Consider the following 72,089-nt stretch of genomic DNA (forward strand, 5'->3'; position numbering starts at 1 on the left):
ATGAAATAACCAATGTCAAAGTCTGTGGACTCTTTCAGAGGTATTAGAACCACAGCAAGAGTGACATGCACATAGATATCCCACAGTACTTTGGCCACCTTTGGGGCCACCTGACACAACACCCCACCTTTGGGGATGCACCTATTTCTACATGTTTTAGAGAGAAACTGACAACTTTACCCCATGTAAATGAATGTGACAATTACAAAAGTCACACTAGTTTTTTGATTAGAGCTTGTTTTGTCTAGTCTGATTTTTCACCCAGAGATTGGGGACATATGATATTTAAGAAACCTTAGGGGACTGGGGTCATACACAAATCTGACAGAACTCATCTTTGGGGTCTTATACTTTGCAATTCAGAGAATCAATACCTTGAGCTTGGTCTTACCTCCCCAAAGAGGAATTATTTGAACTGGAGGGGACAAATATACCTGATATCATTTTTAACTGAACTAACTGAATATATACAAAATGTGATGACAGTTTAATCTATTGTGACAAGTAAATATTAGCCCCCAAAAAGAAGGTGACATACATGCAGATACACTGGGAATAAGGTTTGAGGAGAATGATCTTTGTTGCAGCCTCAATTGTCTTTTATTGACAAAAAGGCAAAACAAACAAACTACAAAATAAACTGAGACAAAGACAAAAGAAGCCTGTAAGCCAAAACAATTTGAACATTTATGATGTAATAACTTAAATAAACTTTGTTTTAAACATTAAATCATTGTGATGCTTAACTGAACTTAGTTTAGAACATTAATACTATGAACATGGGAGACAGCAGAAATAGCAAAGTCCTTACTTAAAGGCTTGTCTGTCTTTTAGGGTAGTGATCCTGTTTCTGCCATAGTTTTTGACATCTGCCAATGTTCGATCCTTTAACACCAGTGTTTCCGCTTGTAAAAACCCATGCAGTCGCTCTTGCCTGGAACCGTGAATGTTCTGATGAACTTCATCAGGTGTTTCTCAACCGCATTCACTTCTCCTACGTCCATTTGTGTCTGGGCTTTTCTACTCATTCTGTAAAGAAGAAAATAAATGCAGCTTTATATAATAAATCTGTCTAGAAAAGCGCTATATAAGACTAACACATCATTATTGCTATTAATTCATTTCTAATTGTGCAAATTTTACTTTTGAAGGTGAACAATTTTTTCAGGTTGTGTCGCCCTTGTTCAGGGTTTATTGTCCAAACTGAATAATGGAAAAAGCAGAAGCTGTCATGGTCCTGGGCTTGTGGCCCAGAGGTTTTTGATCTTTGAAGTCTGTTATAGTTAAATTTCTTCACAGTTTAACTAGTTTATTGCAGCTTACTGTAAGTTTTGGAGTTTCAATTTTGAGTATGTGTTTTCTTGTTACTGTGTTTATTGTTTTCCTTGTTTCAGTTTGCCCTGCCTTCCCTACAGGGGTTGGACAATGAAACTGAAATACCTGGTTTTAGACCACAATAATTTATTAGTATGGTGTAGGGCCTCCTTTTGCGGCCAATACAGCGTCAATTCATCTTGGGAATGACATATACACAGTGGTCTGAGGAATTTTAAGCCATTCTTCTTGCAGGATAGTGGCCAGGTCACGACGTGATGCTGGTGGAGGAAAACGTGTCCTGACTCGCTCCTCCAAAACACCCCAAAGTGGCTCAATAATATTTAGATGTGGTGACTGTGCAGGCCATGGGAGATGTTCAGCTTCACTTTCATGTTCATCAAACCAATCTTTCACCAGTCTTGCTGTGTGTATTGGTGCATTGTCATCCTGATACACGGCATCGCCTTCAGGATACAATGTTTGAACCACTGGATGCACATGGTCCTCCAGAATGGTTCGGTAGTCCTTGGGAGTGACGCGCCCATCTAGAACAAGTATTGGGCCAAGGGAATGCCATGATATGGCAGCCCAAACCATCACTGATCCACCCCCATGCTTCACTCGGGGCATGCAACAGTCAGGGTGGTACGCTTCTTTGGGGCTTCTCCACACCGTAATTCTCCCAGATGTGGGGAAAACAGTAAAGGTGGACTCATCAGAGAACAATACATGCTTCACATTGTCCACAGCCCAAGATTTGCGCTCCTTGCACCACTGAAACCGACATTTGGCATTGGCACGAGTGACCAAAGGTTTGGCAGCAGCAGCCCGGCCATGTATATTGACCCTGTGGAGCTCCTGACAGACAGTTTTGGCGGAAACAGGAGAGTTGAGGTGCACATTTAATTCTGCCGTGATTTGGGCAGCCGTGGTTTTATGTTTTTTGGATACAATCCGGGTTAGCACCTGAACATCCCTTTCAGACAGCTTCCTCTTGCGTCCACAGTTAATCCTGTTGGATGTGGTTCGTCCTTCTTGGTGGTATGCTGACATTACCCTGGATACCGTGGCTCTTGATACATCGCAAAGACTTGCTGTCTTGGTCACAGATGCACCAGCAAGACGTGCACCAACAATTTGTCCTCTTTTGAACTCTGGTATGTCACCCATAATGTTGTGTGCATTGCAATATTTTGAGCAAAACTGTGCTCTTACCCTGCTAATTGGACCTTCACACTCTGCTCTTACTGGTGCAATGTGCAATTAATGAAGATTGGCCACCAGGCTGGTCCAATTTAGCCATAAAACCTCCCACACTAAAATGACAGGTGTTTCAGTTTAATTGTTCAACTCCTGTATGTCTCCCATGTCTTGTCAAGTCTCCATCTTTGTTTTGTTAGTCTCTTTATCGTGTGTGCTTCATATTTAGTTTTGCTTCCCCTTGTCTCGTTAGTGTGTCTCAGCTCACCTGTTCTTCCTGGCTGTTTGCACTCTCCTCTCGTTACCTCTTGTGGATCTATTGTCTGTCTCTCAGTTCTGCTGTCTTAGGCTCCCTATGCTTCCCAAGTCTCTTCTAGTTAGTGTATTCCTGGCTCCTGACCAGCCTAGTTTAGATTTTGCATGTCTTCCCTGCGTAAACCAGCAAAAAGGTTGTGTGTTTTGAGCTCAGTCCTGTGTTACAATATGCATCGGGGTCCTAAACCTGTCTGCCACATATGACATGTCCAAAATATGGACCCCCACAGGCTCACGCCTGCGTGAGTAGCGGCAGGCCAGTCACACCTTTTTGAAAGAGACAGTGAGGCAGAAGCCATGACTTTTTAGGAATGTGTATCTCTTTTTGTTTTCTTTGCCTCATGCCCTCCGTACTGGCCTCCTCCGCCCGCCATGGTTTGGGGTGCCTGGTCTTGTTTTGTTTTTAGTCTCAGGCCCTCCTTCCTGGTCCCCCGTCTCCCACCCTGGTCCGGTTGTGTTTTTATTGTGGCCATTGGTTTGGTTATGTTTTGATTTTTCTAGTTCCTTGTGTTCTGTGTCAAGTCTGCATCTTTGTTCCCTTGTCTCACTTCCTGTTTTATTTTAATAGTTATCTGGTCCCTGTGTGTTGTGTTCAGTTCACCTGTGTTCCCTGCTGTTGCCACTTCCCTCATTATTCCCTGGTGTATGTAAGTCCTGTGTTTTCTCTGCTTGTTGTCGCGTCATTGTTGATGTCTTGGTGGAGTGTCTGTGTGCCCTTGTCTCATCTCTTTGTGGATTATGAACCTTGCCATGCACCCAAGAGGATTTTGTGTTCTGGTCTCGCCTCAATAATCTCCTTTTAAGTCATGCCAGTCTACGGAGTCTTGCAATTGGATCCAATCCTGCCTGACACAGAACCTGCTATGACAGTATATACTTATTAAGTCCTAAGGGGGTCAGACCCGCTGGGCGATGGCGAACTTGTCTCTCCACCATTCCAGAAGTCCATTCAAGATTCAAGAAGTTTATTGTCATGTACACTGCAAAACACTGTGGTTATGCTGAGCAATGAAATTCTTACTTGCGACTGCCTTACAAACAATTGAAATAAGCAACTAAGTTAAAATAAAATTTAAGAACTAGTATATTAGGAAAGCAAAAGTAGAAAATAAAAATAAATAAATAATAAAGCAAGTGCAATATATACAGATATATATTATATATACAGATGAAAAGAAAAGCAGGTAATCACAGTTTGATAATCAGTCAGTGGTTCAGTAGCCTGATGGCCTGTGGATAGAAACTGTTTTTTAGTCTGGTTGTTCTTGCTTTTACACTCCTGTAACGTCTGCCAGACGGCAGGAGTGTGAACAGTGTGTGCTGTGGGTAGGTACGGCCCTTGATGATGTAAACATCAAAACTCTGACTCTTAGCCTTGTCCAGCGTAATTGGAAAATTCAAAAACCTGTTTTATTTGTTATATCCATCATCCACCTGGCCCTGACTCAGAGTTTCTGTCTTAGACTTATCTGATTTAGTGCTCTGTTCAGATAAAATAATTATAGTAGTGGGTGATTTTAACATCCATGTAGATGCTGAAAATGACAGACTCAACACTACATTTCATCCATGAATGTAACTATGCTTTTTCAATTAATTTAACTAAACAAATACAGTTTCAGAAAGTTTAATTAAATATTCCAGTTTTCTATTTTCATTATAAACAGAGCCCTTTTTTCAGTGATGTACAAGAAGAGTTTGCGTGTGTGTCTAAGTCAGATGCACAGATAAAAACTCCTGGGTTTGTAGCTGCCCTAGATACCAGTAATAAAGCAGGGAGTCTTGTTTACCACAGTTTACCACAAGAATGGATACAGGGACAGCCTGGACTCCTGGACTCTGCATTTTTGGTTGATATTCTGTCTCTCATCATGAAAACTAATCTACCATGGTAATTAGAGACTTAATTTCTTTGGAAGTGAGCAAACTTACAAATTCAGCAGATCAAATAATCTTTTCCCACACTGTATAATTCTTTCAGAAATCCTGATGAATACAGTGTATTTACTAATATAAGTAAACATACAAGATGTTAAAAAAACAAAAAAACACAGAACACTGGGTTTATTCAGCCCTGTAATGACTTCCAGACCATATGTCAACACAGAAAAGCAGTCAGTTCTGGGAATCAAGTAAGTTTCGTTTTTACAGTTTACCAGAAAGACCTATGATTTCAGTAGCTTTCCTTCAAGCCATCTCCTTTTTCATTTTATCCAGTTGCTTGTAGTTTGTATTTGTATGGTAATGTTCACTTAATGTTTGATGTGAACAATGACAATTACAAGTTATCATGATCCATATGTAATTGAGAAATTTGGGAATATTATAAAATTTCAAAAGAGACTGAATGTGAACATCTTTTATAAGTTCAATAAATAAGTAAATAAATGTAGAAGTACCTTTAACACTGTCACCCCTTCATTAGTTTGGTATTGGAAATCATATCCATTATAACTCCTTTGACTTAATTATTTATTTATTTTTTTTGTATAGAGTGAAGTTTGTTCCAGTGTGCCTGCCCACGAAACTCATGTCTTGGTTCTCTGATCTCTCATTACAGTCCAACCCCTAAGAGGCAGGTCTTCTCTGCATGATAAAAGAGTGAACTGAGACTTGTGATATTGGGGACGATTCCCAAGACTGCTCACATTCTACCTGAGCTGTCTCGTCTGAAGACCAAGATCATATTTTCTGGTGAGTAAAGCAAGAGAAAAAAATTTAATTATGAACTTAATTATTTAAATTCTCAGCACTGAAAGTACATTTACTGTATAGTTTAAAGTTGCAGGAAATAACTGTATTATGTATAATAGTAATAATAACAATAATAATAATGTCTAAACACTGTAGTTAACCTGAGAAATCCTGTAACCCACCTAGAAACAAAATTCTTGTGTCAGAATTTTTTTAGTGAACACAATAGAAGTTTCTTTGACATTACAAACAGGTAGCCAAACATTTAGATGTTTTGTAAGAATGACAGTGGACTCTAGAAGGGAGTTCCTCATTTTCAAATTTCAAAAAGGGCTAGTCCAATTTGGAGAATAAAGCTGTACAAGAGACTATATTTTGAACAAGAAGGCATAACAAGTAGCTTTATGATGGAGCCACATGTTGTAAACTGTAAGCTCTATGGTCCATGTATGAAGTGAAATTCATTTGCAGCTGTTGAAATTGTATAAGGAGAAATGCCAGGTTTGGGGATAGTTCCTATTTTCACTGAGACGCAGACCAGAAAAAGACAGTTTGCCTTTAAAGTAAAAGGTCCACCTTTTGTTTATACTAAAGGCAAAATAAAATATGTAAAAGAAAGAAAGTTTGCAACTCTAGTTTTTTTGGGCATGTATTCTTAAAATGGGAAAACACAACGCTAAACTCAACTAAATTTTTTTTGACATTTCATCACAGGTCAGGTTTGCTTTGACTAACTGAACTTTATTTAATAAATAGTCAACAGTATTTTATGAAAAAATATTACATTAAAATGACGAAATATAACGATATGAAAAATTTACTTTACTTTTGAATAAGACTGATGAAATAACCAATGTCAAAGTCTGTGGACTCTTTCAGAGGTATTAGAACCACAGCAAGAGTGACATGCACATAGATATCCCACAGTACTTTGGCCACCTTTGGGGCCACCTGACACAACACCCCACCTTTGGGGATGCACCTATTTCTACATGTTTTAGAGAGAAACTGACAACTTTACCCCATGTAAATGAATGTGACAATAACAAAAGTCACACTAGTTTTTTGATTAGAGCTTGTTTTGTCTAGTCTGATTTTTCACCCAGAGATTGGGGACATATGATATTTAAGAAACCTTAGGGGACTGGGGTCATACACAAATCTGACAGAACTCATCTTTGGGGTCTTATACTTTGCAATTCAGAGAATCAATACCTTGAGCTTGGTCTTACCTCCCCAAAGAGGAATTATTTGAACTGGAGGGGACAAATATACCTGATATCATTTTTAACTGAACTAACTGAATATATACAAAATGTGATGACAGTTTAATCTATTGTGACAAGTAAATATTAGCCCCCAAAAAGAAGGTGACATACATGCAGATACACTGGGAATAAGGTTTGAGGAGAATGATCTTTGTTGCAGCCTCAATTGTCTTTTATTGACAAAAAGGCAAAACAAACAAACTACAAAATAAACTGAGACAAAGACAAAAGAAGCCTGTAAGCCAAAACAATTTGAACATTTATGATGTAATAACTTAAATAAACTTTGTTTTAAACATTAAATCATTGTGATGCTTAACTGAACTTAGTTTAGAACATTAATACTATGAACATGGGAGACAGCAGAGATAGCAAAGTCCTTACTTAAAGGCTTGTCTGTCTTTTTAGGGTAGTGATCCTGTTTCTGCCATAGTTTTTGACATCTGCCAATGTTCGATCCTTTAACACCAGTGTTTCCGCTTGTAAAAACCCATGCAGTCGCTCTTGCCTGGAACCGTGAATGTTCTGATGAACTTCATCAGGTGTTTCTCAACCGCATTCACTTCTCCTACGTCCATTTGTGTCTGGGCTTTTCTACTCATTCTGTAAAGAAGAAAATAAATGCAGCTTTATATAATAAATCTGTCTAGAAAAGCGCTATATAAGACTAACACATCATTATTGCTATTAATTCATTTCTAATTGTGCAAATTTTACTTTTGAAGGTGAACAATTTTTTCAGGTTGTGGCGCCCTTGTTCAGGGTTTATTGTCCAAACTGAATAATGGAAAAAGCAGAAGCTGTCATGGTCCTGGGCTTGTGGCCCAGAGGTTTTTGATCTTTGAAGTCTGTTATAGTTAAATTTCTTCACAGTTTAACTAGTTTATTGCAGCTTACTGTAAGTTTTGGAGTTTCAATTTTGAGTATGTGTTTTCTTGTTACTGTGTTTATTGTTTTCCTTGTTTCAGTTTGCCCTGCCTTCCCTACAGGGGTTGGACAATGAAACTGAAATACCTGGTTTTAGACCACAATAATTTATTAGTATGGTGTAGGGCCTCCTTTTGCGGCCAATACAGCGTCAATTCATCTTGGGAATGACATATACACAGTGGTCTGAGGAATTTTAAGCCATTCTTCTTGCAGGATAGTGGCCAGGTCACGACGTGATGCTGGTGGAGGAAAACGTGTCCTGACTCGCTCCTCCAAAACACCCCAAAGTGGCTCAATAATATTTAGATGTGGTGACTGTGCAGGCCATGGGAGATGTTCAGCTTCACTTTCATGTTCATCAAACCAATCTTTCACCAGTCTTGCTGTGTGTATTGGTGCATTGTCATCCTGATACATGGCATCGCCTTCAGGATACAATGTTTGAACCACTGGATGCACATGGTCCTCCAGAATGGTTCGGTAGTCCTTGGGAATGATGCGCCCATCTAGAACAAGTATTGGGCCAAGGGAATGCCATGATATGGCAGCCCAAACCATCACTGATCCACCCCCATGCTTCACTCGGGGCATGCAACAGTCAGGGTGGTACGCTTCTTTGGGGCTTCTCCACACCGTAATTCTCCCAGATGTGGGGAAAACAGTAAAGGTGGACTCATCAGAGAACAATACATGCTTCACATTGTCCACAGCCCAAGATTTGCGCTCCTTGCACCACTGAAACCGACGTTTGGCATTGGCACGAGTGACCAAAGGTTTGGCAGCAGCAGCCCGGCCATGTATATTGACCCTGTGGAGCTCCTGACAGACAGTTTTGGCGGAAACAGGAGAGTTGAGGTGCACATTTAATTCTGCCGTGATTTGGGCAGTCGTGGTTTTATGTTTTTTGAATACAATCCGGGTTAGCACCTGAACATCCCTTTCAGACAGCTTCCTCTTGCGTCCACAGTTAATCCTGTTGGATGTGGTTCGTCCTTCTTGGTGGTATGCTGACATTACCCTGGATACCGTGGCTCTTGATACATCGCAAAGACTTGCTGTCTTGGTCACAGATGCACCAGCAAGACGTGCACCAACAATTTGTCCTCTTTTGAACTCTGGTATGTCACCCATAATGTTGTGTGCATTGCAATATTTTGAGCAAAACTGTGCTCTTACCCTGCTAATTGGACCTTCACACTCTGCTCTTACTGGTGCAATGTGCAATTAATGAAGATTGGCCACCAGGCTGGTCCAATTTAGCCATAAAACCTCCCACACTAAAATGACAGGTGTTTCAGTTTAATTGTTCAACTCCTGTATGTCTCCCATGTCTTGTCAAGTCTCCATCTTTGTTTTGTTAGTCTCTTTATCGTGTGTGCTTCATATTTAGTTTTGCTTCCCCTTGTCTCGTTAGTGTGTCTCAGCTCACCTGTTCTTCCTGGCTGTTTGCACTCTCCTCTCGTTACCTCTTGTGGATCTATTGTCTGTCTCTCAGTTCTGCTGTCTTAGGCTCCCTATGCTTCCCAAGTCTCTTCTAGTTAGTGTATTCCTGGCTCCTGACCAGCCTAGTTTACATTTTGCATGTAAACCAGCAAAAAAGGTTGTGTGTTTTGAGCTCAGTCCTGTGTTACAATATGCATCGGGGTCCTAAACCTGTCTGCCACATATGACATGTCCAAAATATGGACCCCCACAGGCTCATGCCTGCGTGAGTAGCGGCAGGCCAGTCACACCTTTTTGAAAGAGACACTGAGGCAGAAGCCATGACTTTTGAGCGAAACTCATCTGGCCTTGGGAAGACTGAGGTAGAATGGTCTTGGCATTACCGCTCTCCGCTCCAGCAGCTTCAGCTTCATGCTGAAGCCTTGCACCAGCAGCTGCACAGCTTGGCAGCTGCATCTCCTCTGCTCAATCCCTGGAGATCAGAATGGGCATGTTCCACTTTTTGCTGGCTGCTCACTCACCTGAATCTCTGCTAGGCAGTTCCTCTTCCTCATCATGAGCTAGACCTCACCTGAGGAAATGTGGATCTTGGTGGTGGAAGGGAGATCAGCCACCTGAGCCTGGTGGTCTAACTTTGTTGGAGTCTTTCACCCGCTTCCCAGGTTATACAATCACCACATCACCCAGCTCTTCAGCCTTAGTGCTGCTGTTAGATCCGTTGGAGGCATCAGTTGCTCTGGATTTGTTTTTGTCCTATTCCCGGAGGAAGTGAGGCTTCCACCATTAGTGTTCCTCACTGCGACAAGAGACAGTTTGTCCAGAGTGGGACTGTGTTGTGATTGAGTGCTATGGATCTGAGTGACTCTGCCTGAAGACTGTTGCTTCACCTTAAGCTTCCCCTGAGCATGTTTGCCCTCCACCCAGACCTGCTCCTCAGGTGGGGGTGATCGATGTCCAGCCTGTCCCTCCATCCGTTCCTGTTCCCAGGGTAGGGGTGGTTCAGGCCTAGCGTATCCCTTCACCCATTCCTGTTCCTCGAGTGGGGTGGTCAACATCCAGCCTGTCCCTGCACCTGTTCCTGTTCCTTGGGTGGGAGTACTGAGACCTCAGCCTGTTCCTACACCCATTCCTGTTCCTTGGGTGGGGGTGGTCAACATCCAGCCTGTCCCTGCACCTGTGGTGAGAGCTCAGTCCCAAAGGTGCAGGGCATGGGTAGTGAGAGCTCAGCCTATTACTGATGTCCAGGTCCTAGCCACCACTTCAGCCTCTGGAAAGAGCAAAGCAGCCCCAGTTATTGGAGGAAATAGACACATGTACATCACAACCCCAGCCTGTGCATCCTGAGCTGCCAGAGCCAGCGAAGCAGCTCCAGTCACCTGACATTAAGGGCAGCCAGAGGAACCTGAATCATTGGAGTTTTCAGTCACCTGAGTCATTCAAAGCACCTGAGTCTTCTCAAACATTTTTGCCATGAGTCGCCCATCCATCTGGAGTCATCTGAGAGTCCCACTCCACCTGAGCCCGAGGACCCTGAGCTACCAGAACCTGAACTCAAGCAAGAGGGTCCCGAACTGTCTGAACTGACTCCACCTGAGGATCCCAAATCTCTGCCTAAGTCCAAGGTTCTGATGCCACTGGTGCCAGAGTGGTCCTGTCACCATCATCGACATCAGCCCCCAGCCAAGCCACCAGAGGTGTCCTGTCACCTCAACCACTGACCACCTGCCAAGCCACCAGAGGTGGCAGAAGCTTTGATAAAAGCTTTAGTATGATGAATTCTACTTCGTATTTTTCCAAAGCAACAATAAATCAGGCAAATTGATCATAATTAGACAGCATCAGCTTTTGAAGAATTAAGTCACACCTGTCAGCACAGATTTGCATTAACACAAATAGGAAAAGAGGAAGTACCCCAAAACTGGCATTTCTCATTATACAACTTCAACAAATGCAAATAAATTATACTTCATACAGTGGCTTGCAAAAGTATTCATACCCCTTGACCTTTTCCATATTTTGTTAGATTACAACCACAAACAAATATATTTCACTGGAATTTAATGTGAAAGACCAACACAATGTGGTATACAATTGTGAAGTGCAAAGAAAATGATACATAATCCAAAACATTTTTTACAAATAAAAAACTGAAAAGTGCGGTGCGCAAGAGTATTGAGCCCCCCTGAGTCAATACTTTGTGGAACCACCTTTTGCTGCAGTTACAGCTGCAGGTCTTTTAGGGTATGTCTCCACCAGCTTTGCACATCTAGTGACTGAAAATTTTGCCCATTCTTCTTTGCAAAACAGCTCAAGCTCAGTCAGATTAGATGGAGAGCTTTTGTGAACAGCAGTTTTCAGATCTTGCCACAAATTGTCAATTGTGTTTAGGTCTGGACTTTGACTGGGCCGTTCTAACACATGAATATGGTTGGTTTGAAACCATTCCATTGTAGCCCTGGCTTTATGTTTACGGTCATTGTCCTGCTGGAAGGTGAACCTCCGCCTCAGTCTCAAGTCTTTTGCAGACTCCAACAGGTTTTCCTCCAAGGTTGCCCTGTATTTGGCTCCATCCATCTTCCCATCAACTCTGACCAACTTCCCTGTCCCTGCTGAAGAGAAGCAGCCCCAGAGCATGATGCTGCCACCACCATATTTGACAGTGGGGATGGTGTGTTCAGAGTGACACCATGGGCCTCTTGGCTGCATCTCTGATCAGTGCTCTCCTTGTTCGGTCTGTAAGTTTAAGTGGACGGCCTTGTCTTGGTAGGTATACAGTGGTGCCATACTCTTTCCATTTCTGGATTATGGATTGAACAGTGCTCCGTGAGATGTTCAAAGCTTGGGAAATCTTTTTATAGCCTAAGCCTGTTTTAAACTTATCCACAACCTTATTCCTGACCTGTCTGGTGTATTCTTTGGACTTCATGATGCTGTTTACTCTCCAATATTCTCTTAACCAACCTCTGAATCTGTCACGGAGCAGCTGTACTGAGATTAGATTACACACATGTGGACTCTTTTTAGTCATTAGCAGTCATCAGAGAACTTCTGAATGCAATTGGTTGCACTCACAGAAAAGGGGGCTGAATACTTTTGCACACCGCACTTTTCAGTTTTTATTTGTAAAAATGTTTTGAATCATGTATAATTTTCTTTCCACTTCACAATTGTAACCACTTTGTTTTGGTCTTTCACATTAAATTCGAGTGAAATATATTTATGTTTGTGGTTGTAATGTGACAAAATATGGAAAAGTGCAAGCGGTATAAACACTTTTGTAAGCCATTGTACATGGAAAAGCTAATGGAATCTAATCGTTCTTCATTACACTGTCTCTATGTTAATATTTTGCAGGGTAATGGCAGGAAGGATGCAGAGCCGGAGAACTCTGCAACTCTTGATCATTTTCTGCCTCCTCAGCCTCACCAAGCAGTTTGGTAAGAAGCTTTTTAACATTTTCACAGATGGCATATAAGTAGATATAAAATCCTTTAGCTGTTATCATTAGATGGGAAAACTTAAAACAGAAGATTATTGAGAGGTAGAAATAAGAGCCCCACCAACTACCTGGCATCCATGTTTCCAGGGCTCAGTATGGTCTGACAGTTATTGCATTTATTAAACTGAAAAGTAGTCATTGATATTTGGGCTGTGATTATTCCATCAGAATGTTCCAAGATTAGTCCAAGATGGGCTAAATATAACCCCACTGGAGCCACCAAATTATCACATCCCACCCAGAACAAAACTTCTTGAAAAGATGCTAACTTTTGTAAAGGTCTCATTACTTTGAAACCCCTGAACCCCTACTGTATCATATTTGATACATTTTGTGAGTTTGAGACTCTTTTACCCCATAAAACCTAAATAAATTGCACAATCCATTTTAAGCAATGGCTTGAAAATTTAAAAAAACAAAAGCCAGATGTAGCAAATATGATACAAATAATTCTACATGCAAATTATTATATATTTTTTATTTTAATTTACAAGAAGGTTCAATAATCACTCCATTTCAACAAATTAGAATTTTCTGGCAATTATTTAATGGTCCAGGCTTTTTTAAGCATGAAAGATTAAAAGAAGTCTTTTCAGGTCACTGAATAGAAGGATAATGTCAAGAGCTGTTGCGTGGTAGGCGGGATTGGACTCAATATGCAGAACTCGACAGGCATTGAGGTAACTGGAGCATGATTTATTAAAAGCTTGTGACAAAGAAAAATTACAAACACTAACTGGGACTGGACCTTTGCCAGGTCTAAGAGAACTAAATGACAAAGTGAAACACAGCAGGGTAATTACTCACGATGAGGCAACAATGCAAAAGCAGAAAACTCAGGGCTTAAATACACATCAGGTAATAAGGGCAAGTGGAAACAACAGGGAACAGCAGGTGAAACAAATAAAACTAATAACACAGGGGAAGCAAAACTAAAGCAAAGTACAGGGAACACAAGACTGTCAAAATAAAACAGGAAACACCTAACAAGGTACATGGAGACTTACCACGGGGGACTGGCACACAGAGGAAACTAAACAGGGACCGAGGCATGGGAAAACAGACAAAGAGAAACACGGACAGAGACGCAAACCAGACACAACACTAGAAATAAAACTCAATATGAATACACAGGATGTCAGGTTCATGACAAAAGGACAAAACAGACACAAGAACACAGATGCAGGGGAGACAGGGACAAAGGGAACTAGAAAACCATAACTGATAACAAAGCCAGACTTGAGATGAACAATGAAAACCAAAACAAACTAGGAAATAAGAAAACTCAGTGAAAACAAAACTAAACACAAAATGTTGGGCACATGGCCCAGGACCATGACAGATAAGCCCAGTTTAGTATAAACAATTTTCTGTTGATTATGAGTCCAACAGATGGGAAATACCTCCTAAGGAGGTAGAGCAGGTCGGCTACCAATCGGAAATTTGTTGTATCATTTCCCCAGCTGCTCCAGCCAGCTTATAAAAGTAACCTTGGGCAAGACACTGAACCCCAACTTGCCCCTGATGAATCCACTCGAGTATGAGTGTGTGTGTGAATGTTAGTGTAATGTGCTTAGGTATATAAAAAGACGCTGTATGACTGTATGTGTGAATGGGTAAATGAGGCTTGTAGTAAAAAGTGCTTAAAGGAGAAAGGTACTATAGTAGCACCAGTCCATTTACCTTTTACATAGTTATCAAAGTTAAACTGGACTTGTGAAAGTTACACATGTAGATCACACTTAGATCAAGTTCTGGTGGTTACAGTGTGTTATGATCTGCAAGAAACATAGACTGAATGTAGAGAGCAGGACCCAGATGTAGATGGTAGACTGAACTTAACAAAATCAAGCCGTTTATTTGGCAGTTGGCAAAAGACATGGTGTAGCAACATTCCAGCAGGTGAGATAAAAAAAACTCAAAAGCAGAAAGCTGAAAATCAAAGCCACTCTGAAACTCGTTAACTGGAACATAGCTCTAAGAAAACAAACCAAGGACAGAGGACCACCGGGGCAAGGGAAACAGAAAAATTGACAAAGAACAAGGGAAGACTGAGAAAATAAATACACAGCAAGGTAAATAGTGGAGACACACGGGGAAAATACACAGCTGAACTAAATTGCACACACAACTACACAGAAGAGAGAAAGGTGAATTCCAGAAACTCGAAGACAAAACTCAAGCCAACAAACAGAGCAAAAGGAGCCAAACTGCACTACTGCAGTTAGTGTAAAGATCTGACATTGACTGGAGGATTTTGTAAGGCCTTAAATAGCAATAAGTTATGAACAATTGCGAAGAGGTGAGGAATACTCATCCACCTTCAGGTGTGGAAGCAGACTGAACTGTACTAGCTTAAACTGTGACAAATGGAAGAAATGATGAATCTTTTTATTCCGGGGTAGTTAATTGCTAGGTTAGTTGAAGCCAATTCAATTCACTTTGAATTATATAGCGCCAAATCACAACAGTCGCCTCAAGGCACTTTGGATTGTGGGTAAAGACCCTACAATAATACAGAGAAATCCCAACAGTCAAAACGACCCCCTATGAACAAGCATTTCGTGACAGTGGGAAGGAAAAAATCGAAAAATCGAACCGCTGACCTTCCGATCAGTAGGTGACCTGCTCTACCTACTGAGCTACAGCCACCCCAATGTGAGGAGAAGGATTTTAATTCTATTCTAAATTTAACAGGGAGGGAGCCAATGAAGAGAAGTCAATATGGGAAAGATATGCTCTCTTTTTCTAGTCGCCGTCAGTACTCTAGCTGCAGCATTTTGAATCAACTGAAGGCTTTTCAGGGAGCTTTTAGGATAGCCTGATAATAATGAATTACAATAGTCCAGCCTAGAAGAAATATATGCATGAAATAGCTTTTCAGCATCAGTCTGAGAAAGGATGTTTCTAATTTTAGAAATATTGCGCAAATGTAAAAAAGTTGTCCTACATATTTATTTAATATGTGCACTGAAGGACATATCCTGGTCAAAAATGACTCCAAGATTTCTCACAGTGTTACTGGAGGCCACTAATGCTGTTTCTGTACTGTGATGAATTCTGAAATCTGACTGAAACTCTTCAAATAAACCGTTCCTTTGCAGATGATCAGTTAGCTGTTTTACAACTACTCTTTCAAGGATTTTTGAGAGAAAAGGAAGGTTCTAGATTGGCCTATAATTAGCTAAGACAGCTGGGTCAAGTGATGGCTTTTAAGTAAAGGTTTAATTACAGCCACCTTGAAGGCCTTTGGTACATAGCCAACTAATAAAGACAGATTGATCATTTTTAAGATTGAAGCATCAATAATTGGAAAGACTTCTTTGAACAGTCTAGTACGAATGGGATCTAATAAACATATTGCTGGTTTGGAGGAAGTAACTATTGAAGTTAACTCCGAAAGATCAACCAGAGTATCCGATAAACTGGAAGAGAGGGAACTAATGTTTAATTTAATTGTTTTATTCTTTGGTGCACTTGAGGAAGTTATATTATTTATTGTTTTTGAATTTTTATGCCTAAAAAGTATTTTGCTGATTTTAGGGGTTTTTTTTGGTGGTCTGGTAGCAGGCACCATCTCTATGGCGATGGGGTTTTGAGGGGATGGCAGGAGGAGAGAAGCTGCAGAGAGGCCTGTAAAACTTCAGCTCTGCTTCCTGGTCTCAACCCTGGGTAGTCAGTTTTTAGGAGGGTTAATAAATTTGGCCAGATTTCTAGAAATGAGAGCTGCTCCATCCAAAGTGGGATGGATGCCGTCTCTCCTAACAAGACCAGGTTTTCCCCAGAAACTTTGCCAATTATCTATGAAGCCCACGTCATTTTTTGGACACCACTCAGACAGCCAGCGATTCAAGGAGAACATGCGGCTAAACATGTCGCTCCTGGTCTGATTGGGAAGGGGCCCAGAGAAAACTAAAGAGTCCGACATTGGTTTTGCAAAGTTACACACCGATTCAAAATTAATTTTAGTGACCTCCAACTGGCGTAACGGAGTGTCATTACTGCCGACGTGAATAATGATCTTACCAAATCTATGATTAGCCTTAGCCAGCAGTTTCAAATTTCCATGAATGTCACCTGCTCTGGCCCCTGGAAGACATTTGACTATGGTCGCTGGTGTCTCTAGCTTCACGTTTCTCAAAACAGAGTCACCAATAACCAGAGTTTGTTCATCGGCGAGTGTGTTGCTGAGTGGAAAAAAACGGTTAGAGTCTTGAACAGGTTGGTGGTGTACCCGGGGCTTCTGTTTAGGACTACGCTTCCTCCTCACAGTCACCCAGCCGGCCTGTTTGCCGGCTGGGTGACTGTTGCTCTGATGCTGCTGGGGGGGGAGCTAACGGCAGCTAGCTCCCCCCCCAGCAGCTCGGAATCTGCTGGGGGAGGAGCTAACGGCAGCTAAGCTACCATGGTCATGGGTGCGGAGCCGAGTCTCTAATTCAGAAAGCCTGGCCTTCAGAGCTACAAACAGACTACATTTGTTACAAGTACCGTTACTGCTAAAGGAGGCCGTGGAGTAACTAAACATGTGACACTCAGAGCAGGAAAGTGCAGGAGGGACAGGAGAAGAAGCCATGCTGCTAGTGAGTCAGCTAAGAGCTAGACTACTAGCTGCGCTAAGCTAGCGAATTCCTAAAAACAAAGTGAATAATGTGAATACAGGTGAATCAACAAAGAATGTGCTCTAGATCAGGGGTTTTCAAAGTATGAAAGGGTGAGCCCCCCTCCAAGGAGCACAATGCCTGTTGTGCCCCCCCCCCCCCCCAATAATCAACCCACACACAAACAAATGCCACTACAAAACACCTTCTAATTGCTTTTATTTTAGAACCATCTCATCTTTTAAAATGACACTTTATCTGAATGAAATTTAACGCATGAACATTTTAAAAAATTTCCTCCCATTTTAATTATTTTATCAGGGCCTTTGTATGGCAAATATGCCCTTTTTTCATTTTTCTAATGATAAGAACAACCCCAAACTCATTTTTCAACCGTTTTCTCAAACAAACGTTACATCTGAGATTCTGAGTTTAATGTTTGAGATACCAACAGTGTTTTCACATCTTAACAAAAACATTTTGATCAGATCTTTGGAACACATCTGTAAATGTTGCACATTTCCTTGAAATTAAAAAATAAATCTAATAAATTATAAATAAATTCTTTACTAAAAATTTGCCCATTCTTTCTCTCACATCAGTAGACAGCAAGCAGATAGCTTCTTTTCCCGGTTTATTTTTTCCCTTGCACCGCGCCTCCCCTGAAGTGCTCTGGCGCCCCCTAGGGGAGGCGCGCCTCACACTTTGAAAACTGCCGCTCTAGATAAAGCAGGTGAAGATTACACTAAAATATGTCATTATCTACATAAATCGAGCTATACAGATTAACCAGCTAACAGACAGAAAAACACCACTGTGCTCTGAAACAGGAAGTGATACAATACCGCAATGAGAGCCAATACCAAGTGACAGCCAAAGCCACACACCTAAGAGCTGCCTCCAGCTCCTGATTAGCTCTCTCTTTGCCCATTGGTCTGGGGATTAAAACAAGATGAGAGACTAACCTGAGCTCCTAGAACTAAGCAGGACTCCTTCCACACACGATGTGAAATTGGGTCCATGGTCCCAAAACAATATCCCATGGGATTCCATGGATAAGATAAGATAGATAAGACAAGATAAGGTTTATTTGTCATATGCATAGTTATAAACAGTGCAATGCACAGTGAAATGTATTCTGTACCTGCAGCCAATAGTAAATGGTAAAAAGGTAAATATATAAATTCTGTTAATTTGTATTTACACAGGGCAGAACACATGATAAATTAGCAGCTGGGCTGTCTCCAGGGCTGAAGGAAGCTTAGGAAGAGCAAGGAAGTGAGCTGCTTAGCCAAGCAGCCAAGTTTATTTATAAACTTTAAAAACAGTAAGCACTCACCAAACTGGGATGGCAGTGCATTCTTTACTAATATCTTCTCCAAAATACCCAAGATAGACACACACCACCTAATATTGGGGTGGAGATATCAATTGTGTACTGTCTCCCTCTTTGGATCAAAGCTAATCCAAACTCATGCAACTAACCCGCTCAGCAACAGTGCTTAATTATCTTCTTAAAACCTATGGAATGCGGGATACTTGGTGCTTTCAGAACCCTACTCCTTCCGTTAGTCAGCAAAAGTGAATATCAGGCGATAGTAATATCAGACCATCCTTCTCTATTATTAACATTAAACCTACCTGCTAAGAACAGTAGATACAGGCCGTGGTGACTTAATACATTACTTCTCTCTGATGTAGAATTTGTTAAATTTATATCGAAAGAAAGTGATGACTTCTTAGAATTTAGTGAGACCCCAGGAATGTCATACTGTCTAATTTGGCAATCACTGAAAGCCTATCCAGAGGCCAAATCATATTGTATATTGCCAAAGCAAAAAAAAAAAGACAGCAGGAGCGGCTAAAGAAGATCAAAAGTGATATTTTACAACTTGGAGTTCTTTCACACTCTCCATCAACTGATTTATTTAAAGAACGATTAGCTCTTCAGACCGAATTCAACTTTTTATCTACAAGACTTATTGAGAATCTATTAAATAATTCCAGACAAGAGGCCTATGAACATGGAGAAAAAATCTTAGCCCACCCGCTACGACAACAAAATATAGATCAGTCATTTCTTGAAGTTACTGATAAACTTGGCCAAAAAACAACTGATCCTGTGGAGATCAACAATAGATTTAAAGAGTATTACTCAAAATTATATGCATCTGAATCCAGTAAGAATGAATCACTGTTTGACTCTTTTTTTTTTTTTTTTTAGTAAATTTACTTTGCCTTTTATACATGGACAAATGGCCTCAGATTTGGAAAGGCCATTTTCAAAAGTTGAAATACTGACAGCAATTAGCCCTATGCAAAGTGGGAAATCACCGGGGCCAGATGGATTCCCCATTGAATTTTTCAAAACGTTCTCCACAAAACTTTCCGCCATTCTATTATCAGTCTATGACAGTGGTCTCAAACTCAAATGAACTGGGGGCCACTGCTGGTTCTGTCATCTCAGCGGAGGGCCACTGTTTATATATATATATATATATTTATACACACTCAAAGAGAGAAGGTAAAAGTAAGTTGTATAAATGTTGAATTCAGTGAATGAATCTCAGCATTGGCAGCTTTGATTCAAACTGATCTTCACTGATGTAACCTGTAACTCTGACCATGAACACAACCTCTGTGCACCAACACAGAGCTTTACTGTAGTATACAATATAATAATATAAAATAGTATACAATAATACAGTACAGCAAACTGACCCGTTTTCATACAATCTTTGAATTACACAAAGACACTTTGTGTTTGCTGATATCTGTTGAGCATCTAAAAACATTGCACGGCCGTGCGGTGGACGTCTGAAGATGGATCGGTGTGGCCCCTATCACCGACAAGATGCGAGAAGCACGCCTTCGATGGTACGGACACGTCGTTTGAAGCGATGACAGCTTGGTGGCCAAGACCGCGATGCTCCTCAGCCCGCACGGGAAGAGACCCCGAGGACGGCCAAAGAAGCGGTGGCTCAACCGGACCAAAGAAGATATAAAGCACGTCGGCGTCGCCCCCGAGGTCGCCCTAGATCGCGCCAAGTGGAGACGGGCGTGCAAACACGCAGACCCTGCGACTTAGCGGGAATAACGCGAGGAAGAAGAAGATCTAAAAACATTGCATTTAAAATTATCTGCCATATATTACTGTACTTACTTTATTTTTGTTAGATGCTGAAGTGCTGCGAGCACAGCTTACAGGCATCTACACCCACTGTAACCCCTGATTATACCATTATAAATGATACAGAAATGATATGGGTTTGCCTCTTTAAGCTGTTTGTACATGATAAGCCCTGGTGATGAAACATCGTCTCTTATGTGTTACTGCAACCCAGTCTCATGGCAGACTGGGTTGGTTATTGTTCTGCTATTAAGGCTCAGATTGGTTTGATGTTTGACGTTGCAGTGACTGTAAATGCAAACTTCTCTCAGATGTTTTAAAGCTAAAATAACAAGTCTTTTTGAAAATGTAAGAAGTCCAAAGTACAGATATTTGTATAAAAATGTAGGGGTAAAAGTAAAAAGCAGTCAGAAAGCTCTGACAGAGCGGATTAATGCAGCATTTATGTAAAACACAGTGTTTGTCAACAGAGCAATGTAGTAGAATAAGCTCTTCTTTTCGGTGGATAAATACAACATATCCCCAGTGTTGTGAAATATAAATGGTAAATGGACTAGCTCTTATACAGCTCTTTTCTACTCTAGTTGAACGCTCAAGTTCAGATGAGCATTGAGTAGGTCAGCTAACATAGTTCATTAAGGCCGTTACACACTGGACGCATTGCAGTTTTGTGAATAAATCATCCTTATAACTGAAAAAAATTAAGTCTTCATCAAGCGATGATGTAATGAGGTCCACAGAGATACGAATGTAGCAGCAGGGAGAATTCCATGGTTTGATCTCGGAGCTGAAGCCTGTGATACTCCAGCATGTCAATGGGCAGTTTGTTGGCAGAGTTGGGATCATATCTGAGGCACAGAAATTAGAGCCGACTGACCTGGGGCCAGTTTGTAGCTCGGCGGTCGAAAAATGGCAACATGCCATTTCATTTTTCCACCACTGAGGTGCCAGTACATGTGCTGGTGCTGTTTTTAATGAAATTCATTTCTGTGAACTGCTCCTTTAAGTATGAGTGTGGGTGGGTCTTCGTCTGGACACAGAAGCTAAAGGGCACAAACATGAGAGAACATGCTCCCTTTTCTTGTGCTGCAAATACATTTTACGGTCCAAACAAAACTACTTCAGCATCTGTGTGCAGCACAGAGGTAAACACAGACAGCGATTAAGAGTAACGACACAAAGCAAAAAACTACACACTTTGTGTCCATTTATCTGCGATATGAACTGATACAAAGCAGCAAGTTCAACCTTAGAGCCCAACCTAATTCACAGCTGTGAAAACCGCATCACTTTTCTCATGTAATACACACAAACAACAGCTGAGACACAAAACGCTGAGACAGCAGAGTCACACCCTTCTGCCACTTTCATCACGCGTTCTTGGTTCGAGACCAGCCAGTTTTGGGGCCGGTGTTGAACCCGTTTTTCAGCCGAGCACCGAGTGCGTTTGCTGTGGAAAAACCACCGAATGGTTCAAATGCTGGCACCGACACTGGAACCCCGTCGGTGGAAAAGAGGCCTGTGTGTCTGAGGTAACATTGTATTAATTTACTGTTCCCACATCTCTGTTTATTCAGTGTATCGATGCATGTTTTGCACTATAAGCTCACATGTTGCTAAATGCAGTGCTTCGATTGGTCAGATGTTTGCTTGCGAAAGTCAACAAAATCAAATTTGATCCTGAAAAAGTAAATGCCCATATTCATCCTGTGAAATGACGTGGTCGGTGTCAATGGCAGCATTAAGAACAGGCAAGTCTGAAAAATATTTTTAACGCATGAAACATTTGCATGAAATTTACGTGTGTGTAACGGCGTTTTGAAAGGCAGGGAACCAGTGAAGATTGTGAGTTTAATTTTAGCAGCATGAAACATGCACTGTGACGTGTCAAGAGTGAGTCATAGAGCGATCTAATGAAGAGAATCCCCCCCATTTTCAAAATAAAACGTCGTCCAGACTGATAATAAATAAAACAAAAAAATGTAAGCAACTTATTTTATCAGTGCGGCCCAGTACCAAATGATGTTCAGGCCGGTGCCTGGGGATATCTGATTTAAATTACATGACAAATGGTTGTCTTAACTGGAGGGGAAAGTGAAATTTTAAAATGTAACTTAAAGGGCCAAATTGTCTTATACTTAGACATAAATTCGCGGGCTGGAAGCAGGGGGGGTGGGGCCAGAAGTGGCCTGTGGGCCGTGAGTTTGAGACCCCTGACCTATGATGACTCCTGCACTTCTGGATCGTTGCCAGAAACCATTAGACAGGCAGTTACCTCCTTAATTCATAAAAAACATAAAGTAAATTAGATTGCAGTTCAGAAAGACGTATATCATTGCTGAATGCTGATAGTAAAATATTTGCCAAAATTCTAGCCCATCGCATAGAAACGGTCTTGCCCTTAATGGTTTCACATGATCAGATGGGCTTTATCAAACGCCAATACTCATTTTATAATATATGTAGGCTTCTCAATATTCTTCATGATCCCGCTCCACCAGAGATACCTGAGGTACTTTTGTCACTTGATCCGAACAAAGCTTTTGATCGGGTGGAGTGGGATTATCTTTTTTTTATACCTTGAGAAAGTTAGGCTTTGGTGTGAAATTTACCTCATTTATTAGTTATACACAATTCGGACAAATAATAACATATCATTTTTCCCATTAGGCCGTGGAACTAGACAGGGCTGTCCTTTATTGCCTTTGTTATTTGCACACCTGGCAGTTGCAATTCATTCTGATGATACTAAAAGGCGTATGGAGTGGGAATTCTGAACAGAAGATATCCCTCTACATGGACGATGCCCTTTTGTATGTGTCTGATCTTTCTGAAACTTTACCCTCGAGTACCATCTCTACTTGGCAGTTTTGGAGTAATATCAGGATTCAAAATAAATACGCAAAATAGTGAACTTATGCCAATTAATACAGCAGCCAGATGCATTGCATTTAACTCCATGCCATTTAAACTGAGTAAAGACAATTTCAAATACTTAAGTGTATGGGTTATTAACGATTACAAGCACCTATACAAAACAAATTTTATCCCATTAACACACTCTATGAAACAAGATTTTCAACCGAGGAGTACACTATCATTATCATTAGGAGGCAGAATAAACACTGTCAAGATGAATATTCAGCACAGATTTTTATACTTGTTTCAGTGTATCCCAATATTTCTGACTAAATCTTTCTTCTTGCAATTAGACAGGGTGATATCAACCTTTATATGGAATGGGGAAAATGCAGGCATCCGTAAAAGTATACTGCAGTGACACCGTGAACATGGAGGACTATCGCTGCCCAATTTTCAGTATTACTACTGGGCGACTAATATTTGATCTGTGCTATTCTGGTTTAAATCGCACATCTCTGGTCCTAAATGGCTGTCTCTGGAAAATCTGTCATGTCAACCTGCCTCTCTACATGCGTTGCTTTGCTCAATATTCCCACCGCCCTACCCAGTAGGTAACTACACTCTAAGCCTTGTGGTTAATCACTCATTCAAAACATGGGGACAATTAAAATAATATTTTCTGCTTAATAATATATCAATCTATGCTCCCAAGGCAAGAAGCCATATGTTTACCCCATCCACAGTAGATGATTCATTTACCGTTTGGTCTGCAAAAGGCCTTAGGGTATTAAAAGACATGTACAGTGGGTACAGAAGGTATAATTTTTCACTCTTTGTTTCATTGCAGCCATTTGGTAAAATCAAAAAAGTTCATTTTATTTCTCATTGATGTATACTCAGCACCCCATCTTGACAGAAAAAAAATCAGAAATGTAGAAATTTTTGTAAATTAAAAAACAAAAACTGAAATAGCACATCATCATAAATATTCAGACCCTTTGCTCAGTATTGAGTAGAAGCACCCTTTTGAGCTAGTACAGCCATGAGTCTTCTTGGGAATGATGCAACAAGTTTTTTACACCTGGATTTGGGGATCCTCTCCCATTCTTCCTTGCAGATCCTCTCCAGTTCCATCAGGTTGGATGGTGAACGTTGGTGGACAGCCATTCTCTCCAGAGATGCTCAATTGGGTTTAGGTTAGGGCTCTGGCCAGTCAAGAATGGTCACAGAGTTGTTCCGAAGCCTCTCCTTTATTATTATTTTTTTTTTCCCTTTTTTTTTTTAAAGCCTGTCATGTCTGGCACTGTTTGCAAGCAGAATTGTGATCTGAATACATTGTTGTGCCAAACATATTTATTCTTCCAAGATAAGCTCTATAGAGTCTCTATAAGCTTTTCTTGTTAATGTTTTGTGTTTTGTGTTTTTGTTGTTTGTTTGTTTGTTTTATTTTATCTTATTTATTTATTTATTTGTGTACATATACATTTAATTCCAGTTGACAGGCTGAGGGGAAAGAAAAAAGAAAAAAAAAAGGAGAGAGAGAGGGGAGAAAACAGAAAAAAGAGGACAGAGCACCACTATATTAACCAAAACAATTCAAATGCTGCAATTGCAAAAAAAACAGAAAAAAGACAACATACCAAAACAGAACAAGCAATACCTAGAAAAATAACTATGTGGAAAAGGCACAACAAAATGAAGCATGGTTGTATAAGAACAACAATTTTGTTATGCTGTGATTGTGTTAGTCTCTGTGTCATGGAATGCACTTACCAACGAGGGCAGAAAGCCGCCACTCCGCCCGCAAGGAGCCAGAGGCAGGCAGAGAAGGACCCAGGAAATCCGAGCCATCCGCAGCCCATCAAGAGCCACGAAAACCCGCGGCCGCACATTCCAGCGGCAACCGCATACCCACCCCAGCAGAGGGAAGAGGGAGGTCCCAGATGGAGCCCCCCCAGTCGAGAGGCAAGGGCCCCAGGGAATTCGAGGCATCAGGAAACCGGCCCCCCCAGAGGCCAGCCCCCCGTGCAGGCCGGCGGCAGGGCCCCAGGGCCCAGGTGCCCAAGAACCGCCCGACATACCGCAGAGCCCCCTCCCACGCCGGAGAAGCCCAAGCCGCCCCGGCCCACAGCCCCCAGGAGAGCAGGTCGACACCCACGCCAGAACATTCAGCCCGGCCCAGGAACCCCAAGGCATCCACACCCCGGGGAAGCGGGGGATGCAATTCAATTCAATTCAATTCAATTCAATTTTATTTATATAGCGCCAAATCACAACAAACTGTCGCCTCAAGGCGCTTTGTATTGTGGGTAAAGACCCTACAATAATACAGAGTAAACCCAACAGTCAAAAACGACCCCCTATGAGCAAGCACTTGGCGACAGTGGAAAGGAAAAACTCCCTTTTAACAGGAAGAAACCTCCAGCAGAACCAGGCTCAGGGAGGGGCAGTCATCTGCCGCGACCGGTTGGGCTGAGGGGAGAGAAAGACATGCTGTGGAAGAGAGCCAGAGATTAATATCAATTAATGATTAAATGCAGAGTGGAGTATAAACAAAGTAAATAAGGTGAATGAGAAACAGTGCATTATGTGAACCCCCCAGCAGACTAGGCCTATAGCAGCATAACTAAGGGATGGTTCAGGGTCACCTGATCCAGCCCTAACTATAAGCTTTATCATAAAGGAAAGTTTTAAGCCTAATCTTAAAAATAGAGAGGGTGTCTGTCTCCCGAATCCAAGCTGGAAGCTGGTTCCACAGAAGAGGCGCCTGAAAGCTGAAGGCGCTGCCTCCCATTCTACTCTTAAGTATCCTAGGAACCACAAGTAAGCCAGCAGTCTGAGAGCGAAGTGCTCTGTTGGGGTGATATGGTACTATGAGGTCTTTGAGATAAGATGGTGCCTGATTATTCAAGACCTTGTAGGTGAGGAGAAGGATTTTAAATTCTATTCTAGATTTAACAGGGAGCCAATGAAGAGAAGCCAATATGGGAGAAATCTGCTCTCTCTTTCTAGTCCCTGTCAGTACTCTAGCTGCAGCATTTTGGATCAGCTGAAGGCTTTTCAGGGAGCTTTTAGGACAGCCTGATAATAATGAATTACAATAGTCCAGCCTAGAAGTAATAAATGCATGAATGAGCTTTTCAGCATCACTCTGAGAAAGGATGTTTCTAATTTTAGAAATATTGCGCAAATGCAAAAAAGCGGTCCTACATATTTGTTTAATATGTGCATTGAAGGACATATCCTGGTCAAAAATGACTCCAAGATTTCTCACAGTGTTACTGGAGGCCAAAGTAATGCCATCCAGAGTAAGTATCTGGTTAGACACCATGTTTCTAAGATTTGTGGGGCCGAGAACAAGAATTTCAGTTTTATCTGAATTTAGAAGAAGGAAATTAGAGGTCATCCAGGCCTTAATGTCTTTAAGACATTCCTGCAGTTTAACTAATTGATGTGTGTCATCTGGCTTCATTGATAGGTAAAGCTGAGTATCATCTGCATAACAATGAAAATTGATGCAGTGCTTTCTAATAATACTGCCTAAGGGAAGCATGTATAATGTAAATAAAATTGGTCCTAGCACAGAACCCTGTGGAACTCCATAATTAACCTTAGTGTGTGAAGAAGACTCCCCATTTACATGAACAAATTGGAGTCTATGAGATAAATATGATTCAAACCACTGCAGTGCAGTACCTTTAATACCTGTAATACCTTATCTCCCACAGCAGGACCTGGAAAAAGTTATTCATGCTTTTATTACTTCCCGCCTGGACTACTGTAATTCTCTGTACTTTGGCATAGATCAATCATCTGTGCGCCGCCTGCAGGTAGTCCAGAATGCGGCAGCTCGTCTTTTAACCGGTTTAAAAAAGCATGAACACATTACCCCAGTCCTGTCATCCCTTCACTGGCTCCCTGTCCGTTTTAGAATCGATTTTAAGATTTTATTGCTTACTTTTAAAGCCTTAAACGGACTGGCACCTTTGTATCTGTCTGAGCTGCTTCACTGTCACACCCCTGTAAGAGCTCTGAGGTCATCGAACCAGCTGCTCTTACAGAGGCCTAAAACCAGACTAAAACAGAGAGGTGATCGAGCTTTTGCAGCAGCAGCACCAAAGCTATGGAACGATCTACCTCTCCATATCCGCACAGCTCAGACGATACACACATTTAAATCTCTATTAAAAACACATTTCTTTTCCTTGGCATTTGGCTGCAGTGCTACCTCCTTTTAGATGATTGTTTTATGGTATTTTATGGTACTTGTTTTAAACGTTTTAATTTTTAATTTTCTTATGTTATTTATTGTTCTTAATGTTTTTATTTATTTATTTTTATTTTATTATTTTATTTATATATTTTTATTTTTATTTAGTATAGTCCTTGGGGTTACAGATCTTGTACAGCACTTTGGTCAACGTCGTTGTTTTAAATGTGCTTTATAAATAAACTTGACTTGACTTGACTTGACTTGACTGTAGTATGCTCTAAGCTCTGTAATAAAATGTTATGGTCAACAGTATCAAAAGCTGCACTGAGCAACCACCGAGAAGCAGCCGGGAGGCAAGGCACAAAGAAGGCCCAGATTTAGGTCCAGCCATGCACACACGTATGCACACACACTCACCCACATATGCTCATGCGCACACACACTCACCCATATATGCTTATGCGCACACACACTCACCCACGCACACACACACACCCACACACCCACACACACACCACACACAACCCTACCCACACGCATTTACCCACCCAAATACACCCACGAGGACTGTGACAAATGCACATTCATCCACATCTATCCACCCTCTGAGGCCAGGGCAAGTAGACACCCCACCCGGGCCAACAGCGACCCCACGATGCTGCCAGCCCGGCACCCGAAGCACCACCCAACTCCCACCCCGGGCGAGGTGCAGGAAATCCGGGTGTGGGATGGCCCGCCCCCCACCCAAATTATAAATGTTGAAGTGTATGGCTTCATGTTTGTGAATGCATGAAGTGTCTAAGATGCAGTTAAAATTGAGGGGACAGCTGTGCCTCAAGCATCCATCGGTGCTCGACCACACCACCCCCTCAAAGCCCTTAATGTCTAAAGTGCCATTAAAATTGGGGGGCTGACGGTAGACTGGACCAGAGTGAGGCCATCATAGTGGCCCCCTCTCATTGTCCCCATGCCTGCCCCCCAAGGTCCTATGTGTCTCCTTTATTATTTTAGCTGTGTGCTTAGGGTCATTGTCTTGTTGGAAGGTGAACCTTCGGCCCAGTCTGAGGTCCTGAGCACTCTGGAAGAGATTTTCTTCCAGGACATCTCTGTACTTGGCCGCATTCATCTTTCCTTCAGTTGCAACCAGTCGGCCTGTCCCTGCAGCTGAAAAGCACCCCCATAGCATGATGCTGCCACCACCATGTTTCACTGTTGGGATTGTATTGGGCAGGTGATGAGCAGTGCCTGGTTTTCTCCACACACACCACTTAGAATTAACGTCAAAAAGTTCAATCTTTGTCTCATCAGACCAGAGAATCTTATTTTTCATAGTCTGGGAGTCCTTCATGTTTTTTTTCATACGTCGGGCCACTCTGCCATAAAGCCCCGACTGGTGGAGGGCTGCAGTGATAGCTGACTTTGTGGAACTTTCTCCCATCTCCCTACTGCATCTCTGGAGCTCAGCCACAGTGATCTTTGGGGTCTTCTTTACCTCTCTCACCAAGGCTCTTCTCCCACGATTGCTCAATTTGGCTGGACAGCCAGGTCTAGGAAGAGTTCTGGTTGTCCCAAACTTCTTCCATTTAAGGATTATGGAGGCCACTGTGCTCTTAGGAACCTTGAGTGCTGCAGAAATTATTTTGTAACCTTGGCCTGATCTGTGCCACAATTCTGTCTCTGAGCTCCTTGGGCAGTTCCTTCGACCTCATGATTCTCATTTGCTCTGACATGCACTGTGAGCTGTGAGGTCTTATATAGACAGGTGTGTGCCTTTCCTAATCAAGTCCAATCAGTTTAATTAAACACAGCTGGACTCCAGTGAAGGAGTCGAACCATCTCAAGGAGGATCAGAAGAAATGGACAGCATGTGAGTTAAATATGAGCGTCACAGCAAAGGGTCTGAATATTTATGACCATGTGATATTTCAGTTTTTCTTTTTTAATAAATGTGCAAAATTTTCTATATTGTTTTTTTCTGTCACAATGGGGTGCTGAGTGAACATTAATGAGAAATAAAATGAACTTTTTGATTTTAGCAAATGGCTGCAATGAAACAAAGAGTGAAAAATTTAAAGGGGTCTGAATACTTTCTGTACCCACTGTACAGTTTGCAACTTTTGAGCAAATTAAGATCAAATTCCAGACTCTCATTTTTTCAGGTATCTTCAACTTTGTAGCTTTGTGTCTGCCTCTGTTGGCCACTTCCCCTCTATGCCACCTGAGTTGCTTCTTGAGGCTATTTTGGAATTGAATCCACATGATAAAGGAGCCATTGGTAAAATCTATCGGGGAATTAATTCTCATAATATAGGACCTCTGGCTCACGTCAAAAAACAATGGGAAGAGGATTTAGCTATTGAACTTTCTGAACATATATGGCAATCCGCATTGAAAAATATTCATTCTTCTTGGATTTGTCTGAGACACAAGGTGAGTCAGTTCAAGGTAGTTCACAGATTGCATTGGTTTAAGGTAAAACTGACTAAATTTAGACCAGACATACAGTCCTACTGTGATAGATGCAAAGTGGAACCAGCTACTGCGTCTCATATGATTTGACCATGTCCAAAACTGAGCGACTTCTGGAACTCTATATGCAAATTCATCTCTGATGCAATAGGAATATCTGTTGAACCTAATGCCATACTTTCTGAATTTGGCATTGTGCCACAGCTGTCACACTTTAATAAAAATAACAAAACCCTTATAACCTTTATAACTCTTCTTGCCCGAAGACAGATATTGTTTAAATGGAAAGATAAGTCCCCTCCAACTTTTAAATTGTGGCTTATTGACCTTTTACACAGTTTGACTATGGAAAAAAATAATATATGCTACAAGAGGCTGTTCCTACAAGTTTTTTGATATCTAGCAACCAGTTTTGGATCAAATCAAGTTCCATCTCTGATCTCAACCTCTGAGGAGTAATATACATGTATAACTAAATATTGACGTGTAAAGATGACTTTCTAAATCACATACCTTCTTTGGTGCAACTGTGTGGCAGGGTAAGGGGTACAGTATTCAGTCAGATGGGGGGAGAAAAAAACGTGATATACAATGTATTATGTCTTTAATGAAAAAAAAAAACAGTAACCACTGACCAGAGTGCTGTACATAAAACACATCAGGACAAGAGATGATAAAATTTAAAAAAGTAATTTAAAAAAATTACATAGATAAAATAAGATAAATAACAATAAAATACACACACTGTAAATGTGGATAAGTTAAATCTACTTAAAAAAACAAGGTAACTCATTGCCTTAAATTTTTTTTAAGTAAACATTAGTTGATTAAGTGCAGTGGACTAAGTTCAGTGTACTTGAGGCCCTTTTGGAATGGAAGATCTAAGTTGAATGTACTAATAGAGTTTCAGCCTATCCCAGATAACAAGGCAGTAAGGCTGCAAGATGCAGGGTACACCCCGTACAAGTTGCCAGCCTGTTGCAGGGCTAACTCAGAAAGAGGCAGACAACCATTCACACCTGTGGGCAATTTAGAGTGACCAATTAACCTAACCCAAGTAACTGCATGTCTTCGGATTGTGGGAAGAAACCCATGCAAACTCCACACAGTAAGAGGCCCGGGCCAAGGTGGAATGGAACCCATATAATTAGTTATTCTAGCTGTGAGGCAGTAGTGCTAACCACCACACCACCGTGTTGCCCAGTAATGAAAATGTTTTTTACAATGTTGAACTGTGTCTGTTTAAATTTGGTAAATAAACAAACATGTAAAAACTCAGCCCTACTGAACACTGGTACATTAACATTTACAAATAACATTTGCCCATGGAACAATAAAAAACTGTATAAGTAGAGAACAAGAGGGTGAACAAAAAAACAAACAAGAAGATCAAATATCTACTCTTTCAAACTTCATAAAGTTTGAAAGAGAGGCCTGTGTTGAGGTGGAATTGAACCCATACCCTCTAGATGACATTCTAGTTGTGAGGCAGCACTGCTAACACTACGCCACCATGCTGCTGTTCACTAATGTGGTCTGTTAAAAATGGTATAAACTAGATTTTTAGCAGGCACAAAAACTGATATTAAGTTGTTTGAACTCAAACACATAATTACAATAAGATAGACCATCAAAAAGTACAGTCTACGCAGAATTAACAAGTAATGTTCTCATTCTAGGCAATTTTAAGTAATATGAACTCAATATTTTCAAGTTGAATCAAAATCTGTGTTTACAGTGAAGTTTATCCTGCATTATAAATAAATAAAGCAAAACAAAACAGCAGCTCATTCCAGTCAAAGGCCAAATGAAAAAGATAGGTCTTAAGAGCAGATTTAAAATTGGCCAATGATGAGGCCTTTTTAATGCCTAATGGCAATAAATTCCAGAGTTTAGGAACTGCCACAGCAAAGGATCTTTCTCCTCTGAGCCTCCACTGTGTCCTCGGCACATCAAGGTGCAGTTGGTCAGCTGATCTGAGTGACCGGGAAGGAGTAAGCAAGTGCAGCAACTCAGAGAGATAAGGTGGGGAAAGGCCATGTAATGACTTAAAGACAAATAAAAGGACTTTAAAATGGACTCTAAAATGGACGGGCAGCCAGTGCAGTGAGGATAAAACAGGAGTAATATGCTCCCTCTTCCGTGATCCCGTCAAGAGCCATGCAGCAGCATTTTGAACCAGCTGTAGACAAGATAGGGAGGACTGGCTAACACCAATATACAAAGCGTTACAGTAATCCAGTCTAGTTGTAATAAAGGCATGGATCACTACTTCAAAGTGTTTTTCTCCAGCTGCCTGCTTAGGATAAATGGTCAATGATATTCAGGATGACAGGATTACCTGATGAGAGAGGCAGCCTAGTGATGAAGTCTAAAGTGATATGGGCCCAGTGATGTTTGGGAGTAGGTTATAGCCTGAGTAGTCCTGCCTATGGAGAGCTAGAGGACTTATTTTGCTTATATACAGAGCAGGCAGATCGTACTGAAATCATGAAACTACACTAGAAGTTGGCAAAACCCAATTTGTAACAGGCTATTCTGCAGCTTGCGTCATTACGTTCTTGCAGCTAGCTTGCAGGGCCTGAGTTGAACCCGTTTTTCAGCCAAGCACCAAGTGCATTCGGAGTGGAAAAACCATTGAATGGTTCAAATACTGGCACTGTCACTGGCACCCGGACAGTAGAAAAAGGGCCATAGTGACATTGAAAAACTTCTACAGGGTCACAAGGAAATGATGAATAATTGCAAACAGGTGAGGAGTTCCACCTAATAGTGTTGGATCATGGACCTGTTTCCCTGTGAAAATTCCTCTGGCTGAGGAGATTCCAATTCGAACCTTTACCAGACTCAATTAAAACCAGAATTTCAAAAAAACACAAGAAGGCATTTCACCCTTTAATGCTGGGTGATCACCGCTGAAGTGCTGGTTACCTGCCCTTACTAGCCGCAAACAGCTGGTTAAGACATAGCGTATCGCTGCTGAGTTGGTTTATCAAAACAACTTTGAAGAAAGGAACTTTGATAAGCTGGCTTTTTACCATAACTCCGTGACTGTTTGTCCTATGAGAAAATTTCAGATGGTTCCTGAAGAAAATGCACTTCTCAGCCCTGAAGGGGGTATTACAGTATTTTTTGCCAGACGTCTACAAACGATGGGACTTTTGAAGTACGTGGTGTCACAGCCGACACCTTCACCGTTGTAGGGTTAAGCACCTACCAGAAATGTCTACTTTAAGCAAGTGAGTTAGCAAAGCCCACAACAACAAAACAAGCAAAAGAAGACAAAGTCAAAAAGCTCCTTGGCACACCTATAGGAGGATTCATATAGGATTCCACACAGGACTATCTCGATCACCCCTGCTTTGTTCCCTGCTAATTTGCATAAAGTATCATCCCCTGAAATCTGATCACAAATAAATAACTTCCAGGGCAAACTGCCAACTACCAACTGTTCCCATATGTGCTAAAAATACACCTCACCCCAGAGTATCCCTTACTTTATGACTGATCCGACAGGCATAGTAAATAATACGATCCACTTCCAATTAAAAAACCTCTGTTACACTGCCACTTTTAGGCACAACCCAATTAATTAGAATTTAACCCTATAATAATTCACATTATCCAAACAGTCAGTCTGCTGAACTATACTTCAGAGGGTACACAGTCATAAAGTGAAATAAAAAATAATATAAGGTGATATGATGTAATGTGAACCGTGTGTGTACAAGTGAATATAAGGCCTCATGCATAATATGAGTGTGAATATAACAGGCCTCATCCTTAAACTACTAAGTTAAGGCATACAGTATTCATCAATCCAGTGTATATGACCCCTTTGCTACTAATAAGTGATACTATAAATCAGAGGTCCCCAGCCCCCAGCCCCCGGGCCCTGGACCAATACCGGTCTGTGGGTCATTTGGTACTGAGCCACACTAAAAAAACCAAAAATAATTATGTTATTTCAGTTTTACTTATTGTTTGAGTCTGAACAATGTTTTTTTTGTTTTGGTTTTTTTTTTGTTGTTACATGCGTCGCATGTAACAAACCCAGAAGCTTCACTAGTTCCCGTGGCTGTCTAACGAAATAGGCTGATTGACCTACATAACATTCATTGAAGTATTTGAATGCTCAACAAGAGTAGAAAAGTGCCATATAAGAACCAGTACATTTGCCACAGCAGTGAGGCTGACCCAGCCAAGTCAAGCTGACACTCAACACTGCAGCTCTGCAGCCACTCTCCATGTGAAATCAAAGCTTGTATCAAGAGTACCTGGCTGCAGACAATAGGGCACTGCCATACCTCAGGCCTATTCCAGGAAGCATGTTCAACAAACTCTGAGTTTAAAAACATACTTTGAGTTGATGAACTCAGACATCAGCAACTCTGAGTTTCCCATTCCAGAACAGCTGATCAGTTAGTTCAATCAACTCTGAGTATGTTCAACTTGATTTAGTGCGTGCGTGCCTGAGTAAGGAAAGAAAACCATCGTCAGTGGCGCGCTGACACCAAGAGTCACAATGGCAATGGGTAAATAAAGAGCAGAGCCTCGATTTAAATCCAATGGATGGAGAATCGCATGTGTTAGTGTAGAGTATGACGAGTTACTTTAATCAGCCTGACCCACTCTGTCATCATCACAGACAGAATAAAAGTTTGTCATAAAATATATAATTTCTTTTATAGTGTAGTCATTATTTACACAACTTGAATCTTCATCAGATGAAGCTGAATCCTAATTTTACGTTTAATTTATGAAATTTAATTATTGAGCTGTAGCCTAATGGACAAAAAGTAGGAGACAGAAAGTGAAGAATAAAATGTGGAGAAACAGCTCAGACTGAGTTTACTGACCAACCTGTGTGTTAGTGACTGAGATAGCAGCAGACCCCGGGGGGAGCTGACCTCTGGTAATCCTTAATCAACCCTTAATCAATTTTTATTCCAGACACAAAGATGGTACATAGTAAAGTAAAATGAAAGATAATAAGATAACAGGTTCTAAAAAAAAACAATATTGTTCACTGAGTCACAAATAAATGATGATGTGAGGACATGTGGGTACAGCAACATTTACAAACATATGACTAGCACTACGCCATTTAGTGTAGCGTCATTGTATGCTACATAAAGTCTCTGCATGCTGCCTCTTTTGTATTGTTGCCACAAATGGGCAGTGTACAATGGAGTACCAAAGGTAAGTTTTTATTTAATTAAAACTGCTTTTGCTGCAGTTTATGACCATTTAATTGTTTAAGTAATCATCCAGTAAAAATGGAGTCTATTGATGGAATAGCAACATCATCATATTCATTTTTTTAATGGAAAATTCAGGTGGACTCTGACATAGTTTGCTGATCTGTTATAGAGCCTATGATCACTGATTTAGGTGATTTTCGGTGGAAAATATATCAAAATTCATACTCTGCATTTCAGACACCATAACTTTCAAAATGTTGACAACATTTAAAGGACATGTATCATGCAAAATCCAATTTTTCAGCCGTTAAATATATTTTGTTGTGTACTTTCAGTGTGTAGCAGTGCAGGAAATTTAAATACATTCTGTCCCGGTGCTGCGTAGATATCTTTATATTCTTTTTGGGTCGTAGTTTTTGTTCAGTTTACTCTGCTCATTTTTACGTTTTCTCATGTGTTACGTCACAGTATTTGCTGTGAAACTGCTAAACAAGGGCATGGACAGCAGGCTAACCAATCTTTTGAATCCACCTTTTTTTTTTTTTTTTTCACAGCAATTTTGTAGTCCAGTTTAGTTATGCTGAAGTTGCACGTAGGTAAGTCAAAATGTTCGGTCGATGGGTGTATTAACCCGCACACTTGCTTACATCACCCCACCCCTCCCGCCTCACGCAAGTGACCCCAGACCTCATGGGGACGTGTGTCAGGTCGAGACATTTCCGAAAAGGTTGTGAGGGTCAGTGGAAAAGCGTCTAATTGGAATCGTAAGCATTATTCCTTGTTTTTCTTTATGTATGTCCGAGCCAGCCGAAGGGTCGGTGAGGAGCCTATTGTAATCGCAAGGGGCGTAGGCGCAGAAATGGGGGCGGTCGCATGGGACGCGGTCACAAGCTTTTATTTTAGAAAGAAGTCTGATGTCGATAAGAAAAAAATCTGTGCGCATGTATGCATGGTGGGCACGAGAAAAAAAGGACTGCGTAATTGCCGGGTTCCCATATCTCCACAGATCCACTAGCCCCAGCTGAGTTTTAAAAACATTAAGGCTTTTAGCGACATTAGATAGTGAATGAATGAAGACCTCAATAGTCCCACAATGGGGAAATTTACAGTTAACAGAACACCCATCCAAGCAATACAAACAACAGAACAACAGGGGAGACAGGTGTCTGAGGTCATGCAGCCATTTTACCAATGCTACCTTTAGCAGAAGAAACAGACACACAGTAGGGTGGTTAGGTTAAAAAATTCATCTGGTATGGTGCTATAATGAGCACCCTTCTGGTAAACTCGGTAGCGGGCGTCAGTGCAACGTAATAAGATCAGGATATATTAGACTGGTTCTGAATAGTAGTATACTAATAATCCCAGCATTCTAGAGTCCAGTCTCTGTAAAATTAGAGTCTCAAATAGAGCTAATCTTTGATTAGAAAGACAAATCAGAGAAATAATAATAAAGATAAAAATGAAGAAATTCTAAGGCCAGCTTTGATTTAAACAAACTACACTGCTCACAAAAATAAAGGGAACACTCAAATAACACATACTAGATCTGAATGAACGAAATATTCTCATTGAATACTTTGTTCTGTACAAAGTTGAATGTGCTGACAACAAAATCACACAGAAATCATCAATGGAAATCAAATTTATTAACCAATGGAGGCCTGGATTTGGAGTCACACACAAAATTAAAGTGGAAAAACACACTACAGGCTGATCCAACTTTGATGTAATGTCCTTCAGACAAGTCAAAATGAGGCTCAGTATTGTGTGTGGCCTCCACATGCCTGTATGACCTCCCTACAAAGCCTGGGCATGCTCCTGATGAGGTGTCGGATGGTCTCAGGAGGGATCTCCTCCCAGACCTGGACTAAAGCATCCACCAACTCCTGGACAGTCTGTGGTGCAACGTGATGTTGGTGGATGAAGCGGGACATGATGTCCCAGATGTGCTCAATCGGATTCAGGTCTGAGGAATGGGCGGGCCAGTCCATAGCTTCAATGCCTTCATCTTGCAGGAACTGCTAACACACTCCAGCCACATGAGGTCTAGCATTGTCCTGCATTGGGAGGAACCCAGGGCCAACCGCACGAGCATATGGTCTCACAAGGGATGGAGGATCTCCTCTCGGTACCTAATGGCAGTCATGCCACCTCTGGGAGTACATGGAGGGCTGTGCGGCCCTCCAAGAAATGCCACCCCACACCATTACTGACTTTTAGAGATAAAGAGGCATTTTGAGGACGTGCAGAGAGGACCTGGGTGCTCACACAGACACACACTGAGATATATATATATATATATATCAAAACTATATACAGTATAGTATAGAGATAGTGTGGGCTGTGTTTGTGGATAAACAGTTACAGGAAGTGCTTGGGAGTTGGAGGTGGAGGTGCTTTATTCATTTTTATTCAGGAATAAAAAAAAAAACGAAAATGTTGGATCTCAGACGATTCTCTCTTTTTGGTATCACTTCCACAGACCTAGAAAACACTCTCACAGAAGACTGAAGAAGCAGGGGTGCATAAACTGAACTGCTAATTTGTACAGGGGGTTCTGATTCTGCTGCTATAACACTGGATCAGACTCAGATCACCCAGAACGCTTCCTCTGTTTCCCACGTCCTTTTCAGCAACTCGAATCACATAATGAAACATTCACGTGATTTTAGCAAACGGGGCCTCGTTTAGCTTTTGTCACGTGATTTTCTCAAAAACGATACAGGCCTCGACACAGGCTTCATTTGGACATGCCCCCTTTTGCTCGGTACAGGTCTCGGGGCTTCGGTACAAGACCTAACATCACTAGCGACCATTACACAGACCCCGCAGACTCAGACCTATGTGGATGGCAGCCAGTCGTACATGCACACCTGCAGGAAGTGGTGAGGAGAAAGCAATGGCTCACTCCTGAGTGTGAGACACAGTTCCGGAGCACACACCATGCCCAGGGAGATCCCAGCTGGGATGAGGGATCTCCGCATCAGCACTCGCCACTCTCTCCACCTCAGCAGCCGCAGCTCCGCATGCCAGCCTTGCTGCAGCAGCTGCGCAGTACGACAGCTGTCCCGCCTCTTCCCAAGCCTCTGGGGATACGGCTGGGCAGCTTCTCTCTGGCATCAGATGCTCCTCCACCTGCCGCTTCACTCGCTGTCTCCACCTCTCTTTTGCAACCTGGGTGCGTAAACAAAGCTCAAGACCCCGCAGGGGTAAAACGGAGATGGCAAACCATGACATGATTCCTGCAGCAGCCACCGTGAGTTCACAGCTTTCTGATGCTGTTATTCTGTGGAAAATGCATCATATATATGAAGTTTTGATTCACATTCCCCCACTGCCTGCTCATGGGAATCTATGGACATTAAGACAATGAACTCTGTTTCTGAACCTGCCTCTGTGGATTTCCCCTCTCTCCATGCCTCTCTGCCTACAAACCACAGTGTTTCCCCTTGTCATGGATATCGACCAGTTTCATGTGAACCTGAGCCCCGATTTCTTGTCTGCCCGATCTGAGTCAGCTAGTTTTTTCCCTGTGGAAGACCCAGCTGTTAATAACCCATCTGAGGAGCTGAAAAGAGACATGATTTACACTGTGACTGTTCTATGCAATGAATGGTTAACGGTTCCCTGTGTCGAGTACAAAGGGGCACTTGTCTCGAAGCTGCAGAGACTGATTTTTGGCTTTCCTTGGCTGTTGGACTCCTTACATGGACTTGTAAGGAATTTCCTTATGGACACTGTTCACCTTAGTCCCCCAGCATCCTCTCTCTTTAAGACTGTTGGTTCACTCAAGGCTCCCTCTGTATCTGAGCCTGCCTCTGCATCCGTTCCTGTTCCTCAGGTGGGGACAGCCACAGATGAGCCTGCTCTGGCACCCGTTCTGTTCTTCGGGTGGGAGCACTTAAGCCTCAGCAGTCCACGTCGCCTGCAGTAGTGCCGCAGTCCACACCACCGGCAGCAGCCTCCAAGCCACAGCCTCTGTGAGCTCCAACAGTTTTGCCACAGCCTCTGTCAGCTCCAGGAGTTTTGCCTCAGCCAGTGCCCCCATTGTCAGCTCCCTCAGCCTTCAGTTCAGTTCCCTCTGTCCTGTCAGTCAGCTCTTTAGCCCCAATTCCTTTGGTGCCCTCAGTCAGCTCTTTAACCCCCTTGGTCCCTGCAGTTTCAGTCCCCTCATCTTCAGTTTCAGTCCCCCTCAGCTCCAGCTCCCTCGGTCCCTGTCCCCTCTAACCATGGCCACTTCTCTTTTACACCTGAGCATATGAACACTTCCACAAAGGACACATCTGTGCATGCTAAATTATAGTTCTTTGTTCAGCTTCCTCTCCTTTTCCCTCTGTCCTTCAGATGCAGGAATTGAAACTTAACAGTGTTTAGAAATCAACAAGGTTTTGCTGGTAGGAGTTTATCTCTCCTGTTTAAATTCAAACAAACATTATCAGTGAGAAATCTATTTGATTTTTCTGCTCTAACCAGTATCCAGATCAAATTCAAGCTTCTGCCAAACTTTCAACTTTGTTTCAACATTTGCAGAGGTGAAAGATGATGAGTGGGAGGAGATTGACCCTGAGATTGCTGCACTGCACCGACTCCGAGAACTGTCTCAACACATATCTCATGAATGGGTCTTGAACTCTACAACAACCAGGTATTTTAGTGCTGATTTTACATTGCTGTTACTATACTTAAAGTATGATGGATATGAAAGACATCTGTAAAATTTGTTTAGGTCTCTCACTATGGGGAAAACTTTAATGTCCTCGGATGCCCTATGTTACAGGGCTGCAACAAGTCGTCAACATAATGAATGATGTCGACTACAAAAATTGGTCAACGTGGAATTTTAATGTTGACGCATCATATTCTAAAATCATGTACGTGATTTTGCAACTGCAATAAACTACAGGAAGATATGGGGCCAGTATCACCTTTATTGTCTCCCAATAACAACAATACTAACGAAGAAGGAAGTAATATCAACAACATGACGATGGTGGAAAAGAGAGGATGGAGAAAATAAAAGGAAAATGGAGAAGGACTGTCAAAGGTGTGGGAGCATTTCACAGAAAACAAAAATAAAATTGAATGCAGTCTGTGCAAAGCAGAGCTTTCTTTCCATGAGAGCATCACTACAATGCTGAAAGTTTAAAACGCCAGCACCCTGGAGCTGTGACGTCAGCTCTGGATAGGTATGTTTTAGATAGATAGATAGATAGCATTTATTGTCATTGTACTACAGTACAACGAAATTGAGTAGCAATCCTTAGGTGCCTAAACCCAATATAAAAAACATTCAATAAACTATAAAAACATTCAATAAATGTGAATGAATAAACATTCAATAAACGATTTGCAGTACGGTGGCGTGGTGGTTAGCACTGCTGCCTCACAGTTCGATTCCACCCAGGCCCCTCCCTCTCTCTCTGTGTGGAGTTTGCATGTTCTCCCCGTGTCTGCGTGAGGTTTTCTCCAGGTACTCCAGTTTCCTCCCACAGTCCAAAGACATGCGCTTACTGGGGTTAGGTTAATTGGAAACTCGCCCATAGGTGTGAATGAGAGCCTGAATGTGAGTGTGGATGTTGTCTGTCTCTCTGTGTTGGCCCTGCAACAGGCTGGCGACCTATACAGGGTGTACCCTGTCTCTTGCCCTATGTCAGCTGAGATAGGCTCCAGCCCCCCCCCGCAACCCTAAACACAATAAGCGGAAGTAAATGGATGGAAAAAATAAATAAAAATTAATGTGCGTGTGTTTGCAGTTTTCAGTTCCCAGTGTTTGTGCAGTAATCTTTCTGTTAGGTTACCTGTCGGGAAAATGCTCTCATGGATGATGTTTGCTAAGCGCCACCATTTTAATTATGTTAGTAAACAAGTGAAGAACAATAGGAGCAGCTATGTTGGCTCCCATTGTCCTTCACTTGTGTTTTCTCACCTTAATATTAGCGTTCATTCTTAATAGTAAACCTCTGAGTGAACTGAATGGTCCATAAATATTTCAGTTGTTTTTTGATTTAATTTGAAGCCTTATTTGAACTTTCGGACAGTGGCCATTTTTATTTTTTTTTTTGCACATTATATTTTCATTTAAAAATTGCAGTCACTTTAATGTGAATTATGAAACTCAAATTTTTATGGGTCATATTAAGTGTGAGAAGAAACAACAAGGTGATATTGACAGGTGGGCAGGTTTGAACAAGTGAGGTAAGATGTAAAAAAATGTTGACTAATTGACTAATCAAAAAATAATTGACAGATCAGTTGACCACCAAAATAATCTTTAGTTGCAGCCCTAATTATGTATTAATTCAGCCAGTACTAGCTGGCATTTGTGACACTTGTGTCAAGGCAGAGCTGGGCTCAACAAGGGGTTGACACAATGCCATCCAAAATGTTACAGTTTTTTTCTTTAAACAGGGAATTAAACAAGATCCTGCAATCCTATCATTAAGGGAAGCTCTGTGCTGTAAGGAAATACCTCAAGATCTCAGTATCACTTTTTCTTACAACAAAAATAATAATAAAATAATGTAATAATAATGTAAAAATGTAGGTAATATAATGTAATAATGAAACAACAGCATGATTAATATTATAAAGCATAAAATATACTCAGAAGTATAAAAATTATACAAGGCAATAAAATAAAGAACTTGCACCAGCATAGGCAGTGATGCAAACAGCTGAACTGCAACATTTAAATTTCTCACTGACTTGTATGTCAAATGGTCGTTTGTGTGTATTTTTTTGAGGTTGACATTTGCTGCTTGGGGAAAATATGGCTGTGTGCTGAGACTTGGTGCAACACTCTCCCAAAAAGCTCAAATAAACCTTGGTATGTGTGACAAGATTGTTATGTAAAGAAGGACAATTTTAGTTTAACCCTATCTTTTGTCAATGCGAGAAACAAGGCAGTCGTTAGGAGCCAAACAACACATTATGACTGAAGTAAACAAGCAGCTCAGTGAAAACAATGTTGCTCTGACTAAGGCCATTGATGATTAATGTTTTAAATAGGCCAACAAGAAATGCACATCAACAGGCTTGAGAAGCGCATTGAAAGCATGCATTCAACTTCATCTAAGCACACGGAGGAAATACAGACTATACTCTCAGACACAACCCAGCTGAAAGAGCATATGACTGAGGCTGAACAAACTGTCTCTCAGTGTGTGGAAATAATGCACAAATATCAAGCAAAACTTACAGAAATGGAGGATCACACAAGAAGAGAGAACTTGCTTCTATTCAATTTAAAAGAAGGGGTTGAAGGTGCAAAAGCTCTGAATTACCTGCAAGAACAACTTTCTGGAGGGTTCCCTGCATTGTCTGATGCCTGCCCGGGGCTGGTGGGATGTCACCAGCTTGGATGCTTGCCTGAGCCCGGCACTGGGAGTCAGCTGCGGTGACCACATCTGCTGATCATCAGACATCTCCAGTACACCAACAGGGATTGTATTTTCAAGGAATCCAGAAAAAAATCCCCCTGATATATATATATTAGGGGTGGGACTTTAATGTGTTAATTTTGATTAATTACTTATGGGGAAAACAGCAAATTAAATGTTGATGATCAGGTCCCCGCACCCGGCACGCATCGACCCGTGGCGCACTCGGAGGTTTTCTGATTGTGATGGTGTGCAGAATGTCTGTAACCAATTGCATATATTTCTGTGAAACTAAATCTTTTGCTCTCCATATAAACCCAATGCAGTATTTGGGTTGTGGTCACAGCTGTATCGTGCAAAATAGAGCATGGGTCTCATTGACTTTTTTGATCAGGATGATGTCAAGAATGTTGAAACAAATTTTCATGCATTTCAGAGAAACTAATTTTGTGGACGTTATACAAATTTTCATTTGCTTCTGTAGGGGGTTCTTTTGCATCTATAGCCTTGAATCCATAGTTATGGCTTCAGCCTGGGTTTGTACATGAGTGATTACATTTTTAGCTTGATCGGGCAAAGAATGTGGGAACAAGTGCACAAACAATTTTGTGGCAAGAGAAAAACGAAGGTCAACTTCAACAGCCTGGTGTGACAAGGCCATTGAATATTTTGTAAAACTATGCATAACTATGGATGGGCTACTTGTCTAGATGATCTAGATGGAGCCTATTTTGTCTCACTGGGTCAAATGCCCTAAGAGGAGTTGATTCAAATAGCAGGCCTGAAAATGTCAAAAATTGACACCTTCAACTGAAGATGGACGACTTCCTGCTGGGTTTTGGGTATGGGTCCAAGACACTTTTTTGTATGTCTTACACAATTTCAGATATGTAGATAAAATGTAGCCCTGGTGCTACACAAAAAACATGGTATTTTTTTTTTATATTTCCAGGTCCCACTAGGTAACGCTCTAACATTTAGGGGCATTATGCATATCATTGTGTTCAGGGTGGGAGGCTTATCAAACCACTAAAGTTTGAGGCAGATTGGGCAAGTTGGCTTTGAGTTACGGCCCTTTTTGTGTTCATGGCGAAACACCGAAAGTTGCCATCCTGCCAGGGTCATGCCCTTTGGCGAAAACTCACAGTTTTGAAAACAGTGTAAGGCCAAATCGTTAAAGCTTTTCAGGGGAAATTTGAGATGGTTCGGCTCAACCACCTTGGAGCTGTACCTCAAAGTGTAAAACATGACATTTCCTGCTCCCACTAGGTGGCGCTGCGACTGTCAGTAAATATTATCATATGTATTGGTTCAGGGGCAGACTGTCATCCTACTGCTGAAGTTTGATCCAGATTGGATAATGCAGGTTTGAATGAGAGGCAATCAAATTTTCCTGGTGAATGATCAAAATTCACTGTGGTGTCGCCCTCTGGTGAAATCTCACCATTTTGAAATTTAGATTCCCCCTGGTGTGTAGATAAGACAAAACAAATATGAAGTTGATAACATCCAAAACCTCTGAGTTATTAGAGAGAATATAAGGGCAGGAAATGGCTAAAATCAGTCATTTGATTAAAAATGGCGGACTTCCTGTTGGGTTTAGGCCATTGGACCCTGGGTCATTTTTGTTCGTCCAGACATATTATATATGTGTACCAAATTTTATACATGTACATGAAACACAGCAGTGGGAATTGAACTAAAGCTAGCATTGTAGACCCATTTTGAAAGGGCCATGCCTGAAACCATTAAAATACTTAAATTTTCACCAGACCTGACGTGTGCAAAAAAGCAATTCAGTTGCTTAAATGTCCAAAGCAATTACAATAGGGCCTTGGCACAGGTTGTGCTCAAGCCCTAATAACAAACGGAGCATTTACATTAGGGTCTTCTCACATTTCGTGCTCAGGCCCTAAAAAAACACATTTTAATCGCACTTTGCACGGTGGAATGTTTCTCAGTGCACAAGTTCCAGGCATACAGATTATATCGATGCACAATGTGATGAGCATGATGAGCTGTGTCCAAATTTAGGGGCCGCATCCTGCAAAGGACCCACGAAGACTGCAAAGGCCGGAAGTGAGTGGCTGTGAAATTGGATGGTCTAGCCTTCATATCTGTGTCCCCTGCCCTCACCTCTGCGTAGCTCATGCTGCCTAGCAACCGTGAGTGCGAAGCACAGCTGTGAAAAAGCAGCTGGTTAAACGGAGAATCAACTTTTTCTCCTTTTTGTGGTTTAATTTTAAGTCTTTAATTCAAAATAAGCTGTTAATATAGTTGGAAATTAATCATTCACTCAGCTGTATTCCTTGATGTTAAAATGTGTCATGCTTGTTTTAAGTGAGACATTAATGTTGAATAAAACTATCCAGTTATGATGCTTAACTTTAATTTCAGGTGATTGCTTATCACCGCAGCACTTCCCCCCTTCGTTGGTCTGTGTAGTAGACTGGTGGGAAAATAAACAAAATTTTGAAATTTAAGCTTAGGTATATTGATTCATTCATCAACCAAACTTAAATTAATATTTATCATGTTAAATATTTAAATGTGATTAAAATGTGATTAATTTCAATTAATTAATTACAAAGCTTCTAATTAATTCGATTAATTTTTTTAATCGAGTCCCACCCCTAATGTGTGTGTATATATATATATATATATATATATATATATATATATATATATATATATATATATAAATATATAAATATGTTTTTTCATAGTACTGGCAAGAATTTAAAACTACTTTCACTCCTGTATATAATCAAACTAAAATTTACACGGAGCTCAAAAACTACTTACTCCTAGAAGTATGAAATTTGGTTTACACATTCAGCACATCACCCTGATCAAAAAAGTCAATCACACCCATGCCTCATTTTGCAAGCTGCCCTGTGAACTCGTCCCTAATTCCCAATTTCAAACTTCACAAGTGTGATAAGGACCCACTCCTGAACACATCCAGATGGCATTGAATGACAGAATTTGGGGTTTTCATTAGTTGTCAGTTATAATGATCAAAATTAAAAGAAACAAACATTTGAAATATATCAGTCTGTGTAATGAATGAATATAATATACAAGTTTCACTTTTTGAATGGAATTACTGAAATTAAGCAACTCAACTGTAGTTCTCCAACCACGTTGGCTCCATCATATGGTGTCCATACTGTGTTGATTCAAGACATTTCAGTCCATTTTATTGTCCATTTATATGAACCCTTCATCCCAAACTCCTTTTCTGAAAGAGACAAGAAACACTGAACAGTATCTTTTGTAAAAAAACAACAAATCACATTAAAACATCAAATGTAAAAATTTTATTTTATATTTTTTAGATAAATGTGAAATTTCCTATTTCCCATTTTTGCATTTCCAATTTATCTTGCTTTTCTGTCATTTCCCCCCTTGGAAAACATCACACTGTTATATAAAACATCAGTAAAGAAATAAGGAAAATTAAAAATATGAGAGTAAATATTTAAGAGTATAATAAGGCTAAATATTAGGAGTACAATAAAGAAGATCAAAATGGATATCTTTCGACCACTCCTCCTATCACCACATCTTCATCCTCATCCATACCAGTTGTTTGTATTAATGGCATCTGAGTTTGATCACTAGGCATAACTATTCCAACCCATCTCAATATCATTGCTTTTGCAAAAGTCAACAGCAACGTGCAAAAACAAAACATCACACATAATGATAGAATGACTGCAATCAAAATTTGAACCAATATTGTGCCCATTGGTCCTAATTTATCCTGCAACCAAGCATTAGCTGACTATCCAGCTCCTTCTGATGGACCAAATGCATCTCTAATATGTTTCAATGCATCAATGAGACTAGTGATATTGTCTGAACTATCTGGTATTAATGTATAACAAGCATCTCCTGTTAAATTCAGAGTCACACATAGGCCACCTTGCTTGGCCAGAATATAATCAAGAGCCATATCATGTTTCAACAGTGTCAGTCGGTGACTTTTTTGAGTGTTTGACAAAAGTTCAAATCTTTTAATAGTTTCATTTGCAAAACCCTGTAAAGTATATGTAATGTTATCAATATGATCTGCTAAAAACACAACACCATACCATGGAAAAATTCCTATACCCCATTTTTCTCCCAGATTTATTCTCCAATGGTAAGATTCCAAGTTATGAAATTGAGCAAGTTCTCTTTTTCTCCTATTTCCCCAAATTTCATTAGATTGGTTCTTATTGGGTGCTTCACCCCTCTGTATAGTGAAAACCTCATATGGTAATTTCAAAGTTGCCATATAACAGCATCCTATCCACCTATATGGCAGAAATATATACGCTTTGTCACCACAAACCCACCAGATATCTTTAAAATTTCCTATAGTTACATTACCAGGCAACAGTTGATGTTTCACACTCACAGTTTTACTCTGTTTTTGATATGGTATCTTAAAAGTCACTTGAAACAACTCCTTTACATTCTTAGGCTTATGCTCACCAAAATCCATCATATATTTAGTACAGTCTGAAATGCCCATAAACATCCCAGGTCCTTGGTGAGTATTATTAGAACAAAAACAATCTTCAGCTCTCTCAGGTCTTACCACCATTGCATCCGGAATTGCTGTTATTGCATTTTCATGTTAATCAAGTAAATTTAAATATGGCAGCTCACTTAACCAAGAACAGTTTAACCTAGGTCTAAACAGATGCACTGACAATGCCATGACTATATCTTCTGCTGATTGTTGTTGATATAACAACTATGATTACACATAAGATTGACACATAGGGAGCAATGGTTCTGGTACAGTCTCTAAAATTGAAGGCCATGTTCCCGGTGTTGGAACTTTGACCACACATGGACAATTCAGTCTTAACAGATTTTACAGAATGTGTTAACTGTTGGAACCATAAGTTCCTACTGGCCCATGGGTCTTTTTTTTGCAATACAGAGGAATCAAACCCATATGCTTTCCACTAAGCATCTCTCTTCTGAACTGCATGATAACGGTCAGTCATTTCATGTTAATACTCTTAGTTCAGGTATTAACATATAAAATCACACATACATATAATATCCATCCTCCACATATCATTTTAGTATAATATCAACTGAGCAAGTTTATTACACAGTCAAGCATCTCACACACCCAAACCATTCATATCCAGCTCTCAGAATGTCCTTCACTGTGGGGCTCATAAAAACCTCTCTCTATAAACCCCTTACTTTAGAACCCACATTGTTATTTATTTTTCTTTTTTAAGGAACCATAAAATTAACAAAATCCTTCCAAAAGAAACATGAAATTCTGTCATCAGAGACCTCTTACATAAAGATGCACAAATTGTAAGAGCACAAAAACAGATCATTAAGACATGTAAACTACAAATCCCTCAAAGAAATGTCTGAATTTCTAACAATAACAAGCAACTCATGTATTGTGTATTTTATCATTACCAATAATATAACATCTATAACCTCTATGTTTAATTACCAACCAGCAGCAACTTCATAAGGCAAGATGCCACACCCACACACACAACCTCTAAGCGCGGGAAAAATGAAAAGGAAGGAGGGGGAACTCCTCCTCATAAACACACAAAGGACAGGCTCAAATTCACACACACACACACACACACACTTTCACAAAATGGTGAATCCACACACACCCAAAAAACAAAATGGACGCTTGGCCAAAAGGCCCACAAAACCACATGTGGATGATTTCCAACCCTGAGCAGGTAGAGGCCTCACAGCTCTGTCTCTGCTCCTGCTCAAATCCTTCATAACCATGTGCTCTGTTTACAACAATATATGTAACATACTCCAAAAAGCAATATTCACAGCAACAAATGATTATTCTCATGTACAAAACACCACTATACACACACACCCCTACAAATCCAGCCAGTTATCACTTTGTCAAATGTTAACACCAATTGTCAAATCCCTACTCAAACTATTCAGTTTTACACAAACTTTTACTTCTCTTTAAAGCCAATTATACTTAATTTGTTAATCACACACCAGTCTGCTCTTCAGAGAAAACGAGGGACAAACCCTTTCTCAACAGGGGCAACATGCACACACACACAGACACACCCAAGAACATACACAGACATGAGAAGGAGGGGTGAAAAGCTCCCTCTCACACATAGCGCACACACACACACACACACACTTAAACCAAGTCAACTTCATTCATACCAATAGCATGCTTACAAATGCCACTTCTTTCCTTTTATTTCTTTTATTTCTCTTTTCCTACCTTTTAATTTATGCTTACCTTTAATGAGGTGTAGATTCAAGTAGAAAGGCTGCATCATACATGTTCTTCAACTATGTCAGAGTGGGAACCTTCTCTATTGAATTTCTCCCTACACCCCCAGTTTTATTCCTTTATAAAACTGACCTAATAAAACAATTCTAATGTTTTCTTAGGATTTAGGTCTGCCTAAAGCAGCCTCCAAAAGAGGGCTTCTCTCCAAATAATGCGGCTTTTTCTTTCCTTATCTTTATCCTTATTCCTTTTCATCATTACTCATTTCACTTTTCTCTTTTACATCTTATTTCTTCTTTACAGGGGCTAGCTTTTACAATTTATTGTGAAGAAGAAAAGGACTTTTACACACAAATTACCTACTTTAAGTCTTAAGAATAAAATGAGGGAACTCTAAACCCTACTTCCCTGTCAGGGTGCTGCTTTTACAATTTAGTCTGAAGCAAAAGAACTTCTGGACCCAAATTACTTGTTCTTCTGTTTTAGAATAAGTTGAGGGACGTCGAAACCCTACTTCCCTATTTTTGGGGGGCAGCTTAAATCAAAGGACTTCAAAACCCAAACTGCTTGCTTTTATGATTCAAAATTAATTGAGGGGCCTCGAAACCCTGCATCCCGGACTTTTAAGGGTTGGCAGCTTTTTTGCGGTGTGTTCTGAGACATCGGTCCCTCTAAACCGTTACATGGTTGCTTTTATATCCCACTCAGACCGCAACGACCTCTAAACCTATCAAAACCCAGAGGGTGGGCATTTCTCAGTGAGGTGATCAATCCTACACGGGCTTTCACCGTCATCACCCGTGTCCCTTTTTCTTTTAATTCTTATTTTACTTCATTCTTTAACTTTTTTATTTAACTTCGTTCTTCTGACATCAAAACTATACATCATAGACACAATTTCCAACTTAATTTAGTATTCTTCAATCAGCAGATATTTTAGATAAATGAGTTCTGCTCACTTGCTTTTTATAGAGGCCTCTGTAGCTGTCCGTTGTGTCCAAAATGTATTTCGATCTTGCTTTTCACATTGGGTCACCAAATTGTAGTATTTTTAAAAATTAAACTTCTGTTCATTTAAGAAAAGGTGCAGGAAGTGCTCAATTAATCTTCAATTGCTTTTATTTTCCATATCAAAAGAATGAAGTCAAAACACAGGGCCCTGTTAATTACTCTGGAATTTTTCACTTCTTCCTGTTATCTCTGTCTTCTGTATTTTCTTCACTTCTTCCCATTTTTCTCATGCATGTATTCACTTTCACTTCTACTCTTTTTAAATCTTGTCTCTCTTTCCTTAACACTATTTCTCTCTCTCTCTCCCTTTTTTTTCCCTCAACCTCCCAAATACTTAACAATTTAAAACGAAGGATAACTACAACACACACAAAAACAAAAATCCTCCAACACAGGTGCTTTTTCTGTGTGAGCTGGGATGAAACAAAAACACACTCACTTCACAAGGTGGCTCCTGGCCATTGAGTTCCCCAGAAGCTGACCGCTTCTGTTAGCCCACAAACAGTTCTCAGTTCGTGATGCCAGAAAATGTTGTTTCTTGATCTTGATGCCATAATGTTGTGTTTGAAGAAATCCTTCGCCGACAAAATCTTAATGCATATATACAAAGTTTATTACAAAAACACAAAGTATCAAAACAGGTGCTTTTTTCCTAGCTACCTGGGAGAGGATGCCCAATTTTCCTAACTCAACTCAGCAAGGGGAGAACAAAGATTATATAGGGTTGGTGAAACACCCACATTCCTAGCTTCCCATATATGGCTATAAGGAACAGCTTCAACCCCTAATCTATAGCTGGACATATGGTCAATTCCTTATATGGAAGCTACAAGGGGCCTTTTGTGCATTCCTTTCTCAAGTTACCCTTCTGCACAAACCAACAAAGGCTTTAAGGAAAGAGACCATATATGCATATATAAAGTTTAACATAGCAGTACAGACACCACACTTTCTAATTGTAGATTGTGAGAATGGTAACCCCAGGGCATAACTGCATGCCAATAAGCTCAAATAAAAAGCTGCTGATCTCAACTTTGTAGGGAATTCTGATGTCAGTGGTTGACACTAAGTGGAAATATTTTGGGGGTTTTGGAGAGAACTACAATGCCAAAAATCAGTACCAGGTACATTTAGTTGTGTATGTTCATGCACATAACTGTTAATATGAGGAAGGTATAAACTTCGTTTAGCCTAAGTGTATATCTAATTGATAGATACTGTATGTAGCAAATGATGTCATGAGGTTTAATAGAATCACTCTGCAAGATTTCACTATGTACTTGTATGATATTAATATGTTAACTTTCCATTAGGCTGGACACTGACCAAAACCCAATGAGTTTGCTGAATGGATTTCGGGAGTGTGGCAACTTCACATCTTGTGTCATTAAAAGGAAGAAGGTTGGTGAAATTTAAAGAAAAACTTAGAACCAAGGAAGAATTAAGACAAGATGAGCTGAAATAAGACTTCAGGATTTTTAAACTTTGTGATGTTTAGATGATCTAAAATCTATAATATTCAAATAAAATTATTTTGTCATGTAATAGATGTAGAAGATAATATCTTTTGCAAACTTATTTATCTCATATTTCTCAACTGCCAGTGTCACTTATCCCAGTGATCAACAGTTATCCCTTTCAGTTCATTCCTTTCTTATATGTAGAAATCCTTATTAATTCAGGATCACTGAAGGCATTTAACCAAACATAACTGCATGCTCTTAGGCTCATAGGGCAGTATAATATCATGCTGGAAGGGGGGGCTAGGGTTAGGGTTTTTTATTTGTCACCTATTTATTTTACCTTTTTTTTCTTTTTATTTACTTTTTTTATTTATTCACTTGCTTATTTTATTCTTTTATTTCATTTTTCATTTAAATATATGTATGTGTGTGTGTGTTTATGTGTGTGTGTATGTGTATATATGTTTATAATTTTTTATATGTTTATTTGTTTTTGTTTTTATGTAATTTTTCCCCCCAAAAATTCATTTACTTTTAATTATATGTTTTGTGGTATATGCATAGGGTTGTATATGTAGGGGTGAGTAGGTCTGCAGGTGCATTGTATGGAGCCTTATGCATACGTGTGTGTGTGTGTGTGGGGGGGGGGGGGGGGGGGCTGTAAGAGTTATGTTGCATACATATGTCCCTGCATTGCTTCTTCCAAGTCTGTAAATTTTAAAATATGTCTCATTTATTTTCAATAATTCTTTTCACAATATGGGGGTGGGGGGTAACTAGTGCTTTATTTGCTTTAATTTTTTGAGTTTTCCTGTGTACACCTACTTTTGCCACAATGCCAATTTTTTTTTTTTTCTTCAGTCGCACGTTCTTCTCTCCCAGCCCTTCCTTTCTCCCCTGCTTTGCTGCTTTAGAGCTGCTCTTCACACAACTTCCGAACTGGAATTTATAATTATGGATCTGGTCAGCTGGTCTCTCAACGCCATTGTTTCGATCAAATTTTCACCATGAGGAGATTGGGGGAAGGAGAACCCTATTCCCTCTTATTAATTGACATTCCAGCTGGCTACGTTATGGTTCCTGTGTGGTGTGGAAGATGACGTGCGTGGCTGTATTGTCAATGGAGGACACACACATTTGGCTTATTGACACTGGGATTTCTCCGAATTGGACCAGGAGATACCTGGCTTGTCGTTACAATTCAGGAAGTCTAGGCAGCTGTCTGGCCTTGGTAAGGCTGCTTATGACGGGAATACAGGAAGTTACAGACTCAACTCAGACTCAGTATATCTGGAGCTGATTTGGAGGGGTAAGATCTTGGAGATGTATGTATCTGTTTCTGTGCGGCGAAGGAACGAACCAAGAAGATTCGGATGAATTGGATGTTTTTGCCACAGAGAGGTGCCAGAAAGACTAAAGGCTATCAACAAATTAATCAGTATAGTCTATACCCAAAACAAGTCATAGAATCAGAAATTTGGCTCCCTGGCATTCTTGGACTGCCGCTTATCAAATTGTCTCCGGGAAGTTTTGTAAACAGATACTCTACGCCCCCGCTGTCCTGTCTTCTTCTGATCTGTGTTGGACTGATCTCCCTGACCCAGCTGCTGAGGAACTTTACATCTTATTAGAACTGTTAGCTGAGGAGGCAGTTTGAGTCAGCCTCACAGTAGTGAATAAAGTGTGTCATGCAGAAATGTTAGGTTTTCCAGTGAAAACCAATGGGTAATTGTGGGCGTGGTTACGGGGGCGGCGTGCAAAATGAGGCATGGGTCTGATTGACTTTTTTGATCAGGGTGATATACAGAATATGGAAACCAAATTTCATAATTCTAGGAGTAACTAAAATTTCTGAGCTCCAGGTAAATTTTATTTTTATTATGTAGGGGCGCTATTGCAGGAATTCCCATTGTTTCTTCAGTTATGGATACAGGGTGGGACACTACATAAGTTATTAAAGTTTGGGACAAATCGGGCAAAGCATGCACGAGTGATGACAGAAAACTTGAGGGTTACAAAGGCCAAAATAAAGGCCAAATTCAGCGCCCCTTTGTGAGAAGACCGTTTAATATTCTATAAAACCACAAATAACTTTTGGTGCCCTACTTGTCTAGATGATGCTGAACGATTTTGGTGTTTGTAGGTACAACACCCTAGGAGGAAAACTTTCAAATATGAGGCCTGGAAAATCGTTGTCTTGGTAAAGGGAAAAGTTCAGGCCAAGATGGCTGACTTCCTGTTTGTTGTGTGGGGGTACTCCAAGAGGATTTTTTGCTTGTCTTGACATGATCTCTGTGTAACGCGAATTTTGTGGTTTTACGACAAAGTTGATCGTTGCCTCTCCCATAGGAGCCCAAAAAATGGACTTTTCTTGGAGGCGCCATGGTCAGGGGGTCAAATTTGCAATCAAAGAGGCAGAAAGAAAAGGCAGTGATTACAATTATGCGCTTTTCCAGTCCCCCTCATATATACCTTTTCGGAAATGTCTCTACCTGACGCAAGTCCCTATGAAGTCCGGGGTCACTTGTGACCGCGTCCCATGCAACTGCCCCCATTTTTGCACCTACGCCCCTTGCGATCACAATAGGCTCCTCGCCGACCCTTCGGTTGGCTCGGGCCTAGTGAAGAATGTATTCGGCCCCCTTGAACTTTTCAACCTTTTGCCACATTTCAGGCTTCAAACATAAAGATATAAAATTTTAATTTTTTGTGAAGAATCAACAACAAGTGGGACACAATCATGAAGTGGAATGAAATTTATTGGATGTGTCAAACTTTTTTAACAAGTAAAAAACTGAGAAGTGGGGCGTGCAATATTATTCGGCCCCTTTTACTTTCAGTGCAGCAAACTCACTCCAGAAGTTCAGTGAGGATCTCTGAATGATCCAATGTTGTCCCAAGTGACTGATGATGATAAATAGAATCCACCTGTGTGTAATCAAGTCTCCGTATAAATGCACCTGCCCTCTGATAGTCTCAGGGTTCTGTTCAAAGCGAGAGCATCATGAAGACCAAGAAACACACTAGGCAGGTCTGAGATACTGTTGTGGAGAAGTTTAAAGCCGGATTTGGATACAAAAAGATTTCCCAAGCTTTAAACATCTCAAGGAGCACTGTGCAAGCAATCATATTGAAATGGAAGGAGTATCAGACCACTGCAAATCTACCAAGAGCCGGCCGTCCCTCTAAACTTTCATCTCAAACAAGGAGAAGACTCATCAGAGATGCAGCCAAGAGGCCCATGATCACTCCGGATGAGCTGCAGAGATCTACAGCTGAGGTGGGAGAGACTCTCCTATGGACAGACTGTCCATAGGACAACAATCAGTTGTACACTGCACAAATCTGGCCTTTATGGAAGAGTGGCAAGAAGAAAGCCATTTCTCAAAGATATCCATAAAAAGTCTCATTTAAAGTTTGCCACAAGCCACCTGGGAGACACACAAAACATGTGGAAGAAAGTGTTCTGGTCAGATGAAACCAAAATCAAACTGTTTGGCCACAATGCAAGACGATATGTTTGGCGTAAAAGCAACACAGCTCATCACCCTGAACACACCATCCCCACTGTCAAACATGGTGGTGGCAGCATCATGGTTTGGGCCTGCTTTTCGTCAGCAGGGACAGGGAAGATGGTCAAAATTGATGGGAAGATGGATGGGGCCAAATACAGGACCATTCTGGAAGAAAACCTGTTGGAGTCTGCAAGAGACCTGAGACTGGGACGGAGATTTATCTTCCAACAAGACAATGATCCAAAACATAAAGCCAAATCTACAATGGAATGGTTCACAAATAAATGTATCCATAAATGTCTCTCAATGTGCAAAACTGATAGAGACATACCCCAAGGGACTTGCAGCTGTAATTGCAGCAAAAGGTGCCGCTACAAAGTATTAACGCAAGGGGGTCGAATAATATTGCACGCCCCACTTTTCAGTTTTTTATTTATTAAAAAAGTTTGACACATCCAATAAATTTCATTCCACTTCACGCTTGTGTCCCACTTGTTGATTCTTCACAAAAAATTAAAATTTTATATCTTTATGTTTGAAGCCTGAAATGTGGCAAAAGGTTGAAAAGTTCAAGGGGGCCGAATACTATCGCAAGGCACTGTATATACCTTTTCGGAAAAATCTCAACCTGACGCAAGTCCCCATGAGGTCCGGGGTCACTTGCTACTGTGTCCCATGTGACCGCGCCCCTTTTTGCACCTACATCCATTGCGATGACAATAGGCTCCTCGCCGACCCTTCGGTTGGCGAGGGCCTAATGAAGAATGCTTATGATTCCAATTATGGGCTTTTCCAGTCCCCCACATATATACCTTTTCGGAAATGTCTCGACATGGCGCAAGTCCCCATGAGGTCCGGGGTCACTTGCTACTGTGTCCCATGTGACCGCGCCCATATTTGCCCCTATGCCCCTTGCGATTACAATAGGCTTCTCGCCGACCCTTCGGTTGGCTCGGGCCTTGTTAAAGCAGCAAGCGGCGATAAATGGCCCTCGCCACTTGTGAGCCCCCGCGAACCCCCAGAGAGCTACCTGAGAGCCGCTGCTCCTGCCACCTGTGAACTGCCTTCCCTGCGAACAGCCTGCAAGTCACTAGTGAGCCCCTTGCAAGCCACCTGAGATCCCCCTTCAAGCTGTCTGAGAGCCAGATCTTCTGCCAAATGTAACCCCCACTGGCAAAAGATGAAAATCTCGGCAAGGATGGACATGATAACGCTGTTGAATCTATCTATTTGTCTGTCTCGAATGTGTCTACCTTGTTTGATGCATTTCAGAGAACCGAAATGTGATTCTCATCATATAAGACTTTTGTTCCATCTGTAGGGGGCACTAGTGCACTTATTGCTCTGAATGCATGAACGTAAATGAAGTCTTCTTTAGTAGATAAGAGAAAAAAATGTCAGACAAAGATTGTGTGAATGATTGCACAATACATGTGACAATGTTGTGGTTTCTCTATAGAGACATGATGTTGATATTGGGTGGGTGGTCACGGCTGTAGCGTGCAAAATAGGGCATGGGTCTGATTGACTTTTTTGATCAGAATGGTGTACACAATGGCTGTACCTAATTGCATATATTTCCGGGTAAATTAAATTGTTTGCTCGCCATATAAAACCAAGTGAGGATTTCCCATTGGAATAACATGGGATATTTGGGAAATAGTCATGGCAACAGTTTAGAGAATTCAATATGGCTGTGATTGGCTTTTTTGTTCAGGAGGATGTCAAGAATGAGGAAACCAATTTTCATGCAGTTCAGAGAAACTAATCCTGTGGACCTCAATACAAATTTTCAGTTGCTTCTGTAGGGGGCACTATTGCAGCTATGGCCTTGTATCCCTAATTATGGGTTTAGCGTAGGTCTCTACATAAGTGATTACATTTTTAGAGTGGTCAGGCAAAGCATGTGCCAAAGATTGCACAAACAATTTTGTGTCAAGACAGAAAAACGAAAGCCAAATTCAGCACCCTGGTGTGAGAAGACTGTTGCATATTCTACAAAACCTTCGATAGCTTTTGATGCCCTACTTCTGTAGATGATGCTGACCCATTATGGTGTCACTGGGTTAAATGCCCTAGGAGAAGATGTCTCAAATACGAGGAGACCAACAGTGCAAAATTAGCAAAAACCAAATTTCAAGAAAAGCTAGCGGATTTCCTGTGGGAAAATCCGCTGGGCATGGGTCTGATTGATGGTTTTGACTGTGGTGGGGTACAGAATGTCTGAAAGTAATTTCATACATTTCCGAGAAAGTAAATAGTTGGCTTTCCATATAAACACAACACGTGGTCACGCGTGCGGCGTGCAAAATTGGGCATGGGTCTAATTGACGTTTTTGATCAGGAGAATTTCAAGAACGTTGAAACAAATTTTCATGCATTTCAAAGAAACTAATTTGGTGGACCTCCATATAAATTTTCATTTTGTTCTGTAGGGGTCGCTATTGCACCTCTGCTATTGTTTCTCCATTCATGCATTCAGTGTGGGTCTCTACATAAGTGATTCCATTTTGGGACAGATCGGGCAAAGCATGTGCGAGTAATGGCAGGAAAGAGGATGGGAAATTTTGCCGGAACAAAGGCCAAATTCACAGGCCTGGTGTGACAAAGCCGGTAAATATTCTACCAAGCCTTTGATAACTTTTTATGCCCTATGTCTCTAGATGATGCTGAGCCATATTGGTGGCAGTGGGTCAAATGCGCTAGGAGTTTTACATTCAAATACGAGGTGAGCGAAATTGCTGACTTGGCAAAAGCCAAATTTGAAGCCACACTGGTGGATTTCCTGTGGGTCGTGCAGGGGTACTTCAAGAGGATTTTTTGTTTGTCCAGGTGTGAAGGGGGCGTGGGTCATATTTAATCAGTGGTTTCAGTTGAAACCAATTTAGGACTCCGCTCCATTGTTTCCTGTGGCCTATTGAGGTCACTGGAACAAAGGTGTGAATGGGGGTTGACCCACGCCCCCTTCACACCTGGGCACATGTGTTTCACGCACATGATCAATAGAGGGTCATAACCACCTCCAGGGGACTACGCCCACAGGGGTTTAAATACCTGGGTCTCTCCACCATTTGGTTGAGAACTGAAGAAGCCTTTCGGATGAGAGGTGAAACGTCTTCAAGAAACAAAAAGAAGTCCAGTCGCCTTTTTCAAGCTCCAGAGACTACTATGACCTGGATGACTGAGAATCTACACATTCACACTGTAATGGTTGCTAGGCGACATGAGCTACGCTGAGGTGAGGGCAGGTGACGCTGATATGAAGGTTAGACCGTCCAGTTTCACAGACGCTCACTTCTGTCCTTTGTGGTTCTTCGTGGGCTGCGAAGGACCCGGTGGTTTGGGTCCTTCGAAGTATGCCGCCCCTGAATTTGGACACAGCTACGGAGATGACAGAAGATACTACGCTGGTGTATGGGAAATTTAAATACAGGAAATTTCCAGATGGAAGTACAAGCAAAAATGCTGAGTTTGCTTATCACAGGAGCACTTCCACCCTTGATTCATTCATCAACCAAACTTAAATTAATATTTCTCATGTTAAATATTGAAATGTCATTAAAATGCGATTAATTTCGATTAACAAAGCTTCTAATTAATTAGATTAATTTTTTTAATCGAGTCCCACCCCTAATATATATATATATTATATATTATACTGCTATACTTTACAATTTAAGATAGTATCATATTTTTCTTATTTATTATGTTAATGTTTATTTGATGTTTAGTTAAAGATTTACTGTTTATTGTTGCACCATGGGTCTGAGAGTAACAGAATTGCAATTGTGTGTATGTCCTGTACATACTGCAGATTTGGCAATAAAGTTGACTTTGACTGATAATAGGACAACATTTAGAGAGGAGCCTATAGAGAATCTAAAGTGCTCATCTTGGAGGAGTAAGTATGCCTGGCATAACAGTGCATTCAGATCATAATTCTGGTTGCAATATCTGCCAGACATGACGGGCTAAAAAAAAAAAAAAAAAAAAAGTCTAAAAGTCTTTTTTGTGGCTCACACAAATCCTTAATATCTCTAATAAACACAAGAGATTAAGATATCTTTTGGTCCAACACTGGTAAATCCCAGCCATAGGTTCTTGCAAGACAGTTTTTAAAGAGTCCATTTTGTTTTCACTGACTTTTTTCCTCTTCTGGTGAATCAACTGTCAGTGACGATTTTCATCAACAGCCAGCTTTTTTCTTTTGCATATGAAAACCACTGCCACATTGCACAAATACAAATGTAGCATTCTGTCAATGAAAATTTCCATAAAGAGAAATAAAATATTTGATAAAAAAAATATAGTAAAAATGTAAATGAATATTTAATTTATTGTATTATTTACTTTGAATGCTTTTGATTATAAATATTTAATTATAACATTTTAAATGGTCTTTGGCCCACAATTGGGAGTCATTGCCTCAGAGCATTGTAGAGGGCCTGTGTCTGTGATAGCTGACAGGATGATGGGAACATCACGATAACAGTGTTCAACCTGTCATATGAAACTGTTGAGATTAAAACCTGTGATTTGAGTTCCCTCCCTTATCTAACTTGGAACTTTTTTTTTTTTTTCAGGACTTAGACAACCTCTTGGTACATGCTGATGAACAGAAGGTACAAAATTGGCTAATAGGGGCCTCTGAAATATCACACAGCTACAGCCAAAAAATTCTGATCATGGCTGACACAGAAAACTCAACCAGTGACAGAGTCCAGCGAGAATACAGCATGGATCCTCATCACTCAGTAAAAGTCAGAAAGGACTGTCTGTTTAATGAATCCTGTGTACCAGAAGCAGACAGCTACACTGTAGTGAAAATATTTGGACGTGTTTCAGATGATGGACAAACTGTGTCTGGTTTTAATGGATCATCACTTGCACAGCTAATCCTCAAACCATCACTGGAAGCAGCTCCAGTTTTCTCTGTAGATGGAAACACAACCACAGAGTTCCAACATAACTTTATTTGGGTTTTTATGCTCCGTGGCCTCCAATCAGTCTTAGAAACCAACCAGGACAATCACCAGATCTACCAGGTGATGGATCAACCTGACTCAGTTTCCAGCTACAAAATCCCACAAAGACCAGTTGATCACAACATACAGTATGACCAACAGCAGATTATAATAATGGAAGATGACCCTGTGGTCAGAAAAGCTGCTACTTATCTTTATGAGAAGCATCCAACAGTTAGTTCTGTCTATGTCCTTGATAAAAACCAAAAACCCAAACTGATTTACGGAGAATCACTGCCTCTGTCAGAGGACAGCAGGCTGGTGCTGGTAGGCCATGGCAAAAGAGACAACTCAGGAGAAATGAGACTATCAGGATACAGCTCCCAAGATGTGGCAAAAATTATTGAAAGGACCAATAGAGTCAGCAATAAAATCAAAACAACTAGTGTGGTGGCCTGTGAGGTCGGATCAGATCAATCATTCATTGAAACTCTGCTGAAGAACCTCAATGAAAACACCAGAATCAAGACAGAGCTTCATGTGAAGGAGACCGTGCTCCAAGTCAGGCACACAGGAGAGAAAATCACCCAAGAAATCTCTCCAGATGGACTGCAATGGAGACATATAGATGACAGCAAGAAAGTGGTGGCAATCCTTGACAGGAATGGCGATGTAATAATTAGAAATGAGCCTGGTAGTAATGGAGAGGCAGTTTTTATTAATGAAAGAAACTTTCTGGGTCCCAAATTAAACCAACATGAAGCTGCATATTTTCTTAAATACATAAATAACTGGCCAGAATATCAAAGGAATTTTTTTAACAATTATGTTTTGAAGTACTGGACCCCAGAGGAAAAGGAGAAAATTAGCCACGCAATAGACACACTTATGGGCATTACCTGGGCATTCTTTCAAGAATCTAAAGGCAAACTCAAAAAAGTGAACATCCCAGAACAAATAAAAGGTCAATATTTAATAGGAGAAAAAAAAGAAGATGATATAATATGGATAGATGATGAGAATAAAATAAAAGAAGTCCTTAATCAGTGTAATGAGATTAAGTCAGGACAAGACATTAAAAATATTATTCATCATTATGCAAAGAATGGAAAAAATAAACTCACATATCTGATGGTCAAGGACTGGATATATGTTGTTGACCCTCAAAATCTGCATGTGTATCCGATTGGAAAAAAGTTTGAAAATCAAATTGGGGAAAACAACATGGATGAAATTAAAGTGTTATTGAGATATATTTGTAAAATAGACAGTGAGCCATACAGATTCATACAAAAAAAATTTAATACTGGAAATATGACAGAAAAAACATATGTTCAATATGTGAGTGATATTTTTCGTGGACAGCACACAGTTACCTTGCCACCATTCACTGAAGTCTGGTTCACCACACATTTCACTGCAACAGTTATCTCTGAATCTGCCAGAAATTCTTGGACATTCCCTCTGACTCTCATGGCATTGGATATGGCTTTAAGCAAGGAAAACAATATCCGACAGACAGGGCTGGATTTCTTTTTTGAAGAACATTCAATGGCAGAAGGAGGAAGCTGGACTGCCCTGAGCAGATGGGGATTCACCGGCTCACCAACAGCTGAAGTTTCTGGCAAATTTGCAAATTACTACTCTAAAAGCAAGAACGAGAGATTGAAGGAACTTTTAAAACTTGTAAAAGTAGTTAAATTGTTTAGAGAATGGAAAAAAACTGTTGGTAATAGTGGGAATGATGTAGCAACAAAGATCACTGATCTTGTGAAGAACTACAAAATAATTGAAAAGGCTTCAGAAGTAGAAGAGTTTCAAAACAAATACAATGAATTCAAAACAAAACCCATCCAAGATAACATAATCACAACAGAAACTGGAGAGGACAGAAAACCTTCCACATCTGGAACACTGTGTGGTTACGATGATGGCTACGTCACAATGCAAGACCTGAATTCAGCCTCAGAATTAGAGAACACCTTCAAATATGCATCCTATTTCTCTAGAGCATCTACATCATTAGCTAAAGAGATACATGTTGAGCTTCAGGCAAAATATGGTGAAAATCTGGCAGGAATGCACCTTCAGGAAGGAACTGCCCAAATAGAAAATGGACAGTTTGTATGTAAGCTTGTGTCAGATAAAGCTGATGCTGAGCCTGTGGAGTTCAGGGTTGACTTATCTCCAGAGTCTCAACATTACACTGAAAAGATGTTGAAGAACATGGACACAGCAGTACAGGAGATGGAGCAGCACAGTTCAACATCCTCCCATCAAGTCAACAAGTATGTAGAGCATGGTGGAATTGCTGTCGGAACTCTGGGTCTCATGCTAGGGCTGAAAGGAGCTGCTCATGCCTTTGAAGAGGGGGACATCAAAGATGGTGTGATGGGGGCTTTGCAGACAGCTCATGGAGTGACGGCTATGACGACATCTGTTATTGCAAGAACAGTTCTGACCTCAGAGAGGAGAATTGCAAAAGCTGCAATAACAATCATGAAGACCCTTAGCACGAAAGTTATACCAATAGTGGGAATTGGATTTGGGATCTACAATTTGGAACAAGATTTGAAGAACGGAGGTACACTGGGATACACTGATGCTGGTTTAGATGCTGGTATTCTTATTTTAGATGTTGTTGAAAATGTGAAACCTATTGCAGTACCTATAAATTTTTTTCTGTCACTATGCAGATTGGTCTCTGATGATATTTATATGGGCATCCAGAATGAACTAAACAGCCTCCCAAGGGATGCTGGTGTTTTAGATAAAATCAGAGCAGTTTCTGTTGGCTTTGGAAAAGAGATAATGCATTATTCTGTTGACATGGCTAGTGTGTTTTATGACTGGCATTATTATGAAATTGAGGAGGGACGAAGGCTTGTTGCACAGATCTCAGATTATCACCAATATTACAGAGTTACAAAGGAACAGGACGAAATGACTGCCATTGATTTTAGTGCTATGACCTCCTCCTGGAATGGAGGTGGTATAAACTTCTCCCTCGCTGATGAGGGGGAGTCAGAGCTCTGCATGAACTATTTTGTTTCTAGTGATGAGAATCCAAAAAGAAGCTGTTGGAACATCAGCACAGATGGAAGCAAAGATTTAATTCTTGGTCTGGGAGAGTCACATCAATTAGAGCACACAACACTGCAGAAAAAAATACTCATGTTCATACCAGCTGGATCTGTGACGGTGGTTTCAGGTTATAAAGCTCTTTCCTATTCAAGATATGGGACATACAGGGGAAACAGAGATTCGAATCGATTTTTTACCGTTCAGAAAGCAGAGGACAAACACATGATTGAAGTTATGCTGAGTTACTATTACACACTTTATGGGGAACCAGGTGATGACATGTTTTTCCTTGGTCCACAGAGAAGTTATGTTGAAGGCTCTGGTGGAAAAGACACTTATATCATTCCTGAAAATGGAGGAAAAACAATCATTAACAACTATGATCCCTCCAAAGCCAAAGACACCCTTCATTTCAGTGTTGACTACAGCCACATTTCTGTGTCTAAATCTGGACATGATGTTGTGTTGATGTATGAGGGCAGTCACACTGTCACAATACAAAACTGGTTTTCAGGGGAACTGTATCGTCACATGAACCTGATGTCAGGAGATGGAGTCTTATTTAAGATTTCCTCCACTGTTTTTTCTTCAGTTCAGCTGGTGGCCAGAGGAATTAACAAGATGTTCAAGACACACGGTGAAACTGTTGATACATCAGTGCCACTTTTACGCACCGTTACAAACATCTTTGGGTCTCAGTATGATGATGTCCTCATTGGAAATGAGGAAAGGAACCTGATAGATGGGGGAGGAGGGCAAGATCATTTGATTGGGGGTGAAGGAGAAGACATTTACATGGTGAAAGGCAGGAAGCAGTCTTCACTGCTGATTGAAAATTACTCCAGAGACAAAAAAACAGACCTGGCCATAATAGAAGCAAATCTCCATACTTTTAGAGCCAGAGTAAAAGGTGATCATGTTCATCTGGAAGCTCAACATGACAATACAGCTTTTCATGTTACTGTAGTGAACTGGTTCAGATCATCAGCAGACAGACACTTGCTTTTCATCACAAAGGATCTGATCACTTTCACAATCTCAGATAACAAGACTGACTGCCAATGGAGTAACACATTCACAAAATGCATAAAGAGTCATAGCATTGACTACAGCAGCTCCTCATCTCCCCTGGAGGTTGATCTTCAGGAGGACGAGGCTTTGGACAGCGTGACAGAAGTCTGCGGGTCAAAATTTGATGATGTCATCAAAGGAAACAAAGAACACAATGTTGTCATCCCAGGATTAGGAGATGATTTCATTGAGGGTAGAGGAGGAGAGGATTGGTACATTATCGCACCAAGGCAAGGAGTAAAAACCATCAACAATCATTCACCAGATCTAGCTTTGGATGTTCTCTTTATTAATGAACAATATCAGCATATAATATGTAATTGTGAAGGTCAGAGCATCATCATTCTGGTATTTGGCAGAAGAACTGTTATTTTACAAAACTGGTTTAATTCAAAGAATTATCAACATCTACAGATCAAGACTAGTGATGGAATAACAGCTGGACTGAAGCCCAAGAACAGCAGCTGTGGAGAGTCTTTATTGCTACCTTTAACCGTTGATTACAGAAACCAGACACCTGAACCACTTCCAGTAAGTTCTGCATATGTGAAACTCATCGATATTCATCGCAGAAAACCCCACTGTTATAAAAGAATAATCCGCTGTGATCAAGAAGGAGATATGTTTATAATGAGAATGACCTGTATTTACAGGGGTAAAATGATGAAAATGAATGATACTGAATCAGTCAAAGAAATGTATGGCTCCTCAGGTTTTGACATCATGGTTGGAAACAGCAATGACAATTTGCTGGATCCATACATCGGGGGGGCTGTGTTGATAGGAGGTGAAGGGAAAGACACTTACATCATCAAACATGGATATGGAGACAGCATAATCATTGATAACTTTGCAGAAGATCAGAATATTGACACTGTGCTGGTTGAGATGGATTTCCTTGATGAAAGTCACATTGTTTTGGACTCATCAACAGATCATATTCATGCTACAATCATGACAAAAACTGAAAGATTGGAATTCATTCTGCACAATTATAATGTTAGTGAAAAACATCAGCATTTAGAATTTCAGAGTTCTGATGGGGTCCATTTCAAGCTGAAATCACTAAACTCAGCTGGAGTTGACCCTTTCTATCAGATAGAAGCTTTCAAGGTGACTCTTAAACAGTCACAGGTGGACTGTCGTTTGGACCTCAGCTCTCAGAGAAATCTGTCAGAGGTTCATACAGTGCAAGGCTGTCCCTCCAAGTCCAATGATGTAATAGGCAACAGCAAAGACAATGCTCTGATTGGTGGGTGGAAGGATGACGCCTTGGATGGAGGTGATGGAGATGACACGCTCGTAGGAGGAAATGGAGATGACATCTTGATTGGTGGGTGGGGAGATGACACTCTTTATGGTGAGGATGGAAATGACACACTGATGGGAAACTCTGGGCAGGACGTCTTCATTCCTGGACCAGGAGCTGATCTAATAGATGGAGGTCCAGGCAGAGACTCTGTTCTCTATCGGGGTGATCATGAGAAGGGTAAAGGAGTTTATGTTAACCTGCTGACAGGCCAAGGCCGCTATGCTGACGCTGAAGGGGATGTGTTAAAGGATGTGGAAACTGTTATTGGCACCATCTATTCTGACATTTTAGTGTCTGGTTATGAAAGTTCTCTTCTCAAAGGCTCAGATGGCAATGACATCTTGGTGTCCACTGGTGGAGATTACCTGGTTGGAGGTGATGGAAATGACATTTACATGTTGGCTTTCAACAATGGCTCAGTCACTATTGACAACTGTGCAAAGGACAACGCCACAGATGTTTTGTATTTAGAGTCCCAGTCAAAGGTGGCATTTGACTGCCAGATTTTATCTGATAAAGTTAGTCTGACCTTTTATGAAACCAACCAAGAGGCTGTTAAGATTGCTCTGAGAGGCTGGATCAGTGACCAAAAGGAATGTGGTCATCTGGTGCTGGTTTTCAAAGAAACTGATGTTTCAGTGGATCAGCTGCTGCAAGAGTGTCATTTAGGACGGAAAAAAGAAGCTTTGCTCATCAGTCATCAGCTAAAACATCTGCCTGATTCTTCTCCACATCTTGTTCATGTCACAGATTTGTGGAATGTCAAAATTTGAGTTGCGGCTTCTTTCAAATTAAAGTCAGATTAACTTTTATCTACCCATGAGACACGAATAGTATCATAGTTTCATTACTTTTCTTTTGCCATGTTTTACTAACTAATGTAAATCAGTTAATTTTAGTGTCAGTGAAATCCTCACTCAGAGTGCAAAGGATTTTTATGTGCTAAAGTTTCTTGAAGTTGTGCAAAAACACAAACATTTTTGTGTATCATTTTTTAATATTCTTTAATTGTGCTAAGACTAAAGGCCTTTACACACCGGACACGTAAATTTTGTGCGAATGTTTTGTGCGTTTAACATTTTTCGGACTCGCCTGTTCTTAATGCAGCCGTTCACACCAACCGCGTCATTTCACAGGATGAATTTGCGGCATTTATTTTTTCGGATCAAGTTCGATTTTTCTGACTTTTGCAAGCGAACAAACAGGTCTGACCAATCAGAGCGCTTCATTTAGCAACATGTGAGGTCATAGCTCAAAACGCGCAAGGATGTACTGAATATACAGTGATGTGGGAACAATAAAATCACAATATTTTACCTCAGACATGCAGCTACACAGTGCTCCAGGTCAGTCGGCTCTCAGATATTATCCTCTGCCTCCTCACATGTGATCCCAACTCTGCCAACAAGAGCTCAAACTGTCCCACTGACATCCTGAATTATGCGCAAAAGCGGCCATGATGCTACTTCAACTCTGGGATCAAACCATGAAACTCTCCCTGCTGCTGCTTTCTTATGAGTTGGGTGAACCCATAAACTCTCTTTCTTCCTTCTCTTGCTTAGAAACATCAGGGCCTCATTACATCATCGCTTGATGTCAACTGCATTATTTTTTTTCACCGTGCGTTATATGAGGAGGATTTAGTCGCAAAAACCCAACGTGTCCTGTGTGTATGTAGGTTACACGACAGGTTCGCATGCGAAAGATTCGGAATTTCGTGTCATTTTTACGCAACGCATCCGGTGTGAAAGGGCCTTAATCCTGAAATCACCCTTCAAAACTGTTAAAAAGGCAAAAAATAACTTGTATCTTGGATATTCAACCATTTTCTGTATTAAAATCATTGTTTGATTTCCATGAATTGATCTTTCTTAGTGGTGTTTGCATTTTTTTTTTCCCAACGTGTCTTGGAAGAGGAAACCTCAAAGTAGGCTGTCAAGTAACAATTATCAGTTACTCAATTTCCTGAAAATAATTCTGATAACATAAAATCATATTTTTGTGTAATAAAAATTTAAATCCGGAAATTATGAATAATATAAGTAAAGATTTGTAATATCCCGGGGAAAATGTCACAGCTCACTGCTGTGCAGGCAGGAAGGAGGACCCCAAATTGGTAGGTGTAATTTATACACACGTTTATTTACACCAATCATACAAACATTACAGAACTAAACATGAGCTCTCCCCAAAATACACCAGGCAGGGGGGGAGACGCGAAACTGACTAGACTTGACCTAACATGACTAAACATACATGAAGGACAGCAGACAACAACCAATGACAACAGGCATAGAAAACACAAGACTTATATACACAGGAGGTAATGGACAAATGGGAAACAGCTGGGAGGGAAACAGGAAACAAAACTAAACCCAAAGCACACAGACCAAAGACCTACCAAAATAAAACAGGAAGAAACCTAACATTGTACATGCAGACTAAACACCTACAGATACACAATAGCACAGGGAGACAGAAACCACAATAACACAGAACTATATAACAGGTATACAAAACACTGGGCCACCGGCCCAGGACCATGACAGAAAAAGCAAGTGAACATGTACTAATACAAGCCCTACTACAAAAGTTAAAGAACTTCCATGAATTATAGCTGTGGTTTTCTGTGGTTTTTTTTTTCCATATTTGCATACATTTGCATAATTATGCAACTATGCAATAGAAAAGAAAAAACTACATGACTCTACATGCTGTCGTCAGTACATATACAGATGCAGCCACCGAAAATGGCCGGCCGATCCATGACGCGACCTTGGCCGATTCGTGGCCGAACCTTGGCCTAAACGTGATCCCCCGCTAATGACGTAGGAATTCCGGCCACTGGTGGGAACGCCCCTAAGCAGCATTTGGGGAAAATGGTGGTAATGTCTTGTTTATCCACCAGGAGGAGCAGTAATAGTGGAAGCGCATTCATTTACAGTCCGCTGTATACTGTACCAAGGATCCTCACATCATTGAACTGTAATTGTAAGCGGAACTGTCCATTAAAAACAATAGAAAGATGAGAGTAAAGCGGTCATTATAGTGGAGCGGTGAGTATTGTCTGGAGGGACGGGCTGGGCTTGAAGTTCAGCCCGGGATCTCGGACAGGCTGTGAGCGCTGCACCGCCAGCGAAACTGGGTAAAAAAATAAATAAAATAATTCTGATCACCAGCTGGTTTGGCCTGGGAATGACCTGGGAAGCCTAATCCTCTCATCAGTGTCATTGTTCTTCCAAGTCTTCACAATGTTAAGCTTTTTGTTTGTTTATATTTTCGCTTTTATTTTATAATCAAAACTGCGACCAAAATGACTCTGCTTCTCAAACTAATAATACTGGCAGTCGTCATTGTATGCTGAGCTAGGGTTAGGGTTAGTAATTCAGACTAAATGTCATCCATATTACCTTTGCTGAATCTAACAAAGCATTCTTAGACTCTCCTGCTTCATCAAACCTCAGCAGTAAACATATATGAAGGCAGCAGCTGACACAGTAACAGTGAGCACAGCGCACTGTGCAGTCTAAACTCTGCTCTGATTAATTATATGAATGTACAGCGAGTCAATCAGGATTGTGAAACGTCAGCTGCAGAGCCTCAGTCTCCATCATCAGATCAATGCCCGGTTCATTTTGTTGTGTAAGCGCTTTGAGTGCTCATATCTGAGTAGAAAAGCGCTATATAAGAACTAGTCCATTTACCATTTACCATTCATTTTCCATTTTATAAACAATACTTTAGAGGTTTTCGTGAAGTCACACTGTGACAGTGACGTGCATTAGTGTGTGTGTGTCATCAGTGGCTATAAAAGGCCTTTTCTTAAAGGATAAAGTGGTGTTTGAGCCACAGTTACGGCGGAGCGGCGGCTCCTTGAAATGGGACGCAGCCTTCCTGCGGCAGACAGCTAGCAGCAGGAACCGGACGCGCCAGGTTAGCCTAAGAAGCTACTGAGGCGTCCATGACAACCACCATAGCAACAGCCTTTTAAGACCGTTTTAAAAACATCCTCAGAGTTCAAACGAGCAAAAATATATGATTTGAAACAGTTACAGCTGCAGAGCTGTGGCGGCTTCTTTAAACGTTGTTTACATAGATGATCATGAATGATACGATGTAGCTAGCAATGTAGCTAGCAGTGAATGAGGTGACGTCATTGTGCGCATTTCACAGCTGTCTGTCTCAGTCTGTTGTTGATATTACTCCAATTAACATGTGTTTACTTTCTCTGGACCATCTCAGGTCCATCGTTACAATTTCAGCCTACAAAATGATTTCAATATGAACACACACTCTAACATCAGTGTGCTTTATGAAGTCCAATCCTTAAAATAAATTTTATGTTTGTAAACATTCGTGTCTCTGAAATAAGTACAGATGTTCATGTTTGTCATTACCATTTTATTTGTTTAGAGAATTGTGAACTTCACATTGTGTATCTAATCAGAGTCTCAGCAACCTTCAGTCAGAGACTGAGACTGGATCACAGCTTTAACCTCTGCAGAGTCACAGACAGACACAAACCTTCCAAATCAGACACAAGCAGCCCAGTCTCATCATTTTTGGATGCCTCTACTGTACACTACACTGTGATCAATATATTAAAAATTATAAATGAAAAGATAACATTCACATAAAGCTGTTTGAAAGTAAAATTAATAGGTACTTTCCAATAATATTTTTAAGGATCTCTGTCAGAGACCAGACAGAGCCATGACTCTCAAGAACCAGAGACTGAAATATGGAAAGAAAAAAAAATCCCTATGAGAAATAAATGTGTAACAGTAAATATTTTGTCCAGTGGAAAATAATCGTTTTGAAACAAAAGCTTGGGATATCATCAAACCAGAAAAATAGAACTCATTTTTTTCTTTAATAACACACCTTAGCATGTAGTAATGTGACACATTTCCAAACAACAATACATAGATTTTGTTCAATGTTTTGATTGTGGCAGTGAAAACACGTTGCTCTGTGAGTGTGACTGGCAGCCTGTGCACTGAGACCATGAAGCCCACTTCTCTGAAGCAGCTTCTTCTTCTTCTTGGCATCAAAACAGAGGTGGGAGAAATCTACCAAAAGGAGAAAGAACATCTGAGGTGAAACCAGTCAGGACAAATGATTAAATTATATATAGTAGTTCAATACAGCCTCTCAGGTAGCTTTGTGTTGATTTCAGCTCACTGCTCCTGTCTGTGGACCCGTGGTTTTTATGTTTGTAACCACTTAACTTCCATTCATCTATTTAACTCAGGGAGGAGAAATGTCAGGTTGGTGCAGGCTGGTGAGTTTAGGAGGGAGGTGCGTTTGGTTCTCTGTTGTCATTATCTGAAAGATTTGGTTCACCCTGTGGCTGGGCTGTATCTGGGGTTACGTTGGACTTGTCACAAAGGCGACTCCAAAACCACCATGGGGTGGAATGATGAGGCCCAGGGATGGACCGTGGTGCGTTATGGGAGACGACGCCAACTCTCCCATCAACGTGACCAGAGTCGAGGTGGCGGGGGGAACCGTGGGATGGACCGTGCACCTGCCGGCACTGTTCGGGGCCGGAGACATTCCCCTATCCCTAACCCCCTAACCCTAACCCTAACCCTAACCCTAACCCTAGGGGAGCCCAAGGGCAGACAACAGGGGGTGCCAAATAACAGAGGCCAAGCTGAAAACAAAAAGCAAACAGGGCCAGAACAAAAATAGAAAGACGCTAAAATAAAGCACAAACGAAAGGCCAGAAGAAAGGCAGTATATAAGGAATGTCAGGGAGCCGACAGGCAGACGGTGGGGGTGCCCGAAGAAAACAAAGAAAAAGAAGGAAAAGAAAGAAAAGGAAAAAGCTAAAAAAAGAGCTACAACTACAAAAGCTAAAAAAGCTAAAAAAGAGCTACAACTAAAGCTAAAAAAGCGCTACAACTACAAAAGTTAAAAAAAAGCTAAAAAAGAGCTACAACTAAAAAAGCTAAAACAGAGCTACAACTACAAAAGCTAAAAAATTCGAGCCCCAGCCTGAAGAAGGCCGAAAAAGGCCGAAACGTCGCGGCGGGCTCGACAGCATGCTAAAGCCCCAGTTGGGCAATTTTTTGAACCAGGGGTGGGTGGGTGACTTCCCGACCGTCCATGGACCGTGCACTCCCTGGGGGTTTCCCCCAGGTTCTTTTCTAAACCTAACCCCCTAACCCTAACCCTAACCCTAACCCAATACAGAAAAGGACTTAGTTCATTGGACTAAGAAAACGGCAGTGTGTATGCTTAGACATTGGAGTAAATTTGTAAACTGAACATCCCCATAAGCCCGTGGTTACGGGAGGGGGAGAAAAGTGTTATTAATTTGTCTAAAACGTTTAAGCTTTCTGACACACAGATTACCCTGCTCAGCAAGGGACTTAACTTCATTCCCACCAAAGCATTCAGCAGAGAGTTATGGTCTCAGTGTAAGTATGATAATCAGTGAAATTTCCATTGATTTTCTAGATACGACCACATATAAAGGGCCAAATTTTCAACAAAATCACAAACTAGACATCAAAGTATTTTTCAAACCCACTGACACTCATGCCTTATTGTTTAAAACAAGCTTTCATCCTAAGCATACTTTTGCTGGACTCATTAAATCGCAATTATTGAGATTCCATAGGATCTGCAGTCAGCAATCTGACTTCAGAGCAGCTACTAGGACGCTATTCTCTGCTCTCTCCACTAGAGGGTACAGTCGGTCCTTCTTAAGAAAATGTTTCAAGTCCTTCCTGGAAACTAAGCCCACAAATATTTCTCTTCTTTTACCATTTGTAACCACATATTCTCTGTCCACAACCAAGCTAGCCAGAATTATTAAAAATAATTTTCATAAATTGGCACAAGAAATCCAAACACTCAGGGA

At 40.8% G+C, this 72,089-nt stretch overlaps 1 long non-coding RNA gene across 1 annotated transcript; it reads left to right on the forward strand.

Annotated features, from left to right (window-relative positions):
• The first annotated feature begins 5,393 nt into the window (after positions 1-5,393).
• On the forward strand, positions 5,394-51,207 carry LOC115777748 (uncharacterized). Its single transcript, XR_004019672.1, has 4 exons — positions 5,394-5,526; positions 12,522-12,604; positions 39,676-39,790; positions 51,120-51,207. It is a non-coding gene; the product is annotated as an uncharacterized LOC115777748 (long non-coding RNA).
• Positions 51,208-72,089: the final 20,882 nt, after the last annotated feature.

This window comes from Archocentrus centrarchus, unplaced genomic scaffold, assembly GCF_007364275.1.
Source record: "Archocentrus centrarchus isolate MPI-CPG fArcCen1 unplaced genomic scaffold, fArcCen1 scaffold_71_ctg1, whole genome shotgun sequence".
Lineage (NCBI taxonomy): Eukaryota > Metazoa > Chordata > Actinopteri > Cichliformes > Cichlidae > Archocentrus > Archocentrus centrarchus.